The sequence below is a fragment of the Mytilus californianus genome, unplaced genomic scaffold (assembly GCF_021869535.1).
Source record: "Mytilus californianus isolate M0D057914Y unplaced genomic scaffold, xbMytCali1.0.p SCAF_9, whole genome shotgun sequence".
NCBI classification, from domain to species: domain Eukaryota; kingdom Metazoa; phylum Mollusca; class Bivalvia; order Mytilida; family Mytilidae; genus Mytilus; species Mytilus californianus.
Genome location: NW_026262745.1, coordinates 27,011,863 through 27,083,951, shown reverse-complemented (window position 1 = coordinate 27,083,951; position 72,089 = coordinate 27,011,863). Strand labels below are relative to the sequence as shown.

The window sequence follows — 72,089 nt, the reverse complement described above, 5'->3', positions numbered from 1 at the left end:
ATACACCTAATCTTTTCCTGAATCCGAATAATTGATTGTTAATAGAAAACAATAAATCTACTAAAATTGTTTTAACACCATTCTCACTACATTAGAGAATTTATACTTCCTACCTAAATTGATTTTCATGAATATGCCAATATATTAGCCTTATCTACAAAAATACCCACACAACTAATACGTGATTTCTACCATTACTGTTTAAACGGTAGTTACATAATGTCGAGTTTAGAAGGATATTTTTGGAGAAAGGTTACTTTTATGTATACTCAAAACTCATTTAATCTTTTAATTCGATATTAGTTAACTTTAACAGTCCATTAAAGAGTATGTTTTATTGACTGTATTGACAAGAGATATGAAATAGCGTCAATTCTAAATTGTTAGGCAATTATCAATCCTTTAAGGTGTATTTTGTTTAGAAAATCAGCAATGCGTTCTCTTGTAATTCCCATAATCATCATTAATAATAACAATCACTACAGAAATATAATGTTGCTGACATATTAATTTCAGTTTTATGTAAAACAAAACTAAAGACACTGATTATATGATACATTGCTAGCATTTTTACTTTGGTCAGTGATATCGCTGAAAATCTTAATCATGATATAACATTTACTATATGGTTTGTCGTGTTTCACTTTCGAAACATGTTTCTTGTGAATATAAACATTGTAGTTATTTCCCTTTTGGATTACCTGATGTTAAACCATTGTGGTGACGTCAGCCTATTCATTTACCGTGGATTCTTTTTCTAGAATCAACGCTTCCTAAATCTGCCGCTGAAATTGACTCACCAAATTATATTCAATTGTTTCCTTTGTGTGCCTAATTTCATTAAGTTTGAATTGGCTAATTTACTGATTTTTGTTCACTAATGGAATTAATTTAAAAACTTACCTTTATTTTTTTGTAATTTTTATATGCCTTCACTGGGAATCGAACCCTTCCTTGAAATCTGTTATGTGTGACTGACATCAACACACCAACGAAACCTCTCGGCTACCAATGGGTTACACTATAGATGTTTATTATATATATTTAAATGAACATCTGATATACATCGGTTCATCGGACACACATGGCTTGTACCTTTATATAGACACAATAGGCAGTCGTATAGTATGAGTTGGTAGCCGCTAGGTTAGCATGGTTAAAATCAATGAGTTAAAGATCGGGATTTGTCGGTTTAGGTTCGAATCCCTGTATTCTCTCTGTTGTTCCAATTCTTAAGTTATCCTGTTTTTTTTCTAATTTTGCTAGTTATAGTGGATATTTTTGTATTAATAGCGAGTTTTACCGGTTTTTTTTATTATTATTGGCTATTTCACATGTTTGAAACAAAAATGATTACATTCTATTTGTCAATTTTTGTTTTATAAATATAGTATGATTTCATCTGTTTTACTACATAATTTTACAAAGGTTTGTTCGCAAATTCCTATGCGAGAAAATCGTGATGTGCCTAGAGTGCTAGAAAAATTTCGATAACATACTTATTATATATACTTTATATATGCTTTTTGGTCGGGTTGTTGTCTCTTGGACACGTTCCCCATTTCCATTTTCAATTTTATTAGAAATAATTTCGAATATGTCTTATCTTGTATAAACAGATAATATTCATATGCCTGGTAATATAAAGATCTTTAAAGGTAGAAGTGTTATATTTGTATTTGTTAACCAATTAATTGTGATCTGAGATTTATCAATGCATCGTTGGACACGATAACATGGTTATTTAAACTCACTTACAATACCTTCTAATTAAGAAAAGGCTTTAATTTTGAAAAGAAATTAACACAATAGTTTAAGTTATAGATACAATGGATAAGCGTAGATTCATGAAAAACAAACCATTCGCCCTCCGGGCTCATGGTTTCTTTTTCAAGAATCTACGCTTATCCATTGTATCTATATAACTTAACCCACTGATTTGAATAAATGTCTTTTGGATGCCGTCTTTTAAGTCTTTTGAAATGAATTAATCATAATCCTTAGAATTGTACATTTATCAATAAGTTTGAGACTAACAGAAAGATTAATTCGAAGGACAATTCATCTCTTCTTTGTTTTTGTTTGTGGAGGGGATACAAGCAAACAGTATCACATCACACATATCTATTACAATCCAGCAATTTGAATCATAGATTGCACAATATAAGCACATCCACAAAAAATGCATGAACAGATTTTGAACTCTGTTTCGTATGTATTGGAAATATCCTGCTGTAAGGAATAAAACGATAATTTATAAGTTTGAAATAGCTGTAAAAAAATACCATTGAAATAATTTTCATTTTGCAAAATGAATACATAGTTAACGGATAACGTTTTGTTTTGAAGAGTTACAGTGAGGAAAACATAACTACATTAAAGGATGGAAATACACACCTGATATTTTAATATTTTGATACAAGCAAACAACTTCTAATAAGTTTGAAAACATTTCAATATTACCATACATTTTATGTTTATTAATTCAGTGTTTTATTTGAAGCTTGTGCGTCGGAATTGCAGATGACTCCATGTGTTTAGTTTATAGATATAGGAAGATGTGGTATGAGTGCCAATGAGACAACTCTCCATCCAAGTTACAGTTTATAAAAGTAAACCATTATAGGTCAAGGTACGGCCTTCAACACGGAGCATTGGCTCACACCGAACAGCAAGCTATAAAGGGCCCCCAAAAAAATATTAGTGTAAAACCATTCAAACGGAAAAACTAACGGTCTAATCTATATAAAAACGAGAAACGAGAAACACGTATGAACTACATAAACAGACGACAACTACTGTAATCAGATTCCTGACTTACGACAGGTGCAAACATTTGCAGCGGGATTAAACGTTTTAATGGTACCAAACCTTCTCCCTTTTCTTAAACAATAGTATAACATCACAACATAGAAAAACACACTATAAAATATCAATTGGAAGGCTTAACTCATTCAAAAAACGTAAATTAACACACAATGAAAGAATAAATTTGACCTGTGACACCTGAATGCAAATACACAGTTAATAAAAAATTACAAGGGATAAATAATTAAAGTCAAAAGTAAATAAACAGGTTTAAACAAAGTTAAAGTATGATATCACTGTGAAATTTCAAACAATTTATAGAAAATTATCACTTTTGAAGAAACCTGCGTCATATTATACACAGGTAAATGAAAATAATTTTGTTGTTAAGTATACTTATTCTTCTGTGTGTATAAAATCTTCCGTTTAGGAATACCAAGAAATTTCTTTAATATCAATAAAACTAATCTAACACTTGGTACATATGGGTTGAATATCAACAATAAAAATATACAAAAAGTGCTCGGTCAAACTTCCTGTACAGGTCCAAGAACAGCATCTAAGGAAAAATGAAATAATTTTGATGTTCATAGTACGAAGAAGTGAAAATTTGTAGTAATTAAATACCAAATAATCAAAGCTGGTATATAGACAAGATCCATCTTAACATTAAATAACAACAAAGCATTACAAATAGTATCAACAGGTCAAATTAAAAAGAAAGTACGATTTGAGAGTACTCGCAGTTACTGACAGCTAGTTAAAAGCCAAAACAATTAATAATAAAAAATCATGCATCAGAGACTAAAATCAACTAAAATACATCCCAGGGATTTAGTATTTTAACGTCATGAACAGTCAAAGAAGACATGACTTGTGCAATGCCAAAAATAAATGTATAGACCGGTAGTAGGATAGTTAGGAGTGACTTCTTTATAGATAAAAATGAACGTGTGTGTGTCTCTATACATCCCGTTTGAAAAGAAAATACAAATTTAGTTATGTTTTAATTTGCTAATGACAAATTCGATATTAGTGCCAATGTAAACTATATTCAGAGATCTAATTACAACATTGGTACGATAACCCTTATTAATAAGTTTGTTTAAACACTGTGTATCATCGCCACCGGAAATTGGGTACTAACGAAGCGGAGAGAAATGGAAAAAAAAGTAAACAAGGTAAGAATTCATTCAATTTAAAGCATTTCTACTGATTTGACGAGGGTACCGCTTAAGAAATGATTTTCTAATATATAATTCTTTAAATTATTAGGCCGATATGTACAAAATTTTGTCAAGATTTTGTGTTATACTCAAAAACTTGCCACTTAGTACCTGAAAATTTCGAGGTCGATCGTCCTCTGTCGTCCCATTGGCAAGATATTCAACTGTTTTTCATTATTTTTCCAGACACTTTTTTAGATTATTATAGTGTGGCATCATATTTACTGAAATTTGTTGTCAAAATGAACGTTTTTAAAGAATATAGACCATAAAAAATAAAGTATAGGGTACGGCAACTTGCTCATGTTGACACATTTACTGTATGGCAACTTGTTTTCAACTGTATGGCAACTTGCTAATTTCAAAATATTTATTTGCCGTCTTTTTAAAGAAAATAAAGTATTAGGTTCAAAAATCTAATTATGCATTTGATAAAAATACAATTCGCTTGACACCATTTAAGATGTATACACCATATAAGGCTCAGTTGAACACAGTCCTATTACATCTTTTACATACCTGATGTATACATTATGAAAACGGCATATACAAAAGCTGGCAAATGTTGTAACTTTCGGAAATGCATGTCACTGTTTTACTCACCTGTTGTTCTGCCCTGACGTAGCGTTAAATGTTACCCATGTCCGTCCGACCCGTCTCTCCCGTCCGTCCAGAAAGTCCCAATAATTGGTTTCCGTTCTCTAACTTTAGTATGCCTTAACCAAATGTTTTAAACTTACACGAAATGCTTATCATCACAAAACACAGATCAAGTTATAAATTGGGTAGCGTCACTGTTACCGTTATTGAGTTACACCCTTTTATAAATGAAAAAAAGCTAAAGCTGTCGTTTCTGTTCTCAAACTTTAGATTGCCTCAACCAAATGTTTTAACCATACAACATTAGTCAGCATTCGCATATACGTGATGAACATTTCGGGGATGGGTTGTGGGTGGAGGGAAGGAAGGAGGTAATGGCAGGAGAATTTTTCCGCATTGAATATTTAGAACCATTAAGTGAATGAATTCTCTTTCAACTTTCAGATAAAATGAAATATAAATGAATTATCATTCTCTGCAAAAAAAAATGTTGTATTGCTACAGCACAGCACTATATTAAGGGAGGTTTGAGTGCTCACAAACATGTTTAAGCCCGCCTCAATATATATGTGTCTGACCCTGGTCAGGAACATGTAATATAGCGGCTGTCGTAAGTTGCTGCCTGACATATTTGTTTATGATTTTGTCATAAATCAGGCAATTTTGATACGGTATGGGTTTTGTTCATTGTGAAGTGTAAAGTAACCAATAGTTGGTCAAATCTATTTCATTTGGACTTTGTTTGAAAGTCCTCTCAGTGAAAACCATTTGGTGTCCTTTTTCAATTAATGTTATTGTCTTATTTGTAAAAGGAAGATACAGCCAATATATTAGAATAAAGAACATTAATTTTCTAAAAAAATACTTCATCTCTATATAGTAAGAAATGAACAAGCTCGGTGGCTAACACTGTTTAAATTTAAAAAAAATATTAACCTTAGATTAATCATTTTTGGAAAGAATGAAAGAAGAATACGATACAAGGGATACAAATCCGGCTGTGGCTACGGCATAAACTATTTATATAAACTTTCTACTTGAGAATAAAGATGACCTTGTATGAAGTTTTCTTTGGTTGTCATCTTAATATTATGTACTTATTAATACAATTCCAGAAGCTAGCATCTTCGACTTGTAAGTTTAAAGAATTATAATGAAATAACATCTAATAAGGACAGGTTGATTTTGAAACTCTATGAATTCACATTTATATTCAACCAAACAGATAGGCCGAGATCCATACCTTTATAAGTTTTAAAACAGAGAAGGTGTGTTTGAAAACAAATAATCACGTACTGCTATATCTTTTAAGGCATATGCAAGTCTTACTTGTATTAATTATATAATTTTAATTGGCACAATATCACATTAAAATTTACTGAGAAATATTATACATAGTAATCATGAAAATGTACTACTGTAACAATGAAAATTCGGACGAATACACTCCTTTTCACTACCCCTCCATCTACTCATTTAAGTTTAGGCCAAACAGCCTTAGCAACAGTCTTTTATTATTTTTTCCCTGTAAATAAAAAGATTGATTGAATTTACATAAACTAAAAAAAAGACAATCTTATTTTCAATAAGAAACAAGAAAATTAATTCGAAACACAATTCATGATTTATTTCTCCTAATTTTCAATGAAAACAAAGTATTTTCTTCACTTTTCTTTTAACAAATTATTCATTTCAGAAATTTAAAAAATAAACAATAAACAATATTGAAGACCGTACCTTGACCTATAATCATGGTTTATTTTTATAAATTGTGACTTGGATGGAGAGTTGTCTTATTGGCACTCATACCACATCTTCCTATGCATATTTAACCCAGCACATTCTTTATGTGTCTGTCCGAAGCCACGAGCCTGTAGTTTGGTGGTTGTAGTTGGTTCATCTCTATCATATTAGTTATTTTTCGTAAATTGTTTGTTATGAGTTAGGCCGTTAGTTTTCTTGTTGAATCCTTCCACAATTTTCATGTCGGAGCTTTTTATAGCCGACTGTAAGGTACGATTTTTCGTTGTTGAAGGCCAAACGATAGCATATAATTGCTTACATACACTTTATTTGACCCTGGTGGATAGTTATCTTATTTGCAATCATACAACATCTCCACTGTTTATATTAAAAAAAAAACAGCATCAACAAAAGATGAATGGTCGGTTTTTTTTTTATTGAATTTACCAAATTTCACCCTGACAACATATAAGACAACAGTCGTTAGTATTATAACGATATATGAATGTATTTAGGATAATATGGTTGAAAAAACCTTTTTGTCTTTAAAAACACAAAGTCAAATAGAGGTACGCAACGACGTATTGTTTCAAGAAGACTTTTATTTCCCAAAAACTTGTTTGTACATTTGGAAAGTCATTTACCATCCCGTGATTTCGATTATACATGATTTTGTAAATAGCATATGCCACCTTTTGAAATGTGTAAACCTTAAACTTTCATACTTTTATAGCCTGAATATATCACAAAAACTGAATATTATCTCTGAAGTTTTACTCCTTGTAATTTAGACTACATTTACGGATTCAGAAAACCGGCAATCAAAAGTCGTAGCTTCTTGTTGTGCTATTGTTTAAGCTATTTGATTAAGTCATATGGAATTTTTTTAATGTGGCGTTTGTATAGTGTCTTGTTTGCACTTCTCTTTATTTCAAATTAAAAAAAAAAACACTTTCTAAAAAAGTTATTACAAAGAAAAATAAACAAAACGTAAAATAAATTTTAAAAGTAAACAATAATGTTGAATATGGGAAACATTTATTTCAAATTTCATATGAAGACATAGAAATTTATATCAAAAGATATTACATGATTTTCACCTACGTGAACTTATCGACAGCTAAAAGTTTACCGGGGTGTTTTTGGTTTCGTTTATTGTTTTGCATATAAATCATGTCGTTGTTTTTTCTTCTTTGAATGGGTTTACATGTTTTAAAAGTCTTTTATAGCTTATTATACGGTATGAGTTTTGCTCATTGTTGAAGGTCGTATGGTGACGTATGCTTACTTCTACGATAATTGGTGTCTGATGGATAATTGGTTGACTTATTGGCAATCATACCACATCTTATTATTTTTATAATGGTCCAAATAACCGTATTTGGTATAGGCACGACATTTGATTCTCTCTACTTCAAGAAGCTAGTCGAATTAGCCACAGTTGCCTGTTGAATACTGCCGTTCAAATACAATATATATTAGATTGTATCAGGTTTCACAAAATCTCATTATGAAATAAACTAAAATTGGTAGTATTTGTGAGAGGCCAGAAAATATTTAAAATCGTCAGATTATCGGATAAAAAAATAATTTAAAAGTTTGTATATCATTTTTGTACATTTGTAGCTCTTGCTGTTGAACATGTTGAAAGATATAAGAAATTTGAATAGGTTAAATATATAATTTATCAACTTTTGATCAACTTACAACATTACGACATTATTAAATATTCAATACGCATCACTAACCAAAAATCAGTAACAACATAATACTAAAACCTCCTATCCAAGCGGAACAACTCAAACTAAAACAAATATAACCCACTAGCCAGTGTGTCAATTAACATATAAGTTCTTTGGTATTGCAGAAACTGGTCTATCACTTTTTATGGATGTTTTCACGTTTTTTAAGATTTATACATATATAAACTCATCATTGTATCCAGGATTAGTATGTTTTACTCCAGAGGCTCGTTTTCTCAACAAAAACTCATCAGTAACGCTTGAGGACATTTGCTCATCACGTTGGGGGTCAAACCATGCACAAAATTTTCCCACAATAACCGGCACTAAAGCTGTAAATGTTCTCCGTGATAACATTTATGTATTTTTCGGCAATAAAGTTTATCGACAGGTTGTAGGTATTCCTATGAGCACCAATCGTGCCCCTTTAGTAACCCGTCTAAATTCCATTTAATTCATCACGATTACCGTTATCTTGATGATATTTTTTCGTTAAATAATCAAGAATTATAACTCTAGAGAACATCTGGATAATTTTAAATCTCGATCTAATTCTATCAAAACTGTCGATTTTTCAACCCTGTTTACCACCGTTCCCCATGTGAAATTGGAAAAATCGTCTAAAAGAAATAATCCACAATGCTTTTCAATATAAAAATGGTAGCATACGCTATAAATTTATTACTTTGGGATACCATACGGCATATTTTGTTAATAGTGAACAAAAAGGTAAAACATGCTACACAGAGGAACAAGTGATCAGTATGCTGGAGTTTCTTATTGACAATATATTTGATGAATTTGGAGGTAGACTTTTTCAACAAATTGTCGGCCTATAGGAACAAGCTGTGCGCCTCTCATTGACGACCTCTTATTTTCATATGAGTCGGAGTTCCTTCAGACACTTGTCGAAAACAAGAAAATCAAAGAAGCCAGATTATTTAATTTCACATTCAGATATATTGATGATGTTCTTTCCATTAACAATCCAAACTTTTCTGATTGGGTTCCATTAATATATCCTCCAGAACTAGAAATTAAAGAAACAACAAACACGACTTCCTCCGCCTCATTTTTAGACTTATACCTCGAATTTGACATTATCGGTCATCTTAGTACCAGAATCTATGACAAACGAGACGATTTTAATTTTGAAATTATCAATTTTCCCAACCTTAGTAGCAGTATACCAACTTCACCTGCATATGGGATATACATTTCCAAACTCATTCGGTATTCAAGAGCTTGCAGCTGCTACCCAGACTTTATAAAACATCACCAGTGTCTGAGAAGAAAGTTGACGAACCAGGGTTATGTCAAATAACGTCTCGTCCTTTTTATAAAAAAGTTCATCGGAAGATACCAAGACCTTGTTTATAAATATTCCGTATCAACTTCACAAATAATACATGATGGTCTTGAAGTATAGATTCTATGTACTGACGTTGTTTATCATCTCCATTACGTGTAATAGTGTTCTTTTATTCGTCTTTGTAAATTATTAACCTTTACTGTTTAGTCTATTTTTTGTAATATCCTTTTGGCGTGGCTAGGTACTTATGGATCCCGCCAATGTGTTGTAGTGCTGTGGTCATTTTTTGTATTCTGACTGGTCTTTCATTTTAGCTTATGTGCTTTGTCTTTATGCCATTTTGTTTTTCTATGTTGACATATTTGTTAGTTTTTAAAGTGATTAAGATTATAAAATAATGTTGACTGCTGTACCCCTATTTTTGACATTTTTACCTATTATGTCTGTCTGTTTTGTTCACATATAGTTGTTAATATAATTGAATTTTATGCGACTGTCATACAAGTGAGAGGTTTAATCCACCATTCTCTACATAAGGAAATACCTGTACCAAGTCAGGAATATGACAGTTGTTTTCCATTCGTTTGAATGTGTTTGAGATTTTGATTTTGCCATTTGATAAGGGACTTTCCGATTTGAAATTCTTCCATATATACAAAGATTTGGTTTGGAAGTTTGGATGTTCCTGTAGAAAACTTATTTATAACGGAATAGCACATCTTAATTTTTACGGTGATGTTGTTTACCGAGCCCGGAAATTTAGATACGAACTTTTCAATCCTTTATATAATTTTATTCTAAAAAGTTATCAATTCAAACTGTAATTAAACCTTTGAATATTGATTACGTTGGTATAAGTATTGATTTTGTTATCAGTAAACTAAAAACATGCTAAATATTATTGTTATACACATGTGCACATTCACGGTTCTACAATATGTAAATACCTTTATTTTTGCATTGCACAAGGTCATGTTTTTTTTTTTGCCTGTTAATGATGTCTTTAAAGATTGCACTTTGTAAATACAGCTCTTTTTGGGGAGATATCTAATATTCATAGATATTTTGTTTTGTTTACCTACTGGTTTCCAGATACGATCTCTATGTTTCATCCCATAGAGACTTGGAAATTTTACCAGTATAAATACACATGTATAGCGACCGAATTAAAGTCAGAGGAAGACCACAAGTGAAGGGAGGGGTAGTACATAATTTGAGTATACGTTTAAACTCTTAGACGTTTGAGGCATATACATGTTGAAAATATGCAGCACAGCCCTATGTTTTGACCATTGAAAAAAATAGTAGTGCATATATACTTTCAATTCTAGGATATAATATTTTACGAAACTTCATAGTAAAAGTGGCACTGTTTTAGCCGTAAAAGGAGTTCCTATCAGAAATTGCAGTGTCTATCTTTACAGAAGTGCAACCTAAACTAAATCCATGGGATTTGGATGTGTGCTGATTGATATTTTAGTCTTAAATTATTCTTTAATTAGTTGTTTTTGGCTGTGAACTAGCTGTCAGTAACTGCAAGTACACTCATGTCTGTTCTTTGTGTCTTTTTTGTTGTGAGGGATGTAAAAATTCCCTGCCTAGTGCAGGCTGGCTTTGTATCGATTTGATGAGTTAATCATTTTCAACACATGTTTATAGTTTGTTCGCGTGTACTGTTACACCACTGTCCGATGTTAGGGGAGGGTTGGCGCCTTCAAACAGGTTTAACCCCGCTGCATTCTATATATATGCCTGTCTTAAGTCATAAGGCTGTAATTGAGTTGTCTTTTTTGTTGTTTCTCTTATTTGTTTTTCGTTTATTGTTTTGTATAGTTGGTTCTTGTGTTGTGCCGTTATATCACAGTCCCAGGTTAGGGCCGGAGGGGGGGGGGGGGGGGGGGGGGGGGCACCTTCAAACATGTTTAACCCCTCCACATCCTTTATGTACCTGTCCCAAATTAGGAGCCTTTATTTCAGTGGTTGTCGTTAGTGCTTGTCTGTCATACTTGTTTTAAATTTCAAACTCATATTTTTTTGGTTATTTCACAACTATCCTTACAATACCAACAAAACGTAGAAAGGACATATACAAATTACGACAGTATACTTAATGTGTTTATATCATGCATCCGCAACATTTAAAAAAGAGGTATGAAGACATCAATTTCTAACTTTTGATGAACTTTGATTAAGAATTATAGTCGATATTTGACACTTTAGATTGTGTCGAAACTGGTACATTTGGCACTTAATGCTATAATTTGCAATTTGCAAGATAACATTTACTTTAGAAAGAGTAAGTTGATCAAATAGTGATGTGTTCTATTAGACGCTATGCAATAATTAGTCATATAGAAATGGATGCTAAATTTCATATAGTAGCAAACTATGTACATGTATAATACGCCTAAAAAGTGTACAAAACAACACCAATATTAAAAAAAAAGGAAACATTAAATGTAATTATCTATAAATATTTCGGATAACAGATATCCTTTATCAGTATAATTATCATGTAAAATGAATCATATCAATCTATTCTGATTTAACTATAACAATCTTTAAATTTTATACAATTAATAAATTTAAAGATTGTTATATTTGTACACTTTTTAGGCGTTTATATAATTTATTTATTGTGTACAGGTATCGTTACTCGTAACGATCCAGTGCCCTCGTAAGAAACATCGTTGACTAATATCTAGACGTTTTATATATTTATATATTTATAATATATGTATATAATTCGTCTCAAATTTAGCTCAGCAATGTTAGATCTTCAAATTTGCGTTAGCAAATTTTTGTTCTTCCCTCAGCGGGATTCAAACCCTTGCTTCTGTGATATCGTGGCAACACCGCCTGCACCATTTCCAGCGCCCTAGACCACTCGACTACATAGGCTACATAAAAAATATATATAAATGACTAAGAATGTAACTTTAACACACTAATCAGTGTTATAAAAATAGTTGTTATATTTTATATATTCGCGCAATATTTCGCTAAATAAATAAGCTTCATCAGGCGCGTGCAGCCATCCAGGTAAAATCGGATGCTGTAAAGAAATGTTTGCAGCTTATTGTACATGTCCTTAAAATATATTTTTGCAGCTTATTGTACATTGCGATTATCAAATCAAAACAAATAATTTTGTTAGTTAAATAGTAAAAAGTTCAAGATTTATTCCTTTGGTTTTTTTATAATAAAATTGAGAATGGAAATGTCAAAGAGACAACAACCCGACCAAAGAACAGAAAACAGCCCAATGCCACCAATGGGTCTGCAACACAGCGAGAAAATCGTTTGATAAAACTGTTCTCCCATTCAGTCCATCAGGTTCAAGAGTACGTAGCTGATGCATCCAAACTCTCTGTCTGTTTTCTACTCTGGGTGTAGAGTAAGTATATAAATACTATTTTCCGTTTTACAATTAGATGTAACATAGATGTTGTATCGCTGCTTTGTTACTGTGCTGGTGAAAGAGTTTTCAGTGTTGGCAAATTTACAGCACTTACAATTGCATCTTCCGCATTGTTTGTAACACCCGATTTTAGAGATCTATTGTTTTTTTTACTTTAGATGTAACAAGTATGTCTTTGAGACTTTTGGGTCTGCGATAAGCAATAACAGGAGGTAATGGAAATTTTTCTTTTAAGGAAGAGTCATTTTCAATAAGACGCCAGTGATTGCGGACATTAAATGAAATATTTATCAGATCGGGATGGAAGGTGACAACAAACGGAATTATATCTGTGCGGTTCGTCTTATCTTTGTTGTCACCTTCCATCCCGATCTGACAAATATGTCATCTACTGTCCGCAAGCACTGGCGTTTTAATGAAAATGACTCTTCCTGATTTTTTATTTCAAGAGTAAAAACAAAGCCCAAGCACAGCTGTTTTCTTCTCCGCCTACTCAAGACAGCTTCAAAGATTCACCAAGTTTCACAATGTATCAAATGTTCATGTAACGTATTATTTTGCCCAAAAATGCATATACAAGAAATAAACTATTCAAATAAGCGAAAGCAAATTTTATTTAAAACTATCCAAAATGAAAGAAAACGAAATTAAAGAAATTCTCAAATTGATGAAAAGCAAGAAATATAATTAAATGCGGTCATAGATACAATTATATAATCCATACACAAGATACATTTAGAAACATAAGTATCAACAATACAGGCATTTAGGAACTATATTGAACATAACAGCTCATATCTCAGTACTAAAAAAAAACACATTACGGTAACATAATTACAGCCCCTAGAGTTTGACTCTATAACTGGTGATTAAGTCATGTCAAGAACCGAAAACAACATGAACAAGACTATGGTTTCATGGCTTGTTATGAATTGTCTATCCATCGGAGTATGTCTGATTCGTAGATACCATAAGTAATTAATCGGCTATTGTCGTAAAATATTTAAAATTTGTAAAATACAAAATGTAGTAAAGTTATCTTTCAAAAGATGCCAATGGAATAAAACATGATTTTATTGCAAGTGCAACAGTCTTTCACTAAAAAAGGAATTTAAACAAATTCTCACTCACTTGTCTTTAGTAGTCAAGCAAAGATTTTTCTAAGTAAACCAACCGTTAACATTTACCGATAACCAATAAGAGCTAATGAGTATTAGAATGTTTATCTGCTCATATGTTTACAAAAACTATGCCATTCATTTATATTAAGTTATACTGAGAAATCGTAATAGTTGCTAAAACGTGAAGGCAAAGCAAATAAATTCCACGTTACTTTCAAGGTGTTCAATTCTTAGATGTGTTGAGTAAGCTGTCAAAATGGCAGATCAGACTGAATATTGGATCCCCTTAACCGACTTCTTATAAAGACCACAGCATTTAAAGGATATAAGAAGTATATAAATTACTTGGATTTAATAGATGATTAAAATATGTTTAAGGAAATCAGGATATAAATAAGGCCAAATAAATAGCTATGTAATAAAGTAGTATGTGTTAGACAAATATTATTATACCTCAGTATGTTTTTTCTGTATAAAAAATAATGAAATAGTTGTGCTATTTCATTCCACAGACTATTTGCCAGTTAATAGTTTCAAAGACTATTACCCCGGTTAATAGTTTCATAATCATCTTTCCCGTACTTTTTCATGCTTATTTTCATTGGACAATAATGATGTCATTGACTATTTTGCTTGGCAACGTCAAACTCTAATATTGTAAACGGTATAATCTGTTTGTGTCGATTGTAATTTCACTTACAAGAAGCAATTATAAAAGAGAGAAAATCTTCGCGCGCATTTTTTAAAGATCTAAAATATAGTACCTTATTCATAATATGGGTTCGGTCGTCGTATTCTAAAAGCGAATTTGCGTTTGGTGTACTTAAACTTAAATTTATCATATGCACGAAAAATTTAACACAAGTATTTCTAGTCTTGATTGCAATTATTGAAATATTTACAAATACAAGAAGAACTATAAAAAAAACCGTATAGTTCATCTTGTGCATGTCAAGTTATGTGACATTTTTTTCTTTTCTTTCAGATGATATATGTACACTTTTAGAAAATTAGTTAATTTGGTATATAAAAACACTTAATGACTGTGTTGTTCAGTATAATAAAACACCTAATGACTGGTTGTGCGGGTAATAGCAAGTTTGTAGTCCCTTCGCATACCAACTATTGCTCTCGGCTTTGCCTCGAGCAATAGTTGGTATCTCAGGGACAACAAACTTGCTATTACCCTCACACCCAGTCAATAGGTGTATACTATTGTCCTTCATTGTAAGATATGTACAGTAATGTAGCTTTTTTAAGCAAAAAATGGTGGTATAGATCTAGCGTATTCGATTATACTAAATAATGTTCTAGAAAAATATTTAAAAATTAGCCGCGTATTTTACAGTTTACTCTAAGCGAAATCAAACTTAATGAAGGATAAAAATGAGATCTCTATTACATATTTACATACACATTGATTTTTTTGTATTGTGGATAAATCGTTACATCGACAATGGGTATAGATATTATTAAAAAAAAGTAACAACGACTAACGATCTTTTTTAACAACCTTCAATAGTCTACGAAAACAAGAAGAGTTTCTGATAACCTTCGATAACCCCGAAGAGTCTACGAAAACCTTGAATAGTATACGATAACCTTGAAAAGTCTTCGATAACCTTGAAGAGTGTACCATAACCTTAAGTAATCTACGAAAACCTTAAATAGTCTAAGATAACCTCGAAGAGTCTACAATAACCTTGAAAAGTTTACGATAACCTTGAAGAGTCTTCGATACATTTGAAGAGTCTAAGATAACCGTAAAGTCTATGATAACCTTATACAGTCTACGAAAACATTGAAGAGTTTATGATAACCTTGAAGAGTCTACGATAAAAAACTCAATACCCGTGAATAATCTACGGTAACCTAAAGAGTCTTCGATAACCTTAAATAGTCTACGGAAACCTTGAATAGTCTACGATAACTTTGAAGAGTCTACGGATAACATTGAAGAGTCTACTGTAACCGTGAAGAGTTTACGATAACCTTGAATAATCTACAAAAACCTTGAAGAGTTTATGATAACCTTGAAGAGTCGACGATAACCTTGAAGAGTCTATTGTAACCGTAAAGAGTTTACGATAATCTTAAATAATCTACAAAAACCTTGAACAGTTTATGATAACCTTGAAGAGTTGACGATAACCTTGAAGAGTCTACAATAGCATAAGCTTAATAATCGATTTGACTAGTACTTCCAATTTGTCAGTTAAATATTGAGTTGGGGATATAATTACTTTAAATTTTAGAGAATAAAATGTATAGTTTACATGCATCATGATTAACAAAATTATCATTAAGACTAAAATAAATAAAAAATATTGAGTATAAAACATTCGAATGAGAATAACACAATTCTTGATAGATGAAAAATTGTGTTGACACCAAAGTTTGTGAACCTTCGAGCTGTAGAAAAACAATATGAGCAGAATTTATGCAGCAATATTTACAAATAGATCATTGATAATGAAACAGCACACTATGTTTCCTTCTCCGTCTTTATATTCATTTATTTACCATTAAAAATTTGCATAAACATTTGCAGATTCCAGGTGAACATGCAAAGCTTCATAACATCTTTTGTATTCCTCCTGAAAAAAATTTGATTTATTCATAATGAACGAAACATTATAATGTAAAATAATGATTTTATAAACGTTGAATATCTATTTGACAGTTGACCGCAACCTGACATGAGCGACACAACGGTTTTTACTAGTTGATCAAGCACTGCTAGAGAACCTGGGTTCACCCCCTTTTTCTGTAGCTTTTTGTTGCATAATCTTTAGTTTTCTGTCAACTGAAATTTTTCTTTTTTGATCATGGTGATCATGGTGGTGATTGCTATATTTCGACTTATGACTTTTGATTGCTCACTTGGTATCTTTCCCCCTTTTTTTTAAATTGAATATAATTTGTATATGCTTCTAGTTGTACAAACCAATATTTACACAATCAATAAACTAAAAAGTTAATTCAACAGATAGAGTACCTACAGTTACTGAAGTTAGGTTTTATTTCAATGTATAAAGTTACAAAGATTTGATAGTGAAGTTTGACTGTATTTAATTCTTATTAAACAAGGGACATCACATCCTCACATTTACGGCTATATTGTTTTTAAAGCCGTAAGATTAGATACTATCACCGTAAAATCTTTATTCTTGACTTAAGTTATTCTTAAAGGATATCACTTCAACAGCATAGGAAGATCTTTAAATATCGTTTTTATCGGTACTTATATTGATTGTGTTTTTGACAAATTAAAACATAACTTTATATGTATTGCTATACATTTATGAAAACTAATGATCCTACATTCTGTCGATACCATGTACTTATTCTTTTGCATTGTACAAGGTTATGCATTTCGCAGACTATCAATGAAATCTTTACACTAAATTAATTGTTATTGGCTTTAATTGAACTAGCTATCAGTAACTGCGAGTACTTTTGAGCGGTACTTTGTGTCTTTTGACTTTTGACTCTCTTAATTTTAGCTACCTGCCAATCAGACGAATCAAGACATTTCCAACTGATTTTTAAAGTTTGTTCCTCTGGTGTGCTGTTTCGCCACTGTTCCAGGTTAGGGGGCGGGTTGAGAGCTTAAAACATGTTAAACCACACCACATTCTATATGTGCTTGTCACTACTAGCTGTCCGTCTGTTGAATTTAATTTTACTTTATTGTTTGTCATAAATCAGGCCGTTGGTATATTTCGTTTGAATTGTTATACATTTTGTCATGTTGGAGCTTTCCATAGCTGACTATACGGTATTGATTTTGCTCATTATTGAAGGCAGTACGGTGACCTAAAGTTACTTAAATCCGATGCATTTAGACTATATTGGATAGGTGTCTCATTTGGCAATCATACCACATATTCTTTTTATATTTAAGCTCCCAAAATGATAAATAATGAATTGGTCAAAATATGTCAAATTGTGACAATAGGTTTAAAAACATTTGTTTGTACTTACAAAGTCTGTGAAGAACCCGGGACGTCTCAATTGTAGAAGTCTCACAAGTTGGAAGATATCTGCATTGTTATCAATCTGCATACTGGAAACGGCATTAGTGAAAGCACAGAACAGTCCACAATTCTTGGCGCCGTCACTGCGTTAACAAAATATCAATTACAAATGATACATTTGTTAAGAAAAATAGTAGTACATTGGAAGATGCACTTATGATAACCGAAGTTAGGAGGACAACACAAACTGGGTTTTATTGTACTCTTAAGTTAACGGTAAAACATAACTTTCATCTTCGAGGTCCCCATATAGTAATCGATGTGATCGTTTTCATTTCCATTCTTTTCATTTCACCATGATAAGTTTTTCATGTTTTTCGAGTAAGGCATCGTCTCAATATGAATAAATAGGAGATTAATATTTGATTTTGGATCAAATTATTTCATCCAGCATTTTGACTATCGCCACTGGGCCAAATGAATATTATTCTTTGCAATAGCATTATCCTTCATCTTTTATACAATATCCTTTTCATATATTATAAATTAACCGTTAAAGAAGAAAATTTCACCAACCTTTTTTTTAGGCTATTTGACGTCAAAAACGAATTAGTAAATTCTTTTCATACCTGCTTACAACTGTTACCGGATCATTTGACATAGCTACACGTGTTGAAATAAGGTCGGCAAGTTTACAGAGTGCAACGGGGTCAGGTATTTTGTTACATACGACTTGCAACAGTACCACTTGTCTCGGTTTGTCATTCTATAACATAATAAACATTTCTCTAATATATTTCCGATTTTGGCTATTTTTTTTTGTATGATGCTCATAAATCTTTATATTTGGGTTCCCAACTTTTGACCTCAAGCGAACCTAAGGAAGGTCATTCCAGAAACATGTCGTGTTTACCGAAATATCAATCACAGGGTTTTAACAAGTACGTGTCAAGACAGTTAGACTGCTCAGAATATTTGTTAAAACATTTTTGTATTTACACCTTGATATATTAGTTTGTAAAAATTGGAAAGCAACTGTATGTTTTAAATCAAGCTTTAATAATAACATTAACAGTACATATTTTACTGCACCAGATACGCATTTTGACAATTAATGCCTCTTCACTTATTGTTTGAAGCCAACACAACCTAATATAAACGTTGAAAAGTCGATAAAAGCAAAAAAGGACCAAAAGACAAAAAATAAAAGCCCTTAGACGCCATGACCATTTATATGTCTCATAGTTTTTAAGCATGGTAAAAATTTAATTATCATATCTTACCTTTTTATAGAGAACCATGGTTGCCTTTGTGATGTCGTTTTCGCCCTCTTCTCGTGTCGATATTTTTATACTGAATTGACCAATGGTAAAAGTATCGCCCGATTGTGAGTACACCAAGTCAGCCTTAAATATTATAAGAATGAACATGTGGTATTATTGGTCTTAAAATCATACATAGACATTTTAAATAAAGATAGATATATGAAATAGACTTCAACCGTAAAAAATGTGATGACGACTTTACGTAGTGCATATATTTACCTCAACTACATGAGTAGAAAAAAAGGGACATTGAATTTCATTATCTTACCCAAAACTGATCGAAGTACTGAACACTTTAACTATATAAAATTTAAATACCAATGCCAAAACAGAGTATACGATTGTACACCTCATTTATGAAATATTGCTCCAAATTCACTGTTAGTATAAAACTCATCCCTAACCTCTTTTTTGTTGTTAATAATCAGTACAATGGTCGAAGAGCTGTGGTCCCGTATCATTGTCCAGAAATCTACCGTAGTATCTGGTAATGGTAGCTGTGTGGTAATGTATCCAACAAACTTTGTGTAAGACTGGAATACATAATTATAACATTTGACCATAATTCATTACTTATGTAACAAAAAGAATTAAAATATTATTAAATAAATACTAGTTTTTACTTTTGCTATCTATTAATTGGTTTACAGTACTTGAGTTTCACTTGTCTTTTATCACAATGTTATAAAAAGAAACCTTGTTAATGATACAAAGCCTTTTAGGTTCCGAACGTCCTTCTTTTACCTCTGAAAAACGTCACCCTTAACATTGTTATCTATTAACAAGCTTCATGTAACATAATATTCTCTGTTTTTTTTTTCTGTAAAAGTGTTTTCGTTGTTTCATTGTATAAAAAACCACAACCGACACAATAATCAAAACTAAAGTTACGAAGTGGAGCTTATAAGATATAATACATACATAGTCTCTTTTCCTATAGAAAATCGGGTAACATAAATGTGTTAGAGTTTTATGTATACATACCGCACGTCTACGAGAAAGTTTTAGTTTCAAGTCGGGCGAACATAAACGTGTACTTCATTGTGATACTTGAAGGTAATTTGTTATTTTTCTGTTTGTTTTCAGCATTTTATGCTTGATTTCTGTAATGATCGTACAAGCCACTGTAAAATGTATATACGTTTCTCGTTTTTTATATAGATTAGACCGTTGGTTTTCCCGTTTGAATGGTTTTACACTAGTAATTTTTTGGGGCCCTTTATATCTTACTGTTCGGTGTGAGCCAAGGCTCCGTGTTGAAGACCGTACTGTGACCTATAATGGTTTACTTTTATAAATTTTGACTTGGATGGAGAGTTGTCTCATTGGCACTCATACCACATCTTCTTATATCTATATACCACCATTAAAAAAATGGCTTCTATGTGCATTGATCCTTAGCACATATTGTATTTCGTTTCCATCTAGTTTGATATGTTTTACGCAAGCTAACGTGTTGTTATTATGTTAAATTAGCTTCAAACCGGAAAGCAGATAGTTTAAAGAAAGCTGATATCTTTGACGATTTCAGACTGAGTGTTTAAACGATATTTTAAAGAAATTACAGAAATTACTGAAATTTCAGAATTTTGTAAAACTTACAGGCACTTGTACTGCATTAATATAATCTGATCTTTCTTTTCCATGGGATACGAGAAAAACTCGCTTATCATCCACTAAAAAATTACAAAAGTTGTTACCTATGGCATTTACTTATACTTTAATTTAATACAACTGACGCTTGACGACATTGGTACACGTTTTTTGATTGAGACATATATTTTTTTATGTTAGATATATTGAAAAAATCCACTTACGTATATATGATCATTATTAACGTATTCTATATAAATTAAAATTATTTGGAAGTTACATATCGTGTTGCCCTTATCTTATTGTCGTTGGGTTGACGGGTCATGACGTTTACCCAACATCTCCATTTATTCATAATTGAAGTCAGGAAACTATTTTTTTTCAGGACAATCAAACATTTAATTAGTCACAATGATAAAGTCACGTTTTTATCATTTGATCTACGAACAGAAACTGGTCGCAACGATATAGCCAAATACGTTAAACGTTACGTTAAACACAAACAAACACATTAATTTTAACATTTGAGATTTTATTTCTCTCTGTTTCGTTATGCTTGATCTGAAAGTTTCAGAAATGGATGGTTTTGTTTGAAAAGAACATTAACTTTTGTTTTTTGCTAAATTAAGGGTTTTCACAGTTTAAAATATACAAAATTAAGGCTGTGAATATATCTTGTCTCTCCTCATACGAAATGCTTTTAAAAAAACATGACAACTTACTGGGTAGAACATCTTTGTTTCTGTTTTTCGCTAAGTTTGTTGTACTCATTGCAGCATTATATTGGTTTTGGTTATTATCATCCTTCGTCGCATTGAGCATCTACAGTAAAATTATTTGATTGGCATTTTTACGAACTAGCTTTTTTATATATGTGTCTAAATTACTAGTAACCATCATAAGGCATGCTTGAGACCAAACATTTAAGAAAAGTACAACATAAAACGTTTGGGAGCCACAAAACAGAAGGCCTAAACGGATTTGACAAACAGTAAAGGGTCAACGTCATCCTAGAGATTTGTAAACTTAATAGAGAATTCAGTATATGGGTTGGAGATAGGAAAGAAAGTTTATATGGAAATTAACAAGAAAAAACAGCATACATATTAAATTAGAGCGAATGGTTTTCATTTGACATTATTATTTATTATACTTCACGTAAAAATGCAATACTTTAATTGGCTTATACAACGGTGTTAATTTACTCTATTCTATGGAAAATACTCTATTACCCTTCACGGAGATGCTTGATCAAGTGTGCGCTTTATTAAATACGACTCTATCCTATGGCAAATACTCTATTACCCTTCACGGAGACGCTTGATCAAGTGTGCGCTTTATTAAATACGGATGATTGTTATGTACAAATCGTCATAGTTTATTACTTTGAATTTGAAATTTAATCGACAGTAATAACAGAACATTCAGTATAATAAATTAAATAACACATATCTGAGAGGGTGATAGAGCAGATTGTTACTCCTCGAAAAGACATTTGTCAACCTTGGCTTCGCCTCAGTTGACAATGTTTTCTCGGGGTAACAATCTGCTCTATCACCCTCTCAGCTATGTGTTATTTATATAATATTATGTATGTGAAATTCACAAGAACAGTTTTCAAGAGATTAATCATTACTTTAATATTATGCAATGCACATGAAAACTAGCGATGCTTATAATACGGTATTACTTTTTATACAACATGAAAGAAAATAAGTTGAAGTTTTCCAATCAAAGAGCCCCTGAAACATCCACACGATTTAAGTTTGAAGTCTGAGAATTGTATGCTTTAAAAGATTGTGATTTTGATGATATCTTGAATGTTAACTATGTTATATGTAACAATTAATGATTAATGATTTTCTACATACATACAATACTTCAATCCGATAAAATAATACTTTAATAAAGAATAACTTAAAACCTAAGAAGAGTATATACAATTGAAATAACAAATATTGTTCATAACTATTATGATTTAAAACTGATCATATCTGCATCAAAAGTGAACCCATGCTTTATTGTCACAGAAAACAAAGTAAGCATAGCACTGCACATTCTTCTTAACGCAACATAGTCACATACAATGTAACAATGATGTACTGACTAAGCATAACCAATAATTTAAAAGTCATTCTTCTTTGATGTAACGTAACTTTAGCCAACCACGATAGCATATACTTCTTAACTTTATTATGAAACGATGAATTGAGTTCGAACATGAAGAATGAATATAAAAAGCTATGAAAAAAAAATAATGAATATAATATGAAGATACATGCAAGAAAGAAAAAAATACATTTACCAATTAGTTCAATAAAAAATGCAGAAAACTCATAACTGTAAACCAGTACTCCTCTTTAGAATGGACAGTGCACTTTATTAACAATCAATTGTTTTCTTATAAAAGATTAAAGATAACTCATCTGCAAAGCCTATTTAACCAACACAAAATAAAATTAAATGAGGAGATGTTCTTACTTACTGAAGATGATAGCCCCTTTATATCTCCTACATGCTGTTGGAGTTCCTGAATAACGTTTAATTAATATATAATAGATTTTGTCAGATGTCAATGAAATTGAAAATAATAATCACATAAACATGTCAAAATAATACGAATGTACTGTATAAAAAACACGATTCTTCGAAGTGTCATCCATTTTCGATGCAACATTTAATGTTGTTTAAACATAAATATATTATATTTCTAAATATGTTTCTAAAGTGTTGTTTTTATTTTTTACATATCAGTCTTACATGCCTTACATAAATCAGGCCGTTAGTTTTCTCGTTTGAATTTTTTTACATTTGTCATTTCGGGGCCTGTTATAGCTGACTATGCGGTATGGGTTTTACTCATTGTTGAAGACCGTACGGTGATCTATAGTTGTTAATTTCTGTATCATTTGGTCTCTTGTGGAGAGTTGTCTCATTGACAATCATACCACATCTTCTTTTTTTTATATTTATCATTTCAGTGTCGTGTATTGTGAAGATATAACATTAAACACTACTGGTGTATCATTATCTATTGTCTTTGATTTCTTTATGAAATAATGTTGACATGAAAGAGAGGATAAACATTTCCATAACATAGAGTCAGCAACGTGTCTCTTGGTATGTAGGACAAATTACATACATAAAAATGGGCTTTATATCATACGACCAGATCTGATTGGGGACGTTGATTTTAACAGGAACTAAAATAATTACTTTAAGTCGGAAGTTTTGACTGGGCATGTTTAAAGTTTTGACAGTCCATTGTCTATTAGGTTCATGGAACTTTAATCGTTCGGTTGTTGTCTCATTGGTAAATACCTATATTTCCTTTTATTTATTAGCCTGATTATGCGTCCGAATAAATGTCAAATAAACTATAAATTTTCAAATTGAGAATTGTGTACCTTAAATTCTTTGTTAAGCCTTTGATGATTTAGTGGTCTGTGATCAGTCAGTATACTCTGCCACACTTCACTGAACATGTCTTTTCGAATCTTTGTTTCTTTCATGGTGAAAGCTTCAAGTAGAGCATAGTGTAAACACACGTACTGATCCTGTTATGGCAAAAACAGAGAGAAAAACAAAGATGTTATTAGATTTTAATGACGAGGAAGAGGGTATGATCATGCCACATTTTTGGTAGGTCGAATTCGAAAATGAAAAAAAAGTATTATTAATCTACACAATAACATCTATTGGATGTATATGAGACATTACTCGATCAGATAAAAGTATTAATATTTCGTCTTAAATATTTGTTGTAGTGATTCAACCCATTTTCAATTGAGTGCAAACCTGCAAATTATCTACTAAATCAGCTTTCTTTAAAGATCTTGAAATTAATATTAAGACGACGAGCCATCCAAATAGGTATTTTGCTACAATATGTATATAAGATCGAATATGTCAATTTCAATATACAAATATGGATATGTGATATAATTGCCAATGAGACAACTATCCCCAAAAGTTCAAATGAAGTGGATGTAAGCAATTATAGGCAACCTTACGGCCGTCAACAATAAGAAAATCCTTTACCGCATAGTCGGCTATAAAAGGCTCAGACATGAAAAATATGAAAAACATCAATTGAGAAAACTAATGGTATAATTTATAACAAAACAATTTTCAAAAAAACAAATATGACAGACATGAATAAACAACTACCACTGAACTACAGGCTCCTGTTTTTGGACAGGAACATATAAAATGTGGCGGGGTTAAACTAGTTTGCTTGCGCCAAACTCTCCCCCTAACCTGGGAGAGTGGTGTAACAGTACAACATAAGAACAAGTTTACGATATCAAAGGGACATAACAGAACGAGCTTTCTGCACTTAAGTGTCCATAATCATATATCAATAAAATTGATAAAATTACCACTACTTTTGATGGCTTGAATAATTTTAATATTTTTGAAATTTCAGAAGGGCCAAATAATGGCTCTTACCATACTTGCTACTTTACCTTGAATATTGCAACTAATTTCCAATTTGTTTTATCAGTTGATAAATCAATTGTGTTCATGCGACAAATTTTTATTAATCATAACTGTTATTGCCAGGAGCAACAGCAAAACAGGCATTGGATTCTGTTATTTTAGAGAATACATGACTATATCTATGCCAAACTCGTATGGAATGAGGACGCATATTTTATAAACATGAACGATTTAGACAAATGTTAAATGTAATCGAAAAAATATAGTTCGACTTCTTTTTACCTATTGGGTACAACGACAATTATCCCACATTACACCGTATTTAACTCTGTATTCATTACTCTCGATTTGAATAACAGGGTTTTAATTAGAAAATTCCTAGAAACCTGTGTTCATCCTCATTTTGTCTGTGATTCATAGTGTATGTCGCTTAACATCTATAGCCTAAAATTACATTACCGCCTTTAATGAACTTTGGTACACATTAGTATGAACATTTTCTAAAGCAAATTTCGATATAATAATAAAAAATGATTCAAAACAACCGAATCGTATGAGTTAGAAATTCTTAGTATTAAGGACGGGTATTAATTGTTGCTATTTGCTGACCATACAATAACATTCTATAAAGCTATTGTGCGATGTCTAATAACTTTATATAACTTGTCAACGTATTTTATAGGAGTAACACGACGGGTGTCACATGTGGAGCAGGATCTGCTTACCCTCCTGGAGCACCTGAGATCATCCTCTGTTTTTGATGGGGTTTGTGTTGCTCAGTCTTTAATTTTCTATGTTGTGTTTTATGTATTGTTGTTTGTCTGTTTGTCTTTTTTTATTTTCGACTTATGAGTTTGAATGTCCCTTGGTAACTTTCGCCTCTCCTTTACAGATTGTGGTGCATATTGCATCGCGTGACATTTCTTGTAAACCAACTACATCGTTTGAATTATATTAGTTCTTACAGAGGTTTGAATCATTTTCATTCGACTGTATCTCATTTTCTTCAGAAATTTAAAAATATCAAGAAACTTTGTAGTACGCCCTTCATCCAAAAGAGCATCAAGGGCAATGTAAGTTCCTGTTCTTCCAATACCAGCACTGCAATAAAATCGTAACATACCAAAACTTCAGTAGAAGATCAAATACTGCACATTTTTTTTAATATTTCAAACTTGAAGGATAAAATCATTTTAAAGAGCAATGTCAATTTTAATTGGTCAACACTAAGTATTCAGGGGTTGCAAATAAAACATGAATATTTCGCGTTTTTGATAATAATAATTAAGTTAGTAAGTAGTCTTTATCGTATTGAATTATTGTTTATTCTTAATATGCAATAATGACCGTTATAAGTGTTTATGACGGGGAATATGCGGTAGATAACAATAATTCAACTGCATATTATAATTCAGCAAAATATTAATTAATGCAGTTGAACTATTGGTAAGGACTAACAATATATTTCGATACTGCAAAAGTTATTATGTAAAATGAAAAAAAGCAATGTGTATTTGCATGATTTTTGAACTTTCAAAATAACATTTTACCTGCAATGAACCAACAAAGGTCCTGAATGTCCAGCTTTGGTATCAGATATCACATGTCTGTGAAACAATACAAGATACAAAGGATCTGGAGTTCCATGATCTGGCCAAGCTGCGAAATGGTACTGAGTCACTTTACGTTTTTTGCCACTCTAACAAAAAGGTATACAAATGATAACGCGTAATTATAAATTCGCTTTCCCCTTTACAGCATCTGCTTTATATGTTTTGCAGCGACCTTTTCGCAAGACCTGTATGACATGCATTCTATGTTTTATGGGCTGTTAAAACCGTTACCAAAAATATATTTTAAAGCGCTTTATGGTATTTGCTTTTGTCTCAGAGATTTACTGTGCTTATCCCGAAGGCTTTGGTCTATCCCGATACCAATTGTTCAAACAGTTTACCAAATAGCAGTTTGAAGTCATCTCAACAAACTGATCAGCTGGTAAAATATTTGAGCAAATTGCTTTAGTGAAAGGTTAGTAGTATGAAGTGAGTGCAGTGAAATAAAAGTAATGCTTACTATCCAACTTCATTTATTAAATGTCTGTGTAATGAAAGTGAAATAAAATTATCACCTACTATGATATAAGGCACTGGTTTGAAAAGGTTGACTTTGACATGAAAACGGTTATCCTAATATTTTATAAATAATTAGTTCTTACAATTGTTTGATGAGTCAATAACTTATTGTTTGTTTTCTAACAGGAAGTTATTGTGTAATTGTAAGTTGGATAATTTTTTCTATAACAATTACTGATCTGCTGGCATTAAAGGGAAATAACTTTTATTTACTCATTGTAAAAATAAATTATTCAAAGATACCAGGTTGATGATTTTTACGCCACACACAAGTTTTGTCTGCAGAAAACTCATCAGTGAGGCTCGAATAAAAATGAAAATGAAATGCCAAATTAAGTACGAAGTTTAAAAGCATTGAGGAAACAAAATTCTAAAAGGTTTTGCCAAATACTCCTTATAAGAAATCTAATCCTCGGGGTAGAAAATCATTAGTATTTTGAACAGTTCAAATGTTTGCAAAACAGTAACTTTATAATTTTTACCATATGAATGATAATTCATGTCAACACAGAATTGCTAGATTCTCATAATGACATCCACTTCATTATCTTCAGAAGTGTATTTTTCATTATTATATAATATTTCCAAATTAAAAATGTTTTTTTTTTCTGTTAGAACTATGACACAACGACTTATTTGTTAATATATCATTTGAATAAATCAAGGGAAAGCGTATTTGTTATCTGTCATTTAAATATGAATCATTGTATGATTATCTTTTAAACCAACACAATCGTGACCAATCATGTTCTACATCTTTGATAAAAGCCATACTTGGTTTGACCGTCTAATGTATAGCCCATTCACTTGGACTGTTATAACATTGCTATTGTTTAATAACTTTCACGCTAACAATTAATAACTGTAACAATATATGTTTTAGTCTTTAACTAAACAATGCGATTCGTTAATTTTCATAAGAAACGGAAAAGCACAATTGAACGTTTTCTCTGAACTATTTTAACAGGAGCATGCATGTTGTAAAAAAGAAATTCGACCTCCCAATATATTCGAAATATCTATTATCATTATCTAATTCATCAATTTCATCAATTTCATGATCATGTACTTGTCGTTTTTGTTTTGTTTGATTATTTTCAAATGTTCAGATTACCATAAAGTTTAATATATTTCTACCTTTGGTATTTTCCGTCTCTTAAATATTTTTTATGAATTTTGGGTTCTCAATGCTCTTTGTTTTTTATTTGGCCTTTTTAACTTTTTTGATTCGGACGTCCCTGATGAGGCCTTTGTAGAAGAAACGCGCGTCTGCAGTACATAATTTTAATCCTGGTATCTATGATGAGTTTATTTGACTTAACCTATGAGATTGCCTAATGTTACCTCCTTGATTATATAGGTAATTATGTATTATAGATACAATGAATAAGCGTTGATTCTTGAAAAAGAAACCATGAGCCCGGAGGGCGAATGGTTTGTTTTTCATAAATCAACGCTTATCCATTGTATCTCTAACTTAAACTATTGTTTTGATGTCTTTTCAAAATGAAAGCCTTTTCTTAATTAGAAGGTATTGTGAGTTAGTTGAAATGACCATGTTATCATGTTCAACGATGCATTAATAAATCTAAGTTCACAATTCATAGGTTAGAGCAATACAAATATAACATAACTTCATAACTTCATAAAATATCAGGCATCTGGAAATCATCCGTAATTTACAAAATAAGACATATTCGAACTTATTTCTAGGTATATGTAATAAGTAAGCTACCGAAAATTCTATCAAGATGCCTATTGTAGGCACATCACGATTTACTCTTATACCAAGTCAGGAAAATGGCCATTGTTATATTATAGTTCGTTTCTGTGTGTGTTGCATTTTAGTGTTGTGTTTCTGTTGTGTCGTTTTTTCTCCTCTTATATTTGATGTGTTTCCCTCAGTTTTAGTTTGTTACCCGGATTTTTTTTCTCAATCGATTTATGAATTTAGAATAGCGGTATACTACTGTTGCCTTTATAAGGATTTGCAAATAAACATTTGTAAAGGTATATAGTAAAACAGATGAAAGCATGCTATATTTATAAAACTAAAATGGACAAATTGAATGTAATAAATTTTTTTTCGAATATGTGAAATAGCCAATAATAACTCCAAAATAAACGGAAAACCTTGCTATTATTACAAAAATATCCACAATAACATACAAAATAAGAAAAACGGAGAAACTAAAGAATAGGGACAACAGAGAGAATGCATGGATTCGAACTTAAACCGACAAGTCTCTACCTTTAACTTGACTCTTTAACTCATTGATCTTAACCATGTGAACCTCGCGGCTACCAACTTATACCATACGATTGTCTATTATGTATACATAAAGGTACAAGCCCTGTGTGTCCGTTGTACCGATGTGTATCATATGTTCACTTACACATGTCAAAAACAAGAAGATCAAAGAAGCCAGATCATTTAACTCACATTCAGATATATTGATGGTGTTCTTTTTATTAACAATCCAAACTTTTCTGATTGGGTTCCATAATATATCCCCCAGAACTAGAAATTAAAGAAACGACAGATACGGCTTCCTCCGCCTCATATTTAGACTTATACCTGGAATTTGACATAAGCGGTCATCTCAATACCAAATTCTATGACAAACGAGACGATTTTAGTTTTGAAATTATCAATTTCCCCCACCTTAGTAGCAATATACCAACCTCACCTGCATATGGGATATACATTTCCCAGCTCATTCGGTATTCAAGAGCTTGCAGCTGCTACTCAGACTTTATAAAACGTCACAAGTGTCTGAGCAGACAGTTGATGAACCAAGGCTATGTTAAAGAACGTTTCGTCCTTTTTCTAAAAAGGTTCATCGGAAGATACCAAGACCTTGTTGATAAATATTCTGAATGAACTTCACAAATAATACACGATGGTCTTGAAGTATAGATTCTAGGTACTGACGTTGTTTATCATCTTAATTAAGTGTTATAGTGTTCATTTTTTGTCTTTGTAAATTATTAACCTTTATTGTTTAGTTAATTTTTGGTACTATCCTTTTGGCGTGACTCGGTACTTATGCATCCCGACAATGTGTTGTTGTGCTGTGGTCATTTTTTGTATTCTTGTCCTTCATTTTTACTTATTTGCTTTGTCTATATGCCATTTTCTTTTTCTCTGTCGACATATTTGTTTGTTTTTATAGTGATTAAGATTATAACACAATGTTGACTGCTGTACCGCTATTTTTGACATTTTTACCTAGTGTTTTGTTAACACATAGTTGTCAATATAATTGGAATTTTATGCGACTGTCATTCAAGTGAGAGGTTTAGCTAGCTATAAAACCAGGTTTAATCCACCATTTTCTACATAAGGAAATGCCTGTACCAAGTCAGGAATATGACAGTTGTTTTCCATTCGTTTGATGTGTTTGAGTTTTTGATTTTGCCATTTGATAAGGAATTTTCCGATTTGAATTTTCCTTGGAGTTCGGTATTTTTGTTATTTTACTTTTTATCTAAATATACTGCTGCAATTTACTCAAAGGGACTTAATTTTAATAAATCAAATATTAACAGCAATTACCTTTCTTTTCTAGATTTAGATATTTCAGTTTTACACGAGAAACTCTACACATAAATTTACGACAAAATTGACGATGTTTCTTTCCCTTTTGGTTATTTCATTTTATGGACGCTGATGTTCCTTTAGCACCGCCTTACGGTGTTTATATATCCCAACTCGTTACAGCCTGTGTCTAAAGTGACGTTTTGAAATTAGCGTAATCTATGTATTACTGGAAAATTATTAGGTCAGGGATTTTGTTACCACAAATTACTGAAAACTTTTACTAAATTCTTCCATATGTACAAAGATTTGGTTTGGAAGTATGGCTGTACCTGTAGAAAATGCCTGTACCAAGTCAGGAATATGACAGTTGTTTTCCGTTCGTTTGATGTGTTTGAGCTTTTGATTTTGCTATTTGATAAAAGAGGGACGAAAGATACCAGAGGGACAGTCAAACTCACAGATCGAAAACAAACCGACAACGTCATGGCCAAAAATAAAAAGACTAACAGACAAATAATAGTACAGATGACACAACATAGAAAACAAAAGACTAAGCAACACGAACCCCACCAAAAACTGGGGGTGATCTCAGGTGCTCCGGAAGGGTAAGCAGATCCTGCTCCACATGCGGCACCCGTCGAGTTGCTTATGTTATTACAAATCCGGTAAATAGTCTAATTCGGTAAGTCACATTCGTGAAAAGGGAAGGGTATTGTAGTTACGACATAAGGAACATATCCGATATCATCTGTGAAACGGTTATTCCATAACGGTCAACCAACTCGTGATGGCGTCCGTAAAATTTACGAAGGGATGACTTCAACTTCACCATTTGGAACTCTTGGTTTAATAACTTCCTTGTGAGCAGCAATCCTCTATCAAGGAAATCATGATAGGAAACACAAGCCCGGGAATATCGTATCAATTGGGAGATATATACTCCGTATGCAGGCGCTGCTGGAATGTTGCTACATAGAAATGGAAAGTTCACAATTGGGAAGCTGAAATCATCTCTTTTGTCGTAAAGTTTTGTTTTCAACCGACCCTCATTGTCAATTTCTAGATGTAAGTCAAGATATGAGGCAGACTTAACTGTATCTGTAGTATCCTTTATCTCTAGTTCGATGGGATAGATTCGTTCAACATAGTCACCAAATTTTGTATTATTTAGTGAGAGAACATCATCTATATAGCGGAACGTAGAGTTAAAGGATATTGCTAACTTCTTATCTCTCTTCCTAAGAAGCTCCTGTATGAAGTCAGCCTCATAATAATAAAGAAACAAGTCGGCAAGACTGGTTCCCATTGGAATTCCGACAGTCTGTTGAAAAACACGTCCTCCAAACGTAACAAATATGTTGTCAATCAAGAAATCAAGCATCTTGATAATGTCAGTTTCAGAGAATTTTTTGTTAAGGGACTTTCCGATTTTAATTTTCCTTGGAGTTCGGTATTTCTGTTAGTTTACTTTTTTTTATATATATAAAGAATACACATAGATTGCAACTCATTGGTAGCCGAGAGGTTTCGTCGATGTGTTGATGTCAGTCACACATAACATATTTCAAGGAGGGGTTCTTTTCCCAGTGAAGGCATATAAAGATTACAAAAAATAAAGGCAAGCTTTTCAATTAATTCCATTTGTGAACTGAAATCAATAAACTAGCCAATTCAAACTTAATGAAATCAGGCACACAAAGGAAACAATTGAATATAATTTGGTGAGTCCATTTAAGTGACAGATTTAGGAGGCGTTGATTCTAAAAGAATCCACGATAAATGAATAGGCTAACGTCAAGACAATGGTTTAAATTATTTGCTAATAGCCTTCAGTTCAAGTATCTATTATATTTACTTTTTGGCCAGGCTGACCCAAGATAACCATAATGCCTTAATGCCAATTTATTTATAATATCCAGTAGAATACCTTTTTTTCTTCAATTGTTATTTCTCTTGTGACATATGCCGTTCTTTTCTTTTCAACGTTCAGACGAAGAATCAGATTTCCTTGGACCATTTGTTTGTCCCCAGCAGGCCAGTATTGTTCACATTTATTCTATCACGTGGAAGAAGTGTTGAAACATAAGGTAATATCATGAATTTATTATGTATATCTAAACAGACAATGAGCAATTAATGTATATTTTCTATAGTCATTTACTATTCTGTTATATATTCTACATAGTTTGCTACATTTTGGTGATGTTAAGAGTTAATTTTGCCTTCCAGACCGAGTTAGATTCTCTTTCAGATCTTAGATTTGGGGAAATTAGTATGCTGATGTTGTTTTTTTAAATATCACAAGTCCAGAAATACAGATGAACAATTGGTAGTAAAACCAATCGAAATCAAACGAACTCATAGTTCATTACATGAAATATCATTCATTTCTTACAGTAAATAGACTCGAATAATTCAAGCCATCCTCGTATTCGATCCGTTCTATTTGTAAGAAAAGCAGTCATCGTGCAATATCGACTGATTATTATTCAGGTTAACCGAAAATGTTAATTTTATTAATAGCAAATACATATGAGAGATAATTTTTTTCGGTAAAAAACATAATTTTTTTATTTTCAAATATCACTGCACCAGATGTATTTGTTTTTTGTTTTTCTATAATTGGATTGCTGTCTATGTGACATTTATTACATCTTCTTTTCCCAAATGTAACAATATATAAAAAGGAATAACAGTAATCGCGAGGAATAACTCCCAGTACAATAGATCACATCGACCACCAAAACTCGACTCAGCCGAGAGAGAACCAGACAGACAATCATGAACAAACCACAACGAATAACACATGGTCAGCATCCCCTGACTTGGAACAGCCACAACATTTGGTGGAGTTAAACCAGTTTTACTAGTACACAAACTTCCCCTTTGCCTATATACACTACATATTGTTCAACTAAAACACACACATAAAATACATGCACAGTACAGTTATTTCCTTCAGGACGCTAGTTAATGTTACTACAGCTGTTGGTCGGATACTGCCGCTCAAGAAAACATAAAAAAAAAACAACACTTCTTACAGGTTTTAGTTTTATCAATTCCATGACAATAAGATGTACTGTGAGAAATACTAATCTTTAACCAGATAGAATCTATTTATAGACAATATGCTTATTCCGGCTGTAAGAATGTTGAAAGTTGAAAGTCTGAGATATCTATGACCCTGTAAAAGTAACTTTTGTGTTAATGCAAGGTAAAATCTGACATTTTCTGAATGAATATAGAAGAATGGCAATTTTGTTTTTGATACTAACTTCATCAACAAGAATATCAAGCGAGTCAGCGAGGGCAAACTGATATTCGAGCTGGTGAAGTCAGAATCAAAAAAATAAATGCCATTATTTTTGATTGGCAATTTGTCTTAACATAATGGTTTTTTTGGTTGAGAAAATTAAATATAATATAATAGTTATTACAACTATTTTTACGCGTACAAAACATTGTGATAGTTGTTGGGTTGCATGAATGAAGTCGCGTGTATTTCATGGACATGAACACGTGACGCTGTTGCACTATTACGTGCCGTCATTGCCTAATATAATCGAGTATCAGGTCCTGGTCATAATTGGCAGAAGAGGGAATGTACAAATTGCAAATAAAAATAGAATAACGGCATTTTTGTTTTTTGACTCTGACTTTATCAGCAGGAATATGAAGCGAGACCGCAAGGGCGAGCTGATATTCGAGCTAATGAAGTCAGTATCAACACATTAAATGTCAACATTCTTTTTATCGGCAGATTGTCTTAACTGTTTGTTTGTTTTTGGTGGAGAATATAAAGTAAAATGAAAACGTAAGTTAAACTACTTTTACGCGTACAAAACGTTTGGATGGTCGTTCGGTTGTATGAAGGAAGTCGCTTGCATTTCATTGATAAATTGACGCGGATGGTCTAGAGCACGTGACGTTGCTGCACTTATACATGACGTCCTGGCCTCATATTTTCGAGTATCAATCCTGTCCATGATCTTGCAAATATTAGTCAGTAAGATCAAATGGAAAATGCACAAATTGCCGATAAAAGAATATATAGGGTAAACGTCATTTAGACAGAACCTCAACGATACACAAGTAATAAAGATAGCATAAAGAGATCAAAATAAAGTCTTCAACAATAGTTAATTTCCATAATTGCTTACATCCACTTTATTTGAACTTTGGTGGATAGTTGTCTCATTGGCAATTTTTATTTTGTACAACATGACAACCTATCGATCGCCTAAAAAGTCTAAAATGTTATCAATAAATTAAAAAGAGAAAAAAGATCTGCCATTTACTTTCACTTTTTATCTCGCGATTATGTTTATACGAATTTGCTGAAAATATCAAATAATGAAGTTTTATTTGAAGTATTTTTCAAAAATTTTAAATTACAAAACAATTTATAATATGGTTTGAATAATGCTAGCATATATACTCAAGACACGTTTGATCATTTGCATTTTTGTATAGTTTAACAATATATTCTGTCATAAAACTATAAACAATGTACCTTAATACCGTCTACCAAATTTGTTAACATTACAATTTGATAAATATTTTCCTGCCATATCATTTTCCAGTGATCCCCCACTGTAGTTTTGATCGGACCTGCAAATGAGACATATTTTCATTTTTCATTTTTTCAATATAATTATGTTGTGAAGTGTTTAATAATGTACACTGTTCAATAACACGATAAATTAATTTCTTCAACAATAATTTTGGCCATTGAGACGTTACTACTACGTAGATAAAAAATTACATTGACTAGGATTGATTGAACATTTTGGTATCAACGAACCCTTCTACTTCCAACCAAAGAATTTTCAATAATCTCATCCAAACCTCCAACAGTCAACACTTTAGGTCTACATGATTCGAGAATTTGATCAAATACAATTCAATGTTTTTCTTATACACTCATTTGAACTTTGGTGACTATAGTTGTCTCACTTGGCAATCATACAACATCTCCTTATTTTTATATAAAGTTATCTTGAAACTGATACTTTTTATAATATTTTGTGTTATTTACTTTTTGATTTGTTTGTTTTTCAATTTGACCATAATTATCTTAAATGTGTTTATTTTTTATTTTGTTTGTTTCGTTCAATTTAACTTACTTAATTGTTTGTATGTGGGGATAAATGATAAGTTGAATTGTATAGTTTAATTGATATTGTAAGAACCACCATTAACGTTCTACAACAATAACTGTTTACCTTGACACGCAATGTAGCATCTTTCCTTTTCAAACCCCTATAGAATATAATTAAAGTATCTATCATTTAAGTACTTATAAAGATTTCAAAATGTAAGAAAACATTAAACAGACATTAATAAAGTAAATGATGAACCGATTTCTATTGAATTCATCAAGCTTATTTTATCTACAAAATATACGTGACTCTTTTGTCTTGAAAATAAAAGAACTAACACATTTTTTTACCGTTAAAAATATGTCAAACTCTACTTACATCAATATAGTTTGCATTAATATAATCAGATCCTCCACCGGATTGTAATATCACTCTTGTGTGGTCATCTACAAGAGGCAATGTTTGTATCAATTATAAATTAAACAAAATGTACTATCTACTATAATACAAAAATTGTTCTCTAATTTAATCTATATCTTAATTCTTCTGAAATATAAACCTATTAGTATCAATCTATGAGTTTGACTGTCCCTCTGGTATCTTTCGTCCCTCTTTTACACATGAAGTACACCAAGTCCGACTTTATTTTACTTGTCAAGAGCAAGTACTATTTACCAACTAGAAGTACCTTACTGTGTATGATAAACACACAAATTTTAACAACCTTTTATTTAATATCGGAGAAAAGGACACAAGAAGACTAAACGTATGTAAGAAAACGTTTGGTTTGTTTATTTGGTATGTTTAAAAGCAGGTCATTTCCTCTAGAAACATTGAAGAAATAATTAAGAGACCAAAAATAAAAATGACTTCTAAACCAAAAAGACGTTTCTGATAAGTATAAAGTAACAATTTGACAATGATTTAAAGATTAAAACAGAATCTGGAAAGTTTGTTTGAAAAATAAATAAACAACAGCGCCTTGAATGGCATGATACGCATGACTTCACATTTACATTAATTTAAATGAATTAAAGTGTAAGCTCGTCAGTTTTTGTCAGACGAACTCGAAATTGTCAAATACTAAGTCTTTATATCACCGGCAAAAAGTAAAATCGTCAAAAATATAAAATGGCTAGTAGTAGATGTGGAGTACAAGTCATTGAGATAACAACCCAGTGATACTATCAACCAAAAGATATATAGAGGAGTTTGTCTTGAAAATTGTGAGCGATATCTAAGCAAACTTGAAATATGTCGGGTAGAGACAGACGAAAGAAGAATGGTCAAGGGTATAACATAACAGATGTGTCTGTTAAGAACTAGAGAAGGCATCACTATCTCGTAAGATGCAAATCAATGTGCTGTACTATATGTTAGTAGCTGTTGTGTCTGACTATGTACGTAATAGAATTATTACATTATATTTGAAAGTAAATAAAATCAGAGAGCTTGTTTTATCAGAAATAGTCAAATTATGATTCTTTAAATTCAGGATTTTTCCGATGACCAAATAAAAAAGTAATACTACTTTCATATTTTGTCCAGGACAACCTAAACATGGATATTGTGTTGAATTGGAAGTTGTGTATAAAACTATCTGACAGTTTGTAGGATACTTACAACATAACCTTGACAAACATAATGAGTTTTGTAAATGCTTAGTATCCTTTAGTAGTACATAAACATAAGCACCAGTTCAACCTAAACAAAAGGAGATTATGTGCATTCAGAAATATCTGTTTCACTTACATGGTAATGTTGTTTTAAATCTGTTTTTCGGCATATTACCCTTTGACAGTGCATGTGTAGTAGGATGTTCTGCTACGTTCGGTATGCTCTTATGAAATATAAATAAGAAATGTCAAAGTGAATAAAACAAATTAATAAAGCTATGTTACTTTACTATATTTACTTTACACTTATAATACGAATAGGAAACCAAGATTTACCAAACACAGGTGAACATAGGTTGAAAGAAAAAAAGGAACTCATGATGAGTTAATATTAACATAAAAGGGATTTGAGGTACCCGTCAACGAAAAAGGAACCGAACGACACAATTATTAGTAACCGAAAGACATAAAGAGGTCAACACACACTCTTCACCACACACTGGTGCCTATCCAAAATACAAAGCTCTGGATCACCAAAGTAAAAGAAGATGTGCAGAAAAAAAAGCGACGACCAAACGCTCTTTTCATATCAAACCGTTTCTTATTTGAATAAAAAATGATGTCAGATGTAGGTCAATACGAAAGCGACCCAGCGACAAGAATAACCAGACGACATCTAAATTTTATTATACTTTTCTACTGAAGCGTATTATGAACGTGTGAGTTTGTGAATTAATTGAACCCTATATCAGGGATCTGTTACGGTATTACATACATGTAAGACAGAACTCACGTATTCATTATTTTGAATTTCCATACCAACATGCGGAGGTGTTAAATTAGTTTTGTTAATTGTTACAGATTTCAACACTAATATTTTTAATCGCCATCAGTGAACTAACAAAAGAAATTAATTCTATAAAAATCGTAATAGGTACCAATAATACTATCACAAACAGAACAATAATACACACTTCGTATCAAAGAATGCTGGAATTAACTTAAATCAACTCAAAGTAATAACTCCCCTGATATGAAATGATATCACGCATGAGGAACATGTGTACTAAGTTTCAGGTTGATACGACAGCACCTTCATAGTAAAATACCCTAACCAAAAAATTTAACATAATACGGAACGGACAAACATACAAGACAACATACTGCCCTTTACTATCGTAAGCAGGGGTACAGTTGTTATGTTAAACAACGACAGCGTTATCATTTTCGAATTAACATTGGATACAAATACAAAATGCTCTCCGAGAGTTACCTGAAAAAGGGGTAGAAGATACCAAAGGATCAATCAACATTCAATTCACAAGTCAAAGCAAAACCAACAATGATAAGGCAAAAACTAAAATCGGCGAAAAGACAAACAACAGTTTACAAAACACTACTGATTTTTAAATAGCTTTCTCTCTTTTGCACCAAGATTAGCAGTAGTAAGAAATGCAGGTGGCTTTTCGATATCATCCCAGTTAATTTCAGACGGAGAACGATGTTTGTTCCTTCTTTAGAAATTTCTCGGTCTTTGCCAATGTAAACGTCTACTTTAACATACAATGTGAATTATTATATCTAAACTATAAATTTTTCCAGGAATTTTGTTTCTAATATTAACGACGGCAGTAAAAATGTTGAATTAAGTTTATTTGATAAGAAAATTGTAATGTAAATATTTTCAAATCATCTTTAAACACATCACTTCAAAATTATAAAATACCTTATATTCGTCTTCAAGTTCTCCGTGTCTTTGTCTTTTCTGAATATACTTTTTTAGGTCTTCCACCCTGATACATGTACGAGTTACATCTGATACATTATGACATTCGACATCAGCTGTTACTACGGGTTTAGTGAATAATTCATCGCCATTAGCAGCGATAGAAGACATCGTCCTTAAATTTAAATGCAGTCCATCTCCACTGTCATCTCGTCCTTAAATTGATTGTATTGAAATATTCATCTTATTTTAAACTGACTGCAAGAACATTGTATTGTAGGAAATACGCAAAATTGATGCATCGTGCAATGTAACTAAAATAATCGCACTTCATCACGATCACTTCATTGTTTAGCAAGTTATCAGAAAGGATGGTAATGAATATAAATGTGCACGAAAACATTATGGTTAAACCCCAGAATTATTAACTGTTACATTATCTTCATATTCCTACCATTGATATATATTGGCATTGACGGTAAAACATACACTACATTTGGCTTGTCAGCAAATACCAATTTTAGAATCTTTGGTTTGAACGGGTCTGGTTTTGAACCCTCACCTCCAGCACTCGAGGCAAACACGCTACCACGAGCCTACCGAGGTAATTTTGCACAATGACAACAAATACATATTTATGATGGGCATGAATCGTTGCCTTTTTTGTCTTTCTTGGTAAGTTTTTATTCCTTGCAAATTTCATTACATATTTAAGTGATATGTAAATACTTTGAGTTTTTAGTTGAAAGAGGATCCTCCCGAACACCCTATTGTTGGCCTTTTTGTGTAAAGTTTTGGCCCAAAGGAGTCTGCAACGCTCATCTGGTTTATTTGCATTAAACTAATACAATGCATGAAGAATATGTGTGTTGAATGGAAACTGTGAAGGTCAACCTCTTGTCCTGCTGATCATTTTGCTAGACAGATTTTCTGTCTATCCATTATAGTTTTCAAGACAATTAGCAAAATTTAAAACAGAAATTATTTAAAATTTTAGAACAGGGGCAATAACTCTTGTAAGGTGGTGATTGCCGGTTTCATTAATTTGAATTACATCATGTGTTTACAATCAATGTTGTTGTTCAAAGTTTAATCTATCAATAATATATAGTTCTCAATGCGTTTGGTAAACACCCTAAAATTGATTTAAAACTCCTGAGGACTTGTATACTTTTAGATCGTATTTTGTTGATCAGTTTTGCCGTTTTACAGTTTGTCTCAATCTCCTTTATAAAAAAAGAGATGTGTTATAAATGCCAATGAGACAACCATCTTCCAGAGTTCAAATGAGTGGAAGTAAGAAATTATGGGTCACCGTACGACCTTTAACGATAAAAATTCATAGTCACCTATAAATGACCACGACAAGACAAATATGAAACAATTCAAACGTGAAAAGGAACGGCCTTATTTATAACAATTGAATTTTCGTAAAACAAATTTGGCAGACATGAACCAACGACAACCACTGAATTACGGGCTCCTGACATAGAACAGGCACTCAAAGAAGAGTGTTCCACACCCTCCATAACCTAGGACAGTGTTCCAGCACAACATAAGTACAAACTGTAAAAATCAGTTCCAAACGGCTCAACTCAATTGATCAGTAAAGGTGAATTTACACAGTAAAATGTTTTCCATTCGATTTTCAATCGCAATTGATACCATCTCTTAGGTACATCGAACATCGTTCTGTTCACATGATATGATTTTCCATTCGATTAACCAAACGACATACGATTTTAGTTTACACACGGTACGATTTAAGTCGAAAGCAGGTGCACAGGTAAAATTCGAATGAAAACTTACCGTGTAAACGCACCTTAAGAAGCTCAAAAAACAAATTACATAAAATCAATTGACACGAAGCACCGATATAAGGGAACTCTCAGTTACTAAATATAAAAATTAGGAGATGTGCTAGGATTGTCAATGAGACAACAATCCACTGAAAGCTATTTCAAAGCCAATTACAACTTATAAAAAATAAGGTTCTCCCGCTTGTTATCAAAATAAGAAGATGCGATATAATTTCCAATGAGACAACTCTCCACCAGAGACCAGATGACGCAGAAAATTAACAACTATAGGTCACCGTACGGCCTTCATCAACGAGCAAAATCCATATCACATAGAAAGCTACAAAAAGTGACAAATGTAAAACAATCCAAACGAGAAAACTAACGGCATGATCTATACTCATCACAATAAACGAAAAACAAATACAATATACAGTAACACACGACGACCACTGAATTACAGGCTCCAGACAGTTCCAAAAAAACGAAAAATATGTAAAAATCATTATCAAACGGAAATGATTCCAATAAGGTGTTGACTGACAATTATGGTTATGATGACTTGTTAGTATATCTTGTTTTACAGTTTTACTGTTTAAGGTGTCTCTCTGTTCATTGTAGTTTTCAAGAGTGCATTTGTAAAAGCAAAAACATTGATAAAATGGACAATTAGGGGGCAATTACTCCTTTAAGGAGAAGATTGACGATTTCGGTTTCACCTGCTAATTTGTAGATCTACGTTTGTTGGTCGTTTTTATTTATTCAGTTTCTCTCTATCTATAAACGTTTAAAAAAAACCCACAAAAATTAGTTAAAATCATCACTGAAAGACAATAACTCGAACGAAGATTAGACTAAATGATATCGGCGATGTTGACTATTAGTAAATCTTAATTTCCAGATTTTGTTTGATTTATACGGGTTTTGTTTATGAAAAAAATGTAAAAAAGATAAAAATCGTCATTTAAGAACTGTAACTCTTGTAAGAAGTTTAATGACGATTTAGGTGCTGTTGACTATTTGTAGAACTTATAAATATAATAATGATTTCAGCTATTTCCAGTTTCTTTCTAGCTGCTCTAGTTTCTGCAAAAAAAAAAAACCTTTAAGGGCGACAACTCTAATATTGAATCGACTGGCGATATACGACGATCTCGTTCAGTTTGACTATTTGTAGATCATATTTTGCTGAATATTTTACCGATTTACAAGTTCCTCTTTCTTTTCAAATTTTCTAAAAAACATACAATAAAAAAATCATTTTTAAAAGATAATAACTCTTATAAGGAGTCGGCTAACGAATGATACCATTTAGATTATTTGTAGACCTTGTTATGACTATCATTTTTTCTATTTATATAGGGCAATAACTTCACTTCGAAGTCGTCAGAATTTTGGTCATATTTGGTGAATAGGGGGATATTGACTAAATGCACATTTCTGCGTCTTAAAAATTCTCTATCTTTACAGATTATCATACTAATAAACAATATTTCAATGTTATCCCTATGTTTTACTTTAAGCCTTGGCAGCTATGTTAGTTAGTAGATGAAATCACAAGTCACTTTTGTTTAAGACCTGAAACCCTAATGGATGAATATGGTAATGGGCAATTTTTTATTAAAAAAAAAAAAAAAAAAACAACGGACGCATAGTGCTAACAATGGCCTCTTGGAATTCAAAGTTTCATATATTTAAATAAGCCTTCAAGTTTAAATGATTGCCTGGTAAAACAATGTTTTTACTCTTTTAAGTTGTGGGTTTCGATTAAATGTTTTCTGTCGAACTGAAAAAATGACATTCAATCTTATTACCTTGATGCATTGTAACTGTGTCTCTATTTCTTTTTCTTGTACCAAATTTAGGTTTTCTGTTCTTTACATATGATGAAAGTCTGTGAAATCAAAATAATTTGTTTAAAATGATATTAAGTATCCAAAAGATACTCAGTGATTTTAGAATGGGGTTTATCTTATTTGGTCTCTGGAGGAATATTGTCTTATTGGCAATCATACCCCTCTTTCTTACTTTTATATGCATTTTGATTGTAATAGTTATTAAATATAACTCCCACAAGAAAAAAAAAACATCAATTTGTGCTTAACTGTTTGTGATTTTTTGGTTTTGATGCACAAACATATTTTATACATTACCCTCTACGACTTTTGGTATCGAGTTTACCTGGTAAATTAGTTAGTCCGGAAACCATGTCGTGTGCACTGAAATCGATAAATTATACATGTTTTACACATTGATTTACCCTATCATTACACGATACAAACCTCCGCCTCCAGATAAAAACGGCAATGCCAGCAATGATAACAACAATGGCTACAACACCTCCAGTTACTGCCCCTGCTGAGGAAGTCAGTTTTTCTGGCTCTGAATCATAGTAAGATTAACATGGTTTAAGTCTCAATATTTACACAGATTTGACACTTTTTTGTAAATTACAAAGAGTCCTAGTCTGGTATTGTCTGAGAGGGCGACTCACTAGATTTATGGAATATAAAGCTGTGAATACAATTAATACTGAGTGTTGTGATCAATGTAAAGTTTTGAGATCTGACACCGTGGAAAATAGTAGACCAGATATTGACTAAGAGCAAAGAGCAAAGAGCAAAGAAAAAAAGCACACCTCGTACATTGAGGTTTTTCCCTATGTGAATTGGCGTATAGCAAAATATGTTTTTAAACTTTAATAATGGCAATAGTAGTATACCGCTGTTCAAAAGTCATTATTCGATTAAGAGAAAACAAATCCGGGTTACAAACTAAAACCGAAGGAAACACATCAACTCTAAGAGGAAAACAACGGAACAACAGAAACACTGAAGTGCATCAAAAAAAAAAAAGACCAATGCAACATACATAGAAACGAACTATGTGATAACAAATGCCATATTCCTGACTTGGTACAGGACATTTTAAGAAAAAATGGTGGGTTAAACTTGTTAACTTTTTTACATCTTATATAAAATATTGTAGACCACTAGTCCTTCTGTCTGAAAAAAAAGAAGATAGTCTCAACAAATATTATGCGACTGTATCCTGTTTTGATGAAGAGGCTGGGAAAGCATATACCTAATGACGTACTGTTTACCAGTCCAGTTTGAGTGAAATAGTGATGGAACTAAAGCGTTATAAGTTTTTCTTTGCTAGCAAAAGATCATAGATAGAAATTAAGTAATGCAAAGGTCAATATAGCAAGTTTGGTTCTGTTATAAGTGTGAAACTACTAATTCGGATACGGTCAGAAAGAACATACCGGAAGTAGTATATATTTAAAACAAAATAGTTCTTTCGCATGTAGTGCTTTGACATGCAATGAATGTCGCTATATTTTAACATAAGAAATAAAGCGATATTAATGCTCGAAATTGAAGAGTTTTAAAATATAGAACGTAATGGGACAAAGAATTATTAGTGTGCCTCCTTTACCTAAACATGTTATAAACCATAGTTACTGGTGAATCAGATGCTATATATATTACAATCATACTATTGGAGTTTCCTTCCATACGAATGTATCTTTAGGAGAGATTATATATCTTAAAGGCTTTTAAATATCAAAATCATTCGAAACACTTAGGTTTTTCTACCTCTAGGCATAAATGACTTCAACCAAATTTGACACTTTTTGAAATATTAGGTCTTCAATGCTCTTTAACTTCGTTATGGATTTTGCCTTTTACCTGTTTTGACTCGATCACCATTGATTGGTTATATGTAGATGAAACCCGTGTATGGCATTTAAATTATAAGCCATGTATCTTTAATGAGCTCCTTTCAACCTGCTATCCAATCATCTACAGTACACATAATTAAATTGATTAAACCATAATGAAAACTAAGATTTTTCAATTGATGAAACGAGCATTATAACAAGCTAAATACCATACCTCTTATTAGAAGTTGAAGTGGTTTACTGTATCCAGTGCCAATGGAATTGGACACTGAACAAACATAAGTCCCGGAATCACTCTCTGCAGTTTCATAAATAACTAATGCAGGAGATCCAATGGTACTGCCATTATATTTCATCGAACTATACGCAGAAATGTTTACACCATTCCTTATCCAATAAACATTTTTCGGTGTTGGATAAGAGTCATGAGAACAAGGAAGTACTGCATCAACTCCTTTATTAACCTCGAACTTTTTCCTTGTCGTAAACACAAGAGGTATGTCTGAAAGTTTAAGCTGATTATTTCAATGTCAGCAGAATTTAGTAAAATCTAAGCAAAATTGTTATGAGCGTGTCTATTGTATTTGTACAAGAACAAAAGTGTTAAGATATAAATACACACAAAAATAATTAGTTCAATTATATGAAACTGACTACTGCTAGAAATTTCATCACCTCATTAACACTATGGACCATCATACAATCTCCACGTAAAACATGGTTTTGGATTTCTAAAACATTTGATGATGAAGTACGTAAATAAAGTACGATAGCTTATATACTTTTTCCTTTTAAAAATTACAAATAAGTTGATCCTTTTAATATAAAATTAGGACAGGTGGAAAGATTGCCAATGACACAACTATAGTAAACTTCCCACTTAAACCATTACCAAATAAACCATTACACCCCTCCCGTCTCCATTCCCATTTGACTCATACATCATTTGCAGCATTCAATATTGACAAAAGAGTGTAACGTGTTTGAGGGAATTGCAAGCTTCGATATACTTTTTTTTCAGAAACTAACAAAAATTTTAAAAACAATGCACCATTCCTCATACACGATACACTATTCCAAATGCACAAAACAATATTTCACATTGTATCGTACACCTTATACCTTTACACCAATCATCATTCAATGACTGTATTGTGGATATTGTTCGGCGTATTTGTGATTTATCTGTGTAGTATTTAGTGGACTATTTGATCTAGATTTGTGTCTTTTCTTTCGGTTTTGTCCTTACAATTTTGGTCCTCGATTCTCATATGCAATATATATTTATGCTTTTACCTTAGATAAGAACATGCATTGTTCAATGAAAATTATTATAATAATTCTACATATATTTGAAAGTTGAACCCTAAAGTGTTTTACCTTTGACATCAAGCTGTAGTTTGCTGCTCTTTGCAGTCACCGTTTCCAATCTTGTTTCACATGTATAATTTCCTTTATGTAAACGATTTATGTTATTGATTTGCAGTGATAGCTGATTAGCTCCTTCCAGCTTTTTACCATTCTGTCGCCATATTACCCTACTTCCACCAGAAACTTTACATTCTATTGTAACTGAATCATTTGCCGTTTTTGTTAATTTACGGTAACCTTTGTTTCCGTTAATTGTAGCAGCTGGAATTGATATACAAAGTCCAGTTATAAGTAAATAATATGCAAGTGATCACCAATACATACCTCATTGTATAGAACCACTCATTCGGACCCGGCCGGCCAGAAAGAACATTCAAAAGAAAGAAGTACATATTTTAAACAAAAAAGTTCCTACACATAGCTGTAACCTTGCCAATTAGTAAAATGTTTGGGTAAAGTGGGTATCAAATGACTGCTTAAAGGGCCACTATATAAGCACTTTTGAAAATTTCTCTTGAATAATAAAATGAATATATGACATTGAAGTAGAAATGCATATTTGCCAAGCTACGCAGATCAGAAGTACCTGTTTTGTACTACCGAACTTCCGGGAATCATTGCTTTCTAATACGCAAATGAATCAAGTTGATTTTTTCAGCACACGTCAGGATAAGGTATAGTTTTGACTATCACTCTGTTCGAAGTTAAGGGAAAATATATGAATGCTTCCAATTGGAGAATTTAGCATAGAAAACAAAAAACTGTTTTATCCTTATAATACAATAGAAAAATTCAAACTAGAAATGTTGTCTATTAAACATCACTAAAGAGTATAACGTACTCATGAAATAAACTGAATCTGGTAAGACGCCCTTGAAGGGCTATCTTTTCTAAATAGCTTGCCGTTTAAAGCTGATTATATTGAAAATTGTTTTAACCTCTGCAGTTTCAACCATTTAGAATAATCATTTGTATATAAAATATATTTGACTTACAAAACCTGGACAAGAGAAAAGCTAATACAATGTAGAGGTGAACATTACATTTTAAGGGGTTTACATAAACACTGGAAAGGGGTTACAAGTAATTTTCAATCACCTTGGTGTTTACTTCTTCCTTATTTCTACGAAGACTTGAAGATTTTCTGGTTTATGTATGGATCAATAGTTTTTAGCAAACATTTTATTTATTTACTTTTAGTCGTTTGTTTGTATGAGTGTGATAAAAAAATATCATCATTTAATGTTCTATCTTATTCATTCATAGAGTCTATACCGGAAAACTGGGGGAGTGTGAGTATAGTTGCCTTCATTTCGTTTTTAAGAAACAAAACTAGATCAAACACGCCATAATGATATTAATATGTATACATGTTTCTGTGCATTTCAATGTCAAGAAGTTTTTCGGTGATTTTCCTTTGTTATATTTTAATCTTGGCAGGTGTGGTGTTGATGATTTAACTGTGATAGTCACGATAAATTAATTCAGAAAAGTATTAATACTCAGGGAAAATGTAATAATATATTATATCGACTCATGTCTTTTTTTGTGGAAAACCTAATGTTGACTTCTAGATAACGTTGGATTGCTGTCTTATTTAAAACCTATACACTTATGATGATTGTTTTGCAAAACAATTTTACCCTACCAAACTCGATACAGATGATGACATCGTCACATGAATTGAATTAAGTAATTAATGATAATGACGTACAGTTGGAAATTGTTGGAGTAAAAGAATAAATCCCTGACAGTGTGTCGTATAGCATAATAAATAATCCTCTTATATGATGACTTTTCAAGGTCATATGTGACTTTGTCTTCCAACATAATCCAAAAGATTCCATGCCTTTATCATCTATCAAGACGAAGATATAGCAAAGGTTAATTTTAGGACGTCAAATTAACTTTGACCTTTTGACGATATATAATACGGTTACGCTGTATTGTGATTTTTGCAAGATGTCGATTAGATATTTGCATATGATGTCAAACAGTTATTTTGCTTTTGAAGCTCACCCTATTTAACTGCATACTTTTTTTGAAAGAATAATCTTCCCGAACACAGTTTTCTTCTTGTCGCCATTCCTTTGTAATCGTAAAAGAAACCGACATTTTTTTCCCAAATTGCCCTTTATATCCTCGGTTTGTTGAGAATAATTTTGACCGAAATGATCTTGGAACTCTATATGGAGTTTTTAAAATTAGGTCTTTTCTAGACTATTACGAGACATTTTTTTAGAGCAAAGTTAATATGCAAGAGAGATAAGTAACTAGAGGCTCTCAAGAGCCTGTGTCGCTCACCTGATTTTACTTTGGTTTTGGAAATCATGTAAAAATACATTAAAATCATAACAGATACCCTAATAATGATTGAGGCCAAATGTGGTTTAATATTGGCCCCAGAACTTAATCAAAAGCAGAAGACTTTTGTAAAGTTTACAGAAAATACCAATAAATTTATTGAAATTGTAGAAAATGACTTAATAAGGACAATAACTCCAACAAGATGTCAATTGACAATTTTGCTCATGTTGACTTATGTGTAGATCTTCTTTTCTTGATATTTTTGCAGTTTACAGTAAATCTCAATCTATAAAGATACATGTATTAAGGTCTTCATCAGCACCTCATACGAAACATTTATGCCATGTTTGGTTTCAATCCATTCAGTGCTCCTCTAGAAGAAGCATTTGTATGTATTTCCCATAGGGTCTTATGTTAAACTAAGTCCCCTCCTGGCGCCCATCTTGGATGATGGTTCGGCTACAAAGTAACAACACTAGGTCAGCACCTCATTAGGAACATTCATGCCATGTTTGGTTTCATTCCATTCAGTGGTTCTCTAAAAGAAAACATTTGTATGTATTTCCCAAAGGGTCCTATGTTAAACTTACCCTAGCTGCTGGCAGCCATCGTGGATGACAAATCAGCCACACAGTAACAAAACTTGCTCAGCACCTCAAAAGAAACATTCATACCATGTTTGGTTTCAATCCATTTAGCCGTTTTCTAGAAGAAGACATTTGTATATATTTCCCATAGGGTCCTTTGTTAAACTAAGTCCCCCGTTAGCAGCCATCTTGGTTGATTGATTAGCTTCAAAGTAACAACACTTGGCCAGCACCTCATTAGGAACATTCATGCCATGTTTGGTTTCATTCCATTCAGTGGTTCTCTAAATGAAGACATTTGTATGTATTGCCCATATGGTCCTATGTTAAACTAAGTCCCCCGCTGGCGGCCATCGTGGATGATGGATCACCTACAAAGTTACAACAGTTGGTCAGCACCTAATAAGAATAATTCATGCCGTGTTTTATTTTAATCCATTCAGTGGTTCTCTAAAAGAAGACTTTTGTATGTATTTCCCATAGGGTCCTATGTTAAACTAAGTCCCTTTCTGGTGGGCATCTTGGATGATGGATCGGCTTCAAAGAAACAACACTTGGTCAGCACCTCATAAGGAACATTCATGCCAAGTTTGGTTTTATTCCATTCAATGGTTCTCTAAAAGAAGACATTTGTATGTGTTGTTCCTAGGGTCCTTTGTTAAACTAAGTCTCCCTCTGGCGGCCATCTTGGATGATGGATTGGCTTTAAGTAACAACACTTGGTCAGCACCTCAAAGAGAACATTCATGCCATGTTTGGTTTCATTCCATTCAGTGGTTCTCTAAAAGAAGACATTTGTATGTATTGTCCATAGGGTCTTATGTTAAAAGAAGTCCCCCGCTGGCGGCCATCTTGGATGATGGATCCGCTTCAAAGTAACAAAATTTGGTCAGCACCTCATAAGGAACATTCATGCTATGTTTGGTTTCATTCCATAGAATGGTTCTCTAAAAGAAGACATTTGTATGTATTGTCCATTGGGTTCTTTGTTTAACAAAGTCCCCCGCTGGTGGCCATCTTGGATGATGGATCCGCTACAAAGTAACAACACTTGGTCAGCACCTCATAAGGAACATTCATGTCATGTTTGGTTTCATTCTATTCAGTGGTTCTCTAGAAGAAGTTCAAAATGTAAAAAGTTAACGACGACGACAGACGACGTACGCGAAGTGATGAGAAAAGCTCACATGGCCCTTCGGGCCAGGTGAGCTAAACATTAGGTAAAGAAAAGCTACGACAACCTATTTATTTATTGGCCTAATGGTGTTCTTTAATTTTCACAAAGTTTCGCTGTGAAAATCTAATTTGCTTAAGTATGTATCTTGAAAAGTGATTTGTCGCCTTTATGAAGATCAATTATAGTTTGCAAAAGAGAGGCAAAAGATATCAAAAGGATATTCAAACTCATAAGTGAAGGAAAAACAAACAACGACATGGGAAAAATTTAGAAAAAAAAAAAGAAAAACGACTAACAGACAAAAAACAGTCTACAAAACAAAACATTGAAATCTAAGAAGCAACACGGACCCCACCGAAAACTGAGGTAGATCGCAGGTGCAAGCTATAATTAGTCGTTTCATCGCACAAATTGAAGTTCAAGTTGTTATCATTGAAAGAGTTAATGAATTGCATGACGGCATAAATGTTTTATGAATTAATTCACTGGTGCTGTTTTAATCAAAATGTAACAAAACAGTGATGATAGCAACGCATATCATACAACAGTAAAACATACTGTAACGGATCCCGGATAAACTCTTTTTTTTATTTTTAGCATGAAGGGGTCAACTTCGAATCCTTTGATTAGATAAAAGAATTCAATATATCGATTAAAAAATGAATGACAACTACAATATGTAATTTCAACAAAGTGATTTTGAAAGACATAGAAATATGCTATTTATTTCGAAATGCTGATTTGAATAATCGCAGGTAAATGTAAAAGAAATAATAAATCACTTCACAGAGAACCACTGTTAACACGAAGGAAAGACTTACATATCACTGTCAGCACGGTGAAATTGGAATGGCTTCCATATGTATTTTGGACAAAGAGAGTATAATTCCCTGCATCCTTTAGTTCGACATTTCTAATTATGAGGAATGGGTTACGTAGTTCTCCAATTGTTTGACGATGACTTTTATATATATTGTTTCTCCCCTGTCTCCAATTTATTGTGGAACCCGGGGGAGCATTCTTAACTATTACATTAATCGTCACGTTATCTCCTACTCTAAGGACATAGCATTCCTGGCTGATATTAACTGCTGGAGGATCTGAAAAAAAATATTTGAATTATAAACTGATTTACGGACATAATTTTATCTCAGTCTAAAAATTCTTTTATATATGTTGCAAGAAATAAAAGATTGATTGTTGCTTGCTGAATGTCCAATATCAAATATTTCAAGCATAATATCATGATTAAGGATGAGAGCATAGTATCATGATTAAGGATGAGACCATACAATAGGTAGGTTTTTTTAAGTAGGAAGGCGAGAAATATAGACTGCCACTGGTAAATAAAGGTACAATGTATGTTGGATATTTTCTCATTTCTACCTGACGAGGCTGTGCATTTATACACCAGCTGTATGGACAACCCCCTCAAGCAAAGGGTTATCTGTCGGACTAGAGAGGTCAAGAGGAGCCAGATTTCTATACACATATTAAACTTGCGGGTTCTGTTTTCAAAAAGTGTAATCTAGTTGATACTCTTGAACATCATTGTGCAGACAATAACGTTACTTTGCAGTAGTTGGGTCAAACCAGTCTTCATATATCATTTTGAAAATTACCATTCTAATTTTGTGCCGCAATGACATACTCAACTTCCATTTTTGCAGTATTTGTTCATGGTATCAATTATGCTTTACGCTATTAAGATCTTAACAAAGCAAGACAAGTAAATATTGCCGTAGGCCAAATTCACCGACTGGTTTATCAAAGATTTCCCCGCTAAGCGAGTGGCATCGAGGAATGATAGCATAGACGGAGTCGAAATAATGGGTCCAGGTTACTATTGACCAATTTCATCTATGATCAAACTTTTAAGGTGAAAAAATATCAATTCATTGAGGTGTCGTGGATTTTTCTGAGTACAAAAGTTCATTATCAATTTTTAGAAATGTGTTGCTAGAGTTCCGGGAATCATCGAATCATCCTCCTTACGATGATATTCTAACAAATAAAACGAAAAAAACCTTCAAGATTAGAAGACAATGGTTGTTTAAAAGCGCCCATTATGTAAATACATGCATGTTCATGTATTTCACATCCAATCTTTTATGGTAATATTCTTTACAAAGCACAAAAATGTCAGTATTCATCTCAAAACCTAACAAAACCTTTAAACAGACTTATCAAGAAGGGATATAGTTACGATACCTTTGTCAGGTCATTAAAGATTGCATATTTTGGCTTTAATATTGATTCACTTATAGGGTCTTTGCATCGGAATTAAACATATTTATTCAAAAACCAGTTGTTGGCATGACACGGGTTATGTTCTTCTCATATATTTTATGATGGTATAATACTACAGCCCTAACAGGAGGGATTGTGGCTGATATTCATATGATGAAGACATAATCTTTCAATCAGTTTGATTGAGGTCTGGAGCTGGCATGTCAGTAACTGCTAGTAGTCTGTTGTTATTTATGTATTATTGTCATTTTGTTTATTTTCTTTTGTTTCCTATTCTAACATTGGACTCGGACTTCTCTTAAACTGAGTTTTACTGTGCGTACTGTTGTACGTTTGTTTTTTCTACATTGGCTAGAGGTATAGGGGGAGGGTTGAGATCTCAAAAAAACATGTTTAACCCCGCCGCATTTTTGCGCGTCCCAAGTCAGGAGCCTCTGGCCTTTGTTAGTCTTGTATCATTTTTAATTATAGTTTCTTGTGTATAATTTGGAGTTTAGTATGACGTCCATTATCACTGAACTAGTATACATATTTGTTTAGGGGCTAGCTGAAGGACGCCTCCGGGTGGGGGAGTTTCTCGCTGCATTGAAGACCCATTGGTGGCCTTCGGCTGTTGTCTGCTCTATGGTCGGGTTGTTGTCTCTTTGACACATTCCCCATTTCCATTCTCAATTTTATGTAAAAAAAAAACAGTTGGGTGTGACTGTCATATTGAATAGGCAGAACTAAAACAATTCTGATAGATATTTGTTCGATTCGCTCGTGTATGTAACATCGTATTTGATTTTAACGGAATAAATCTCTGTATTACTGAAAAGTTATTACACCAGGGTTTTCGATATCACAAACTTGTCAAAACATTTACTAAATTTTATCATTGGTACAAGGACATCACTCGTGAATATTAATCAACGTGCAGACATCTTATGCGTTCAGGTATTTCACATCCCATCTTTTATCATAGATAATGGTAATATTCTATTCAAAGCACAAAAATTTCGTCATTCACCTTTAAACAGACTTATTCAGAAGGGATATAGTTACGATACTGTTGACCTGATGGCATTTTTTGGAATTAATATTGATTCGATCACTCATAGGGTCTTTGCATTGGAAATAAACACATTTATTCTAAATCCAGTTGTTGACATGATACGGGTTATGTTCTTATCGTATATTTTATGATGGTATGATACTAAACTCCTAACGGGAGGGATTGTGCCTGATTTTCATATGTTGGGGGGGGGGGGGGGGGGTATAAAAAATGTAAGTTAGCTAGCAAGCTTGAAGATTATGTACCATTGTTATACACAAATATAGAAAAATATTTAACTCGGTGGTGGATTCGCTTCGGCGGAGGAGAGATTGGGGTTATATCTCGTACACCGCCACCCTTTGATTTAATGGATTTTACTCTCTGTTGAAGACCGTACGATGGTCCGTGTAACACTTATGAATTCAAAATTTCAAAAAGTTTAGAAATTTTAGATTTTTGGAATTTTGATCAAAGTTTTAAAATATCAAAATTCCAAATTTTTTAAAAGTTTTGAAATTTTGAAATTTCACCAAATAATTAAAATTTTAAAATTCTAAATATCGTTTTTAAATTTGATAGTTTAGATATTTGATCAAACTTTAAAAGTACTAAACTTAACGTGCAGTTTTGATTATTTCGCTTTTTGAAAGTTTGATTTTTCAAATTTTTGATTAACATATCAAAAATAGAAAAGGGGCGAAAAGAGGGGTACCTGTAAACACGGCTCTGATTATGATCATTCTTAGTTTGGAATAAAAAGCACGAAGTATATCAAATCAGTTTTAATTACAAACTAAATAATTAAAAGAAGAATTCGGATATTTATAAGTCATATTAGACATCACCGTATCCTGAAATTTTTAATGTTGTGCATCTATTAAAAAAGAAATTTAAACCTATTTAAACCGGCATCAAACAAGTTTTTTCCGTTTGAATGGTTTTACACTAGTAATTTTTTGGGGCCCTTTATAGCTTGCTGTTCGGTGTGAGCCAATGCTCCGTGTTGAAGGCCGTACCTTGACCTATAATGGTTTACTTTTATAAATTGTAACTTGGATGGAGAGTTGTCTCATTGGCACTCATACCACATCTTCCTATATCTATGATTTACTTTTAAAAAAAAATCTCTAATATTTGGTGTCCCAAGCGCCCAATATTTGGGAGTAACAGTGAAAACTTACCAACTCGCAGTAAGCCAATTAGTATTAATTGACTTTTGAGCGTTCCTGATGAAGGTAGATCCAAAATAAAAACCCAAAATTAATTTACATAATGGAAATGTAGGCGATAGCAATACACCGGATTGACCTCACGGTCATCCGCTGAAAAAGCGCTTCGGTCGCATGCAATTTTTAACGTTTTGTTTTCATTTTTTATCGATTGAATGACGATAATATATTGCCTTTTATGATTGATTTCAGTTCCAATAGATATAAGAAGATGTGGTATGGATGCCAATGAGACAACTCTCCATCCAAGTCACAATTTATAAAAGTATGGTCTTCAACATGGAGCCTTGGCTCACACCGAACAGCAAGCTATAAAGGGCCCATAAAATTACTAGTGTTAAACCATTCAAACGGGAAAAACAACTGTCTAATCTATATAAAAAACGAGAAACGAGAAAAACTTATCTAAAACAATAGTGTAACATCACCTTTTCAATTGTTTCGGTTCTTATATTTACTTGACTTTCAAATATTCAGTTTTCAGCGTTCTGTAGGTGAATGCTTTAATAAAAATTCAGCGTTTTAAATTGTCCTGGATTTTCGAGAGCAACATTGGTGTATGGCCAAAAAAAAAATCCATTATGCAGACAGCGTGGCACTCTCTTTATACGCCCCATTCTGACTGGACAGGTACTGTCTTCTTTTACTTAGCTGTAAGTTGATTGTCGTACAATAACTTAAAAATGCACAAACAACAAATACGAAACTATCCCTTCATAGAAAAAAATCCCGTTTCCTTTTATTTGCTATTTTAAAAATGTGGCGGATTGAGGACCCCTAATCGAGCTACGTATATGATAAATGCATATACTTTTTACAAGCATCAGTCCAAAAGTTGTCTACAAAATAACTATTTAACTTCAAAAGTGGGGGTATGGTTGTTTTGTCGAGGTGAGAACTTTTTTTTCGCGCTAAGCGCGAACAATTTTATTAAGTTTTTCAACGTAATTAATCAAATTATTTGGTTCATAAGTTAACGTTACACTATATGAAAATCTGGATACAGAATATGTTTTTTTTGTCCTCTGCTTGTACAGAATATTTTTCCCCATCAAATTGGGGATCAGAATATTTTTTAGGAAAAAGACATACCCCCCTTTGCAGTTAAATGATCGTTCTCTGACTAGGCCCCACCTTTTCAAATTCATTGATCCGCACCTGAAAAATGTACCATTATTGTGGGAGGTCATATATAGTGTCACCTTAGTGACAATATTTATATTTCGGATTCCCAAATAGATTACCATTTACCGCTGATATAAACTTCTAAAAATTAATTTCAATTTTCAAAATGCCGACACCTACAAATGGATATATGAGCGCTTAATGTACAGCGGCAACTATTACATAAGTATGCAGGCTGAAAATAATGGTAATGGTATACGTTTATATGATATGAATGTGTTCAGCTTTTACAAAACCAGAACGATGAGTTTGATGTTAACGTTTACTTTATTTGGCCTTTTTAATTTTATTTGACTGTATTGGCCTTTTTATCTTAATTTGATTCGAGCGTCACTGATACGTCTTTTGTAGACGAAACGCGCGTCTAGCGCAAATACAAATTTTACATCCTGGTATCTATCTATGGTGAGTTTATGTAGATACTTTATAACAGTATCCTGGCTCCAAGCTACTAATATTTGGTCTTACTCTTCAATTCAGCTTAAAAAAGATATCAACAACCACCCACATTCGAGGCTAGCACAACGTTCATTGAATTCATTTTTCCTATTTTACCAATACTTAGAACTAAAATCAATGATACAAGGCAATATATCATCTTCATGCAATCGATAAAAAATGAAAACAAAACGTCAAAAATTGCATGCGTCCGATGCGCTTTTCTGGATCTACCTTTATCAGGAACGCTCAAAGCCGAATATTTGAAGGCCAACAATTTATAAAGAACTGAAATAGTTGATTAAAAGGTTAAAGATGATCGTTCAAAATGTATAAGCAATGATTTCATCTGCCGACATGATTACAGAAAGTAAGAAGTCGTAGAGCAAAACAGAAAAATTTGAAATCAAATTTGAGATGACACAACGTGTATTGAGCCATTTTATTGCTTAAAGTTCAGTAGAAAATATATAGACATACTCAACCTAACCATTCTATTTGACCTACTGCGAGTTGGTTAGTGTTCACTGTTACTCCTAACTGAAGGGCGCTTGGTAAACCACATAGTTCTGAATTATTTATCTGAAACGCTATATAGCTTATATTAGAGATTTTCAAAACGTAAGTCAACTTGTTTGATGCCGGTTTAAATAGGTTTGCATTTCTTTTTTCAATAGATGCAAAACCTTAAAATTTTCAGGAATCCGATACTGTTATCGCGATACTGTTATCTCATGTGATGGCCAAAGTAAAATCACAAAAATATCGAACTCCGAGGAAAATTCAAAGAGGAAAGTCCTCAATCAAATGGCAAAATCAAAAGCTCAAACACATCAAACGAATGGATAACAACTGTCATATTCCTGACTTGGTACAGGCATATTCTTATGTAGAAAATGGTGGATTGAACCTGGTTTTATAGCTAGCTAAACCTCTCACTTGTATGACAGTCGCATCAAATTCCATTATATTGACAACGATGCGTAAACAAAACAAACAGACACAATAGGTTAAAATGTCAAAAATAGGGTACAGCAGTCAACATTGTGTTATCATCTCAATCAACACAAAAACAAACAAATGTAACGAAGAAGCACAAAAAGGCATACATCAAATTTAACATCCTCATTTTGCTTTTTTATTATACGATTTTATTTATCTATGTAAAATCCACCCATAAAGGATGGAAGGTTTTAAGTACTGGCGTAAAATCGCGCGTTTGAAATTCGCACAGGTAGACATAAAATAATTTTGTCGTTCAAAGTATGACGGGATACATAAGTACAGAGTCACGTAAAATGGATATCACAAAAAAACAGACTTAACAGTAAAAGCAATATTAATAAATAAAATAATTTTGTGGTTCAAAGTATGACGGGATACATAAGTACAGAGTCACGTCAAATGTATATCACAAAAAACAGACTTAACAGTAAAAGTAATATAAATAAATAGAATAATTTTGTCGTTCAAAGTATGACGGGATACATAAGTACAGAGTCACGTCAAATGGATATCTCAAAAAACAGACTTAACAGTAAAAGTAATATTAATATAGACAAATAAAAGAATACTATAACACGTTATTAAGATGATAAACAACGTCAGTACGCATACTGTATACTTCAAGACCATCGTGTATTATTCGTGAAGTTGATACGGAATATTTATCAACAAGGTCTTGGTACCTTCTGATGAACTTTTTTAGAAAAAGGACGAGACGTTCTTTGACATATCCCTGATTCATCAACTTTCTGCTCAGACACTGGTGACGTTTTACAAAGTCTGAGTAGGAGCTGCAAGCTCTTGAATACCGAATAAGTTGGGAAATGTATATCCCATATGCAGGTGAAGTTGGTATATTGCTACTAAGGTGGGGGAAATTAATAACTTCAAAATTAGAATCGTCTCGTTTGTCATAGATTCTGGTACTGAGATGACTGTGTATGTCAAATTCGAGGTATAAGTCTAAAAATGAGGCGGAGGAAGCCGTGTCTGTTGTTTCTTTAATTTCTAGTTCTGGTGGATATATTAATGGAACCCAATCAGAAAAGTTCGGATTGTTAATGGAAAGAACATAATATACAATTTGTTTAAAAAAAAAAACTTCTTCTTAGATTAATTATTTTGCACTTAAAAATTATTTGCTATGTTTCGTGTTTTCTTTTTTAAGGTAAGAATCATCATAATCAGAGCCGTGCGTCTTGTTTTAAAATGAGTTCTCTTCTTTTGAGAAATTAACTTTTAACTAACAGTAACTTTTCACTTCATTTTGTTTCGCTTCGTTCCGCTTTTATTTCGTTTCGCAGTTTACATGTATACTTCGTGCTTTTTATTCCTAACTAAGAATGATCATAATCAGAGCCGTGTTTACATGTATCCCTCTTTTCGCTCCTTTTCTATTTTTGATATCTTAATCAAAAATTGAAATAATCAAAACTGCACGTTAAGTTTAGTACTTTTAAAGTTTGATCAAATATCTAAACTATCAAATTTAAAAACAATATTTAGAATTTTAAAATTTTAATTATTTGGTGAAAATTTCAAAATTTCAAAATTTTTAAATAATTTGGAATTTTGATATTTTAAAACTTTGATCAAAATTCCAAAAATGTAAAATTTGAAAACTTTTTAAAACTTTGAATTGATAAGTGTTACACGGACCTACGATGACATGCAGTTGTTTACAGCGGTGTCCTTTGTTTACGTAAAACGTTCCATCATTTGCAGTAGTACAACATGTCTCTATTTCAATGATCTTTTTTTGAATATATAACACTTGCTAATATTAGTGTCCTACAAAATTCATGTGAAAAGTTAACCACTGTATATGTTTATTCATACAGTGCTGACCATATTTCCCTTTTTGTGGAAAGTAAACATATCTACGAATTGCATCGTTTGTTGACATCTTAAAAGTGTGCTCTAAGACACATTGTCAAAATATTTTCATAGGAAGATCCTTAAAAGCGGGGCACGCATATGGCAAAATTTTGAGTACTTTGTATATTTGCATAGCGGCCATATTGCTGTACCATAACGACCGCCATTTCAACAGGATTATACATGTCTCTAAAATAATATGAAATTATGCCAATTCCTAAGTCGCATCAACAATTTGTCCGCATACAATGTGTAAGTAAGTTGTACATTTTTTGTTGCCTTCTGTTCGTGTACAAACGAACATTTTCAACTTTGAAAACTTTCGGCCTTTCAGTTTGAAAATCGGAAGCGTAACCGTAGTATGATTTCTATATAAAATAACCCTTATTCGAAAAACAAGACAGATTCAATATAAAAATAAAGATACAAGTTGAGTTTTTTTCATAATTTGTCCGCATATGAGGAAAGAAATACCTTTGAGGTTGAATGTTCAGGGTAAATAACTTTTATCACACCTTTTTACCTGATTTTTCAGACAAAACCTTTTATCAAAAAACATTGATTTCATCCTTCCCATTTCGTAAATGTTCAAATTTTAAGCATCCTCTGTTAGAATTACACAACATATTTTGAAATATCTGCTAAAGAAAGTTTTAAAGGACACGTTAGGTTTAAGTCTAAGACGGAAAAAGACTTGATTATCTGCAAATTAGATATTATTTATATCTTTCAATCTACAACTAAGGGAGGTAATTCAAACAAAAGGACTGGAGTAACGTTGTACAAATCCAGTGAATAAAGTACTATGGATTTTTGCCATATGACGCTCGACGTTAGCGACATGCGTTAAAAAATGCTCACTGTTAAAGTACCGAGCCACCTTAAGTTCTTTTATCATACTTACATCCAGATGATATAGTTATAGTACCGCTTGCTTTTTCAATATCGTTTGATCCATAGCATCTATACTCCCCATCATCCTGCTTTTCTACATTCTGTATAATCAATGACTTAGTTAATTCTCCGGAAGTCCTGGCAGTATCTACTGGTTGCTCCTGTCCGTTTTTTACTCGTTTCCACCAGACTTTATCAGCATTGTCAAAATAACAGTCTAATTTAATCGGGCTTCCTCTTACAGTTTGATAGTTTCTTTTAGGAACGCTCACCGATGGAGGGCCTGGATAAATTTATTTCAATTAGGCGAGATAAAAAAGAATGGAGATGAAAACGACAATATACAAAATAAAACTTACAATTCAAATAAAGATTGTTTAAAAGATAATGGCAATTATACCACGTCTCCATTCTTTTTTATATATATAAACTGCTTATATCCAAAACTGACTGAGTCTTGTTCTTTTCTAATTCAGTTGCAATTTATTCGAACTATCATAATTAATACAAATGCTCTCTTGAGCTCAGTACAGTATTTTAAAATGGTCTATTGTTCCTCTAGATGTCTTTTGGTTATATTTTTCTTTGGGTTGCTGTTACGTCGACCTTTCACCTCCTCCTATTCATACTGAATATCTTTAAGGTCTTTATTGTCTCTTTCTTTCTATATATATACAATCATATATAACCCCACATTTGTATTAGTTATACAATTATATCTTAATTTTCGTTGATTTTACAACTAACTGTTTGGAATAACATAAAAGAGATGAAATAATTGTAATTTATACCCCGTTTAAACCGGATTCGACCCGAATTAGTTAATACGGGTTAAATATAGATAGTGTGAACGCCTTAACCCGGGGCGAACCCGGATTAAAATTACCCCTCATTTTAGGTGGAGTTAATGTGGGGCGAACCCGGGTTAATTACATTGCCTTCTATGAGGGGATTTTTTTTGTCAATCACGATTCACAGAAAATAAATTTCCATGATCACGGATCACGAAAATATAAAAAAAAAAAATCAGTAGAAAACGGATCACGATAGCGAAAATGCGCCGATCACGAAGAACGAAAATAACCCATCAGGCCCCTCTTCTATATGTGAACGTAAAATGAAGTTAATGTGAGGTTGTTGCTATGGTGACATATTTAACGTTGAAGACATAACGCAATGTAACGTGATTATTGTGTGACGTCACATATCGAATGACGTCATAATTTGACAAACACGACACCGACGTCCAGCTTTCGTATTTACTGGGTCACGAATTATAACCGTATTAAATTAGGGGCAACAAGAGGGATATAAGTGTACGTATCTATGTTGAAAGACCTGCATATAATATCTATAAGATTTGCGTCGCTTTTTTGGGGGCAAAATGGTTGGATAAAGTGATGTTATTTGACAACTATGAATGTGGTTGGTGTGAAACTCCTCCGAAGCGGTCAAAAGTACGGTTAAAAAAATCAGACTTTGAAATAATGAATCTGCGATGAACAAAAAATGTAAATATGCTCAGTGGACAGATGCGGGTTATAATTTTAGCGCCTACATTTCTATAAATTTTGTTGAGAGGGAAAATCCCAAACTGGTTTAATTTTTTATTAAGTGTGAACTGGGGTTATTAATTCGGATTAATTACCCCGGGTTATACCCGGAGCAAATTTCATAGTGTGAACACGATATTAGTTTCTCAAATGTATCTCATTATGCCTGACCAACGTCATGCAACCTTTCCGACGTAACGTTCACCTCAATCAAAATCCTACATTTCGAAAACGCTCAACTTTTTTTAATATATAGTGATTTACACGGTAAATTCTTCAATAAATAGAGTAATACAACACAAATATTAACTGGGCGACAAATCATCCCTAATGATCTTTATAAAATTTAGCATCAAACTTAAGCAGTATTATTGATTTTGGGGGTCAATTGGTCAAAGGACAAGATCACAGCATCTATATTGATAGACATACATTTTTATAAATTATTGTTTCCGGATGATTTATTTTAAACCGTATCTTCAACCTTTACCAAATTATGACTAATGGGATGGAAAAGACGGATATTAATTTTGGTGTCAATAAGTTAAAGGTCAAGTTACAACAGCTTTGAAAAGACTAAAATTTGTAAATATTTGGCTTCCGGATGGTATCTTTTAAACTGTATGTCTAATTATTACTAAATTTGATTCAAAAATGCCCCATTAGGTGAGGAAGACCCCTATTGAGTATGGGTCAATAGGTTAGATGTCAAGGTCAATTTAGAATGATATATAATCGCCCCTTGAGAAAACAAACACCCCGTGTGATTTATTCAATTATATCTTAGGTGGAATACTGTTTGTTTCTTCTGTTTTCTTTTGGTCCAAATGGTTTCAGTACTCAAAAACGTTTTCAACGGATGTTTTTTTTTTCTTCCTTTTATAGATATTTATTTTGCACTACATTTTCTTTTGTCTTAGCAAAAGTATTTACAACAGTTTTCTTTTTTTTTTTATGAACAAGTATCAATAATTATTCCACACGGGGTTTGGCATAATACACATGCATATAATTATTTGAAGGCCATTAAGATAATATACACAATTAGGTGAAAGACAACTTGGCCTGAAGACAACTAGGACCGTCTGCAAAAAAAGACTACTCGGACTGTCTATTGAAACAACTCAGTCCGTCAATAAGTCAACTCGGATCGTCTATTAAGTCAATTCGGATCGTCTATGATTCCAGTTTCCATTCTTGTTTTAAAATGAGCATCGCAGAAATGAAACATTTTCAAAGAAAATGTCAATAAAAAAGTTAACTAAAATAAACTACAATCCAATTACCGGGGACAAAGCAGAATAAGCAGATAATAAATTGTAGTTCTTCTTATGTTTTTTTTATGCATTTTGCTCTTCATCTCCATATTCAGGCCTTATGCGTTACAGGTAAATACAAATTTGCTGCTTTAATTATCAGCTAATAAAAGGTTATTAACTCATATATACTTACACAAAATCGATTGTCACTAGTGCACATTGTCTTATGAAAGTATACCTTTTAATGTCTTAGGAGCTAATAGAATATGTTTGCGGCGCTTTAACGCTGCTTGTCGTTTTTACCGCGTTTAATCAGTGCAGAAAATCCTTTTTCAAATAATACATAAGATTATTTTGAGCATAAAAAACCAATACATGTCCTTAACATAATGGAAGGGAAAATTGGCATGATAAACCAATACATGTCCTTATCATTGGGGGAAAAGTGAGCATGAAAAACCTATAAATGCTTTTAAATTATGCGAAAAGAAAGCATGATAAACCTTAACTTGTCCTTAACATACTGGAATTAAAATGCAATAAACTTATATTACTTCAAATCTAGTTATTATACACATTTAAGATTAGATTCGGCAATGTAAGTGATAGATACACAAATATTTATAACAATTTTATGAAAACCATGAAATATGTAGGTGTAAGTTCATTTTAATCATACTTCCTATTACAACTTCCGTATCCATATATGAGGTTCCAAACATATTAGCCACGTTGCATCTGTAAACTGCTTGGTCTTGTTGATAGACTTTTTTTATTGTCAAATTTGGTATTGACAAGTTTCCACCGCTGTACTTATTCATATTATGACCAATAAAGACAAACTGTGTATTGACCCACTTCTTTTCCCACCATATGGATGTTATATTGGTCGTTGAAACACCAGGAGTACAGGACAAAGTCACATTCATTCCTTCCCGAACAGTGTAGATGGATCTTTCCATTTTAGGAGGTCGCGGTATATCTGCAAATGAAGTGTAGATGATTTTCAAAACAGCTAATAGTTAAATTATATAAACATTGCAATAGGAATAGGAAACTGCATACCGGTATTTCAAACGACAAAACATTCAAAGAAATCAATACCACATAAAACCCTATCATGGAAAATGTGCTGTCACATATAGCAAATTGAAATTAATACGTATACTGATAAAGAGATCCCGTCTTCCTACACAATGATATCAGCTGCTTTACTTCTTAGAAGATTTCATACAACAATACCATGACATGTGAGGACAAATGTGATGAATATGATTATGATTAATACATATAAAGCTGAATGTTAAGCACCGTAGATTCTGCAAAACCAGCAAATCTGACTTGATAACAAAAGGAGCATATACACGAAAGTACAATGCAAATAGGTATGTGTAATCATTTCTAAACAAATATTTTATTCAAAGCAGTTGGGGTTTGGCGGTAGAGGAACTCTCTTATCATGTGTTTGAACTGATATACACGGTCTCTTACTTTTTTATAACTTATTCTATCAAACATTTGTTATTTAAATGACGCATAATCCACATGTAAATGACCTTTGAGAATGTCAACTGTGAATGTTGATAACTGAGATTGAATCTTTGTATATATTTTCAATAAAAGTGTTGGACCAAACATAATACCAATACAAAGAATGTACTGTTTTCAGCCATCCCCATACACGGAAAATATTATGAGAATTTTTTCTCAACTGTTAAAAAAAAATATTCGCTTCGAAGAAAAATCAAAAGAAGCTTGCATCGACCCTAATTTTAAGTTCCGGTGCAGAAATTATACTCTCTCAGAAAATAATTCAAAGATTGGTTACTAAGATTATCTATTCAATTAAATTTAAAATAAAGGAAACCACATATAAAGTTAAGTGTCATAGGTTCTATTTCTCTATCAAAATCCCGTGGCCAGCAGCGCCTGCATAAGAAGTATGCATCTCCCATTTAAAACGACAATCCAGGGCTTGCGTTTTCTATCCTTAATTTCTCCCTGAAAGAGCGTTGCTTCTATTGAACTTTGTGTATCAAATGGTATAGTTGAAGTAATTCATAAAAAGGTTTACGGATGCCATCATGATTTGGTTGACCGTTACGGAATATATATGTCAGAGATGACCACGAATATGTTACACTTGTCGTATCCACAATCCCGTCCTCGATTGTCACATCACCTAATGGGACATATTATTAAAATTTAACTCGCAGTGATTTACACGACAGAAGCCACTAGCTATGCAGGAACTGCTTACCCTTCTGGAGTACCTTAGTTCACCCGCGTATTTCTTTGTAGGGTCACTGTAGCTCCATATTTAGTTTTCTTTAAAATGATTGATGGACGATTTTAATTTTTGGCCATGGAATTTTCTATTTTGATTGTTGTTGTATTCCCCTTTGGTATCTTATCCCTCTTTTTATGGGAAACAGATGATTATGGATATGTTTTACTTGTCGTAGGCACAATGCCGTCCTCTTTTCGTACAGCAACTGAACTCTAAAAAGACGCTTAGTTAGCGAGTTTAATAAAACCTGAATAACACACGACTGGAAATGATTTAAAATGATCGAATACTATCAATATTTGACTTTTTGTCTGGTCGTAAAATGTTTCTTTGGTCACATTTTTATATGTTAGTCCGTTAAGTAGTAATCCTCAATTATTGGTTTTGCTTATAATAAACAAAATGATAAATACAAGTTTTGTTTAATTTCAGACTTTGTTTGTAAAAATTTTCGATGCACATATTTTCAAGAGTCATCGGAATCCTGAATACATAAATCAGTACCATTCCCGAACACAATAGTTAAACTAACGTTTGCCACTTTTTTATTGAGTAATTTTCGCATTTGTCTTTGAACGATTCCAAAAGCAGTATAATTAGAGATACTACATGCCAATTTCAATGGATACATGAAGACTTCAGCGGTTTATCTATGTTTACATCTCGTATATCGATTAACAAGAGACAAATCAAGGAAACAAACAAAAACCGAGGGAATCGTACGAACTCCAAAAGGGGCAAGACCGGGTGTATCGACAGGGTAAGCGTGTCTTGCTGTGTAAATGTATGGTAAAGCGAATTATTGAGCGCATTGAAAGACATAATTTCTTCAGCAACCATGCTTTGATGGGTGATGGATCAACTTCACTTCAGCTGTTGAAAGTCGTAGACAAGTGGACAAAGGTACTAGATTATGGTAGTATATTGCACTCTGTATAAATGGACTTTATGAATGTTTCCTATATTTGTTTTTCGTTCATTGTTTTTTATAGTTTGTTCTTGTGTTGTGCCGTTACACCGCTGTCCTAAGTTAGGGGAGTGTTGGCGCCTTCAAAAATGTTTAACTCCACCACATTCTGTATGTGCCTGTCCCAAGTAAGGAGCCTGGTTGTCGTTTGTTGTCGATTGTACATAAATCAGGCCGTTAGTTTCTTGTTTAAATTGTCTTTTTTTTTCATTTGTCATTTCGGGGCCTTTTATAGCTGACTATAACGGTATGGGTTTTGCTCATTGTTGAATACCGTATTGCGACCTTTAGCTGTTAAGCTCTATGTCATTTGGTCTCTCGTGGAGAACTCGAGTTGTCTCATTGGCAAACATACCACATCATCTTATTTTCATATTTATGAAAGCTTTCGACAAGGAGCCGAACATGAGATCCGGTTTTATGGCATCAGTGATTAAATTACAAATTAGATACAAGTTTATTTTAGCAGTAGACAACAATGCGATATGTCAAATTAAAGTTTCGTGATCAAGTTGTAGGAATGTAACCAGCGGAAGTCTACAAGGAACCGTAATAGGCCAAATCCTTTTTGATCTTTTCATCACAATCTGCAAACAATGTATTTCCAGATATTTGATTGTCCGTAGATGATACCAACTTATTTAAGGAATTGTCTATTAAAGTGACCCGAAGTTTATTCAGAAGGACCATATGAGACTTTTTAAAAGGACTAAACTATGGCTTTTGAAATTTCATCACGACAAATGTAAATTCCTACCAATTATTAACAACAAACGTCTCTTGATAATCTGTTTTCCTAGGATGCAAGAGTTGTGTATCATCGGTCATGTGATACATTTGTAATGCATTTACCAAAAGGCAAAATTGTAGTATCTGTCAATTAGAAACAGAAGACCAGTGTGCGACCAATCTGAAACACATGTATCCCCACAACCTAATACATTTATTCAAACAGGCTCTCAGTATCCCCCTTCTTCCCAGTGTTTTGGATATAAACACATATTGTGTTTTCGTGAAAAGACAAAATACTGCACAAAATCGAGTCACGCGAAGCTGTATACCGTCTATTGAGGTGCGCAAGTGAAAGTAGTGATTTAACTATGGTAAAGATAATCGCGAATACAGTACTTTAAAAAAAAAAAGAGCTGTCTACCACTCAGCATGCATTACGAAGTGCTTATTGATATCATAGTTACCCTTTGTAATCAGACAATACAGTTGCAGAAGAATCAGAGCTTTTAACTTCGATTCACGATGCAAAGATATACATTTCATACAATATACACGTTATCTTGAAATTATTATCTAACCAAAGTAAGTTCTGATTGAGTTTTTTATAATTTAGGACACATTACGTAATGAAGTCGAGACTATTACATTTTACTTGAAACAATGTAAAAGATTACAGTGAGTAAAACTATTAAAGAATTAAGGGTATTGCGTTTCGGTCTAATAAAGGAGATCTGAATTCAACCTCCTATATTTGATGACTAAATTGTTTTGGCTTTTATCATTGTATTTTTTAAGTTCCTTTTACAGTCTAGCCTAATTCGGGACCCTCAGAACGGATTGCACTCAACTTTGCTTCACAGACCTCTTCCCTGTAAGGTCAAAATTAAACTGTTTCCACCTTTAGAAATGTAAATAAAAAAAGTTAGAGTATTCAAAAATAACCCCCCAAAAAAATAATAATTACTTACTTATGAAAACAAAAACTCTTTTCCCCTAAGAATAACAGAGTATTAAAAAATAACCCCCCAAAAAACTAATAATTACTTACTTATGAAAACAAAAACTCTTTTCCCTTAAGAATAACACAAACACAAGAATAATTTATGATACTGGGAAACACTCCGAACCTTTTAAGAAAGTTTAACTCTAAAGTGTTTAGGTAAGATTGTTAATGGCGATCCATTCTTGTACAAAAAAGGATTTCTTTATGTCGCAAATCCTCGACACATACCGATCACTTTTGCCCAAGAATGTCTTCAATACTTGCACATCCGCAAAAGCTTAGAGCAAATTAATCATTTATGTAATGGCAGCTCAATCTCAATTCAGAAGTAGTGTTGCTAAAATAAAGAATTCGGAAAGATACGACTGTTACCGAGTCTATCGTTTCTGTAGCGAAGTGTACATTCACTAAATTCCATGTTGGGACCAGCAGAGCAGTTACATCATGAATACGGGTAACAAACTTTAATTGAAACTTTGTATTCACATGACTTTTGTGCTTCTTATGCAGAGTTTAGTCCAGATGGTACCCAACTCATCCATAAGATCTGCCAACAATGATCGGCGAATTGGTGTAAATTCTAACCGAAAAGTATTTGAGGTGATGGAAGGTCGATCAATACCAGCTGCAAACTGGAAACAAAATTGAGCATCAGCGCGTATAAACAAGCTATTCTCAAGTTCCCGGTTGTCCAATTCCCTGTACTGACTTTCCTTGAGGATAATATTTATCTATCGGCCATTTTTGTTGATTTTAAGAAGTTCTATTCTGCAAGGATTGCTGATTGTCGAGATTTATTCAGCACACATGAAAACGCACACAGATGAATGATTATTCATGATATGTTTGATGATAATGAATTTGGAAGGGAAACCAAAATATCTATAGTTGAATACTAGTAGTCTCCCGATTTCCTCATTCTATGTGTGCATTTCTTACGTCAATGAAAAACACCCAGGAACTGTGTTTTCAAACCACATCGTCAATGTTTGGAATAGGAGAGAAAACTGTTAACAAAGTTCTAAAGTACAATCTTGATGACTTCAGCGATTTATATCATCTTTCTCTTGGTTGCATTGCAGAATCCGTAGCAGAACAGTTGTGCAAGGTTCTTTGACAAGAAATTAAAGCCAAATTGATCACGAGAATCTGAATAAACTTAGGGTTAGTAAAGTTAAAAAGAAAGATGCCAGCTTAGTCAAACTACCTCAAAGAGAATTCTTTCTGTGTTAATAATAATTCAGTGTTGTTTGTAATAGTCTTTGTTTTGTTATATACACTTCAATAGGAGCTAATAAATCATATATAGCTATATATTTATGTAGCCTAGGTGGTCAAGGGTCTAGGGCGCTGGACACGGTGCAGGCGGTGTTGCCACGATGTCACAGAAGCAAGGGTTCGAATCCCGCTGAGGGAAGAACTAACATTTTTGGGCTAAATTTGAGACGAGTTATATAATTATATATATATATATATATATATACTCCATAAGAATTCAGCTTGGAAGACCAAACTTGATTAACATCCATCTCTTGCAAGGGAGAAATGTCCTCGGATTACCTGCGTAATTTACTTTGAACTTATAAAAGCAAATATTTATTCTCCAAAAAGTGTGTTTGCTCTCTTGAACTGATAATTTACATGTCAAGGAAGTGAAGCGTGTACAATGTTAATACGCGTAGCAGATCCGCTAACGACGATGAAAAGATAAACGTCTAGCTAAGATTGTTTTATATTATTTCCAAATGTAACTGTCCAAAGCATTTTTAACTGTCTACCCCTTCATAATAACGACCAGAGCTATTTTATGTAGCTCTTCAACGATAAGTTATACGAAAGCCTTGATTGGTTGTCAAATAACAACATAAGAAAATTATCATTCTAATCAGTCACCTCGCTAAAGTTTGATATGACTACACCTTTTACCAGGATAATCCCACCAAGAGAATGTCCATTGTATACAACTGGTTTTGTTTCTTCCATCGAAGATAAATAGCAGCCAAAAAAAAATTCAAATTGATAACGATAATCTATGTCAATGTTCAACAATTTTTCAATTCTGCAAAATGTAAAGGTATGTTCTATAAGCCAATAGTTTTTTTCTTTATAAACAATGCTAGACACTCGATTGACTTCGTTCAAATCTGAACAATTAGTGTGGAGAAAGAGTAACGATAGATTTATCATTAGTTAGATAACCATATATTAAGTAATTGTATTATAAATAAAGTCAGTGGTTGTGATACGTGGATCCTATGATACATCTACTATGTATAAAGTTCCTAAAAGTCTTTGTCTAGAATATTGCTTTCCTGTATGGTCACTGGTTATACATTTAATACCATATCCGGACAAAAATGCTGCATTGGAACAGTTTGAACGGTGCATTATAAAGAGACACTAAACGCTGTTTTCCTTCCTACATAGACGTGATCGACAAGTTAATGCGGTCTTTCAGACATCTGCTTACTTCACTATTGACATGCATGTATTCCGCATTACTAATGAATGGAAATATTGCAAATGGGCTTGTCCATTCTTGTCGACCTTTTCTGTAGTTAAATTTCAATCAATAACTGTGAAAGACAATGAATATGTTTTAAAGGGCAATAATCAACTAATCTTTACTTACTTCCGATCATTAGCTGCGTGGCTACAAAGTTTTGACCATTTGTGTTCTGACCATTACATCTATATTCACCAGAATCACTTTTGGTTGCATTAATAATTTCAAGACTAAGGTTTTTAAATGCACCTCCGTAATATTTCTTTTCATCTGACTCTGGAAAAATATCAAAGCGTCCATTGTGTAATTTTGTCCACCAAACTCTTGTTGTCTTTGGTAACGTTTGACCAAACATACACTTCAAAAGAAGATCATTCCCAACCGCTGAAACATATGTAGACCTTGGAATATGTACCATTGGTAATGTTATATCTAAAAAAATAAAAACCAGTGCAACATTTGAATATGTAGGATGATGAATTTTCATTAGGCGTCGATTTGATAATGTCCTTGACGACACTGATGTTGGTAACTTTCATGTGTTACAATAGTAGATAAATCCAACGTGTTCACGTTTTTCGGTTGAAAGAGTCGAATGAAGTGTGCTTCTTTTGCTAGTTGTTTATATTTATTTGAGTAGTTCGTTTTATAAAACGGAAACACTTTAAGTTTTCCTCTACTGTCAATATGTACCTAGTTTCATTATTGATAATTTGAAGTTTTTGAATCATCGAGCGGCTAAATTCAAAGAAGATTCAACATTGGTACGGTTCGACGTAACCAGTCTGTACATTAATACACTTAACGCTAGGATTAGATGCCGTACATTTTTTTCTAGAATCATATGGTCACATTATTGACCAAAGGTTTTCGAGTACATTTTTGATAGAAGCATTAAAAATCATACTAGAAAAAAATACATTCTTCTTTGGTGCAAAATATTATCCGCAGATCTCTAGTATAGCTATGGGAACAAAAGTTGCTCCAACGTACACAACTCTCGTCGTGATGTGATTTCTAGAGGATAACATGTATCAATAAGTCGAAAATGAATTCGATACAATTTTTATACGCCCGTCTTTAAAGACGGGAAGTAATATTATAGTATACCGTTGTCCGTCCGTCCGTCCGTCTGTTCGTCTGTCCATCTGTCCGTCCATTTGTCCGTCCGTCGTCAACACTTCGGATAATTACTTAAAAACGCTTTCATTAATTTTCATGAAATATTGGTGACTTGTTTATATCTATTGACGTAATTAGCTCCCTTTCGATATTTATCAATTTTAGATTTTAGATTTTACGTTTCTTAGGAACGGGATTTTATACATAAAAAAATGGTTCCCTTTCGATTTTCATCAATTTCCGATATTACATTGCGGAGTGATGGAACTTTATTCATTGAAACTTTTGGAGTATTGGGACCTTTTTCATAAAAAAGGGGGGATTTTCCAATTTTCAGACAATAACTCGAAAACGCTTTCAGTAGTTTTCATGAAACTTT

The 72,089-nt window shown here is 32.6% G+C and overlaps 1 protein-coding gene across 3 annotated transcripts; it reads right to left on the bottom strand.

The window, feature by feature from the left end:
• Positions 1-13,448: 13,448 nt before the first annotated feature.
• Positions 13,449-70,968, bottom strand: LOC127715846 (receptor-type tyrosine-protein phosphatase T-like). 3 transcript variants are annotated; one of them, XR_007988662.1, is made up of 26 exons: positions 70,715-70,968; positions 63,770-64,072; positions 60,289-60,561; positions 51,185-51,463; positions 46,302-46,553; positions 45,136-45,423; positions 43,516-43,615; positions 43,048-43,127; positions 39,435-39,649; positions 37,845-37,932; positions 36,471-36,538; positions 36,216-36,252; positions 35,504-35,601; positions 32,918-33,046; positions 26,865-27,013; positions 26,280-26,415; positions 24,279-24,428; positions 23,357-23,401; positions 21,594-21,693; positions 20,881-20,954; positions 19,683-19,811; positions 19,237-19,359; positions 18,583-18,719; positions 17,961-18,096; positions 16,126-16,570; positions 13,449-16,025 (listed from the first exon to the last, which is right to left on the bottom strand). XR_007988662.1 is itself a non-coding variant. In XM_052221977.1 (25 exons), the coding sequence occupies exons 1-25, from the start codon at positions 70,941-70,943 to the stop codon at positions 16,499-16,501; spliced, it is 3,690 nt and encodes a 1,229-aa protein (XP_052077937.1). In that variant the 5' UTR covers positions 70,944-70,968; the 3' UTR covers positions 13,449-16,498. The 3 variants fall into 3 exon arrangements, 2 of the variants coding, with proteins under 2 accessions (XP_052077937.1, XP_052077938.1); XM_052221977.1 differs by having other exon boundaries at positions 13,449-16,570; XM_052221978.1 differs by lacking the exon at positions 23,357-23,401 and having other exon boundaries at positions 13,449-16,570.
• Positions 70,969-72,089: the final 1,121 nt, after the last annotated feature.

Bases quoted from the DNA above. Each gene is read 5' to 3' on its own strand.
- LOC127715846 (XM_052221977.1), bottom strand. From the start codon at position 70,943: ATGTTTGGTCAAACGTTACCAAAGACAACAAGAGTTTGGTGGACAAAA. The intron at 36,253-36,470 runs GTAAGTAGAGTT...TATATTCTATAG, and splicing joins TTAATGCAAACTATATTGAT to GGGTTTGAAAAGGAAAGATG. The intron at 35,602-36,215 runs GTAAACAGTTAT...TCTCATTTGCAG, and splicing joins ATGCTACATTGCGTGTCAAG to GTCCGATCAAAACTACAGTG.